The sequence below is a fragment of the Vipera ursinii genome (assembly GCF_947247035.1).
Source record: "Vipera ursinii genome assembly, chromosome: 3".
Classification (NCBI taxonomy): Eukaryota; Metazoa; Chordata; class Lepidosauria; order Squamata; family Viperidae; genus Vipera; species Vipera ursinii.
In genome coordinates this window covers 127,818,515-127,890,603 of record NC_139516.1, presented here as the reverse complement: position 1 = coordinate 127,890,603, position 72,089 = coordinate 127,818,515, and the positions used below count along the sequence as shown (strand labels likewise).

The window sequence follows — 72,089 nt, the reverse complement described above, 5'->3', positions numbered from 1 at the left end:
TAGACAAGTTGTTGTTAAAGAAATGACTAGAATATACTGAGTATGCAAAGTAAAAAATTGAGACTGTAACATGTTCATTCTACTTTGCTGAAAAGAGTCAGATGTTTCCTTCACCCTATACTTCTCTCTTTCCCCTTTTCCTCTTTCCCCTTTTCTCACTATTTTCATTTTCATTTATATTTTATACTCTCATAAGTTTAATAAAATTATATTATTAAAAAGAGCAGTGTGCAATCTGGAGGTTTTCCTGAACTCACAGATCCTGCCAAAGGAACAGGAAGCGACTATGGCCAGGAAGGCCTTTGCACAGCTTTATTTGGTTCACCAGGCACACTCTTTCCTTCATTGGGAGGACCTTCCGACAGTCACTCACACCTGATAACCTCATAGCTTAACTCCTGCAACACACTGTACAGGAGGTTGCCCTTTAAGGCCACTTAGAAGCTTCAACTGTTCTAGAATGCAATGGCACAGGCAGAGATGAGCATACCACAGTATGCATGATCCAATCTGAGTGGTCACCAGCTTGGGCTGGAGCCCATTCTCAGGGAATCTTTCTCACTTGGTATCTCAATATGTCCGTGTAATACCTTGGCTTTGTGAGCTCCATGGGTTGCTCATTTGCTTTCAGGTGTGATTCAAGGTGCTGGTTGTTACCTATAAACCCCACATGGCACACTTGAGGGACCGCCTGTTTCCAATGGTATCTTTCTGACTGATTTGATCTTACAGGGGTGGCAGTTCAGGTTCCTTTGACTAAACAATGGAAACTATCAAGGCTCTAAAAAGATGCCCCTTTTATGCCAGTGCCTCCCTTTTTGGAATGAAATTCCCCCTGAGATCCAGATGACCCCCCCCCCACTCTGCTGTTTAGAAGAGTTGTTAAGACTTGACTCTTCTTTTAGGCCTTTAAACAGGGTGAATGAAACCCTCTTGGATTGTGTGGGTCTGTTGCTTTTTCTCTCTCTTGATCCAGTCTCGGTCATCTTTGCTATCCATTATTCTTTATTTTTGTTTCCTATTGCATTTTTAAAATGATTTACTTGTGAGCTGCCAGAATTATTCAGAGATAGGCAGCATACAAATAAATAAATGCAATTTGTTGTATTACTTGAATGGGAAATTCTCTAGGAACTTATTGTGGACAAGGTGGTGATGGAGGAGGAGGACAGGAAAAAACGCTCAGTAAAGAAACAGAACTACTATCATATTTGGCAGGTCAGATTTGTTCTATAAATGGCTAAATCCTTGCCTTTGTTTCAAATTTTCCATTTCAGTTTTGTGTGTATTTTCATGTTTTATTGTCATTCATTGTTTATTTTTTTTAAAAAAACAGGTTCTATGGAACTGAATCAAAAAAGAAGAGGACATTGATTATACTTTGAGACAAGGCAGCAAACTCGTATTGGTCGAGCCTCTTAGAAGTATTCAAAACATCAATTTTGTATGATTTTGCTTCGTATTTTGAACACAGGGGAAGAAAGAAAAGGTACAGAGGCTAGCTTGGTGGTATTTTAATTTGATACAGAACCTGCTTTTCTGGAACAACAGGTCTGTTATGATGCACTCATGAAAGTTTGATGAAATGAGGAACAACACCTCAGGTTTTTGGCCTCCAGTCACTTGAAAAGCTCAAAGGTGCGATGTAGTGTGATTGGAGATGATTCACTTGCACAAGCCACTGGAGGCATAAACAAAAAGAATACTAAGTTCTTCTGTGTTGTATGATACCAGCTAATGGGTTTGCTTCTACACACCGCAGGGTCTTTCACATACAATTTAGAAAAGGGGATACTTGTGATTCTGAGCATCTGTTCTTTTTTAAACAAACAGGCTCTAGTTTTTCTGCATGCTGTTTTCTGCTCATTCACTTCTTTCACCCTGCCACAAAATCAACCACAATTAGATTTTTTAAAAATAACAGTATAATTATAATTACTATTATTATTGAAAGTTCTGCAAAACAAACCCTACCTGCCCCCACAAGAACTGGGCTGAGACCTTCAAGAAGCTATGACATTGTGCTAACTCACAACATTGTAAGCTTCATCATTTTGAGAGGATGAAAAACAGCTATTTTTGGTAACGGCTTTATGCTTGGCAAATACCTAACTCCCAACTGGATATGGTACCTCTCTGTTTCCAGGTGGATATTTAAACCTGGCTGTTTCAGGTCTTAAATAAAAAGATCCTCATTTTAAGTTTCCACTTTGTTTCATTCAGAAGGCTTGACGCTGTTGCCAAGTTTGTTATATTTCACCACATGAGAAATGTTTCGCCTCCAATAAAGAAACACAAAATCCTTACATGCTAATAAGCCAAAGCACCAAGACTGCCAGAAACCTAAGCATTAGTTTTAATTGTATATTGCAAATTGAAGTAGGCTCAGTATAGTCAGAGCAACATCTGAAATTGGAAGTTAATTTAGGAAGATGGAAGTCATGAAGATGGGAGATACATTGGAGTAGGGATGCAATTAATATTGAAATAAAAAGGCTTTAATCTGGCATTGTTTAGCCCTGTATTCGTGTTTGTGTGTTGTCAGAAGTAACATTCCCAACTGGGCTGCATACTGCACGTATTACAGTGGTGACAGGCATGGGGAAATATGGCAGGAGACAAGGAGTAGAGTGCTCTCATGGACCATGGAACTGTTGTCTTGTAACAATTCCATGTTCCAGTTTCTTGACCTCAGCCCTCGTGCCCTGTCAATGGACTTTCAGTGACTACAGGTTCCAGTTGCTGCTACTAAACGCCAGATCAGCCTGTAATAAGGCTCCCCTTATCTGTGATCTGGCATGTATCATAGACACCTACCTGGGTCCTGCTCAGCTGGGTTTCAAGTGTGGCATCAACTAAAACTCCAGGACACAGGTGGAGATATGAAGATTCTTAAAGGGAATCTCTTACAGCTTTCAGGGCCCATGCTCCACAGATCCCTGGTTGTGAGACCTATTTCTTAAGCTGGGCTCTATGGATCAGTTGGAATTGTTGCTGTTGTACCAACCTCCCCAATGCATAGCAACTTCCCTTTCTGAGCTCCTTGACAAGATTTCCAGACTGGCAGTGGAGCTGCCCAGATTTTGGGAGGAGTTTAATCTGCTTTTCCTGGGAATGCGGTCTGAGGTGGTTTAGGAGTCCATGGCTTCCATGTTAGGATGCTTGAGTTACATGTTCTCTCCTCTCCTTTTTTAACATCTACATGAGGCCACTGGGTGAGCTCAACTGTCACCATAGGATGTGGTATCATTAGTATGCTGATGATACCCAATTGTACTTCTCTACCCTTGGCAAATTAAAAGATGTCATGGCCATCTTACCCAGTACCTGGAGGCTGTGAGGACCTGGATGGGGAACAACAGGTTTCAGCTGAATCCTGGCAAGATTGAATGGCTTTGATTTATAAGCAAGGAGGGATTCCATTCCATTCCTGAGTGGTATCCTAGCAGATATTTACATTTAATTGCTCTGGATTGTTGCAATTGTCAGGCATAACTGTAATAGCACTGTCCCACTTGTCATGGCAGTGAAACAAATAGGCCATGCCATACTTTAAATGCAACCAAAAGCACAAAATAAGAATTTCAATAGCAGGATGGGTGGATCAAAAATGTCAAAAGGATGCCATTAGTAGGGGCATGTTTTACATGCCCATAAAAAGGAAGACTTTGATTACATGGGTGTAGATGTCATTCTGGACTAATTAACAGGCAGGCCAAGGATGTGCAAAGTTGATGCTGCCAATTCTGAACTAAAATATTTGCCCCAGACATTGTCATCTAGCAACAAAAGAAAATGGAGATGAAAGAGTTCATCTGTTTACATTTTTCCTGGATTTCTTCCTATGCACAGTAGGCTCTTGGGCATGTTGTCAAAAAGATCCTGGCTGTACACCACATTAAACGAATCATGTATTATAGAATTGTAATCATCTGTTCGGAATTTACTTGCAAAGCTTCTGTGCTCTTACAGAATTAACCCTGTCTTCTGGGTTCTCCAAATCCCACGAGATTGCTGGCTGCTAGCCATTTCTTTTCCACTAGTAATCAACACTCACACATAATCACAAATTATGATAGAAGCTTTTCAAACTGCAGGAATGACTTGCTTTACAAGGAAGCCTTGACCACAGATGCCAAGGGAAATGAGAACCATCCACTAGGGTGGAACAGGTTTCCAATTGTAATGGGAATGTTTACCAACACAGACATTTTTAGGAAATGGGGTAGCCTGTATTATGGAAGCAGTTCTCCCTAAACATCTTTCTTTTTTACCTGAAATACTTTATACAGATTCTCCATTTGCAACACAATTTAGTAATTTGCAGTACTGTGATTAATTCAACTGCTTCCAACAGACCAATTTAACAGTAGGCAAGGAAAAGAGGAAGGAGAGTCTGATCCTGAATTTCTCCTGCATGGTTGGATCCCCTTCTCCATACATGGAAGGGAAAATGCAAGCAAAGAAGCCAGATTCATATCCTTACCAGTGAAGCCTTATTTTTAATAGTAGTTCTTAGCTAGATATTTTTGAAAATACTTAATTCAAGTTCTTAGTAGAGGTTCGTTTTTTTTTTTGTTTGAAACTCATATTTAGGAAATTGTACAGATGGAGATCCCCAGTATATATCAGAGAATAAATGAAATACACTAGTATAGTCCAGTTATAGAAACCACGGGGACAGTAATTATAAAAGATAAGTGAAATGTCATCTGAATTGCTTCCTAGGCAGCACCACAAACCTTTCTTTCAAAGTAACAGAGGCACCCTTCTACCCAGCTTGAAGAATGTTTGCTGCATCTTTTAAGTTGTCTACAAGACTGCTAGCACAAATTCAGCAGAGAAGAGATCACTACTGTTTCCCTTTCACTGTCTCATTAGGAAAGAAATCCTCTATATCAGAGGTCCCCAACCTTTTGGGCACCAGGGACCGGTTCCATGGAAAGAGGTTTTTCCATGGACTGGAGGGAGCGTGGTTTTGTGTGCTGTCTGCATCCCACAGATGGACCTTTGCTTGTTTGTGCGGACCAGTTGCTGGCATGCTGGTGGGGATGAGACAGCATACAGGGCGGAGGTACAAAAACTATCCATATGGTGTTGTAACAACAACTTGCACCTGAACATCAGCAAGATGAAAGAGATGGTGCTAGACTTCCGGATGAAAAAGGAGGAACCTGCCCCACTTTACATTGGGGAGGACTGTGTGGAGAGAGTTTCCTCCTTTAAATTTCTGGGAGTCTACCTCTGCGAAGATCTGACCTGGAAAGTTAATACAACCCAGGTGGCCAGAAAGACCCAACAGAGACTTCACTTTCTCAGGGTCTTGTGGAAGAAAAGGGTAGAACAATGGCTTATGACCCTCTTTTACCGGTCTACTATAGACAGCGTCCTCTCGTATGGTATTGTGGTTTGGTATGCTGGTCTGACAGCCACGGATAGGAAAGCATTACAGAGGGTGGTGAGCACAGTACAAGACATTGTGGGCTGTCCCCTGACACCACTGGATGACATCGCCAGGGCTCGCTGCCTTGGAAGAGGAAAATTCTCAGGGATGACTCACACCCTGGACGGTATCTTTTTACTCTCCTACCATCGGGTAGGAGATATAGGAGTATAGCCAGCCGTACCAACAGGCTGAAAAATAGCTTTTATCCATGGGCTGATAGGCTTTTGAACGTGAAATAATTTTATAAACTTTATGTATGATTGACTTGCGAGGCCGGTGCACTGTGCAATTAGCTCACATGGTGTAATAAGATGGAGAGTTTGTGTCACTGTATGTTGGGAGTGGGGGCATGAAGGAAGGCTCAGCCAATCTCAATGTATACATGGTTGTACTTTGACAATAAAGGTTCATTCATTCACCTGATACTGGTCCACGCACCGAGGGTTGGGGACCCCTGCTCTACATCACTTCAAGAACTGGCATATATTTCTTCCCAGCGGGTCCTTGATTGTAGCTTTAACCGATGAAGGTAGAAAAATTGTTTTCTCCCCAGTGCCAATTGGTTTTGCAGTCTGCCGTACTTCCTCTGCCACAATACTTTTAATCATTTTGCCTAGAATTAGCCTGTGCAGCTCTGTAACCCTTTCAGATGTTATGTAAAATTAAAGCATAAATTTTTATCTTGAAATATAATTATTATTTTATTACTTATTATTTATTAAATTTTTATACCGCCCTTCTCCCGAAGGACTCAGGGCGGTGTACAGGGCAATAAATATCAAAATACAAAATACAAAAGTTAAAAAAGATTAAATAATTATGCCCAATAGTTAAAAACTATGTTAAAACCCAAACCCAACCCCCAAACCCATCAGACCAGGCCGGCTTGTTCAAATAAATAGGTTTTTAGATCGCGTCGGAAGGAACGAAGGACGGGGGCCATCCGGAGCTCAACCGGCAAGCGGTTCCACAGGTCTGGCGTGAGATACAATCCAGGCCTGATCGAGAGCACTCAGAATCACAGGGGTGCTCACTACTTGTTCAATTGTACCCAGAAAAAGGATAAATACAAATGCATTTTCTGTAGCAGCAGCATTATAATTATTTTTTTCAAGGCAGCAGGAAGTCATCTCTTTAGAGAAAGACAGCACTCAACTCTAGGACACAACCAATTTCCTTTGGTTACCTTGTATGAGCCATGAAGGACAAGGATCTAATAAAAAGTGATCAGGCTCATTGCTCTACTGAAATGGATCCTGCAAAATAAAGCATATAGTGCTTTCTGATAGGACCAGTACTGGGCTGCGACATGCTAGCAACCAGTCCACACAAACAAGCAAAGCCCCATCCGTGGGATGCAGGCAGCACACAAAACCACACCCCCTCCAGTCCACGGAAAAACCTCTCTCCACAGAACCGGTCCATGGTGCCCAAAAGGTTGGAGACCTTACACAATTAAATCATTGTGTAAAGTATTTTTTTTAAAAAAGGAAGGCTTCATGTTGCACTGTTTTAAGTATCTACACATTTATTTTACAAGCCTAGGCATATTGATCCAAAAATTAAATAATTTTTCATGCTTTCTTAAGCAAAAAAGTTCAGGATTATTAGATGAATGCAAAGCTTCTGAATATCTTTTAAAAATCCTTTATATGAATTTTGGTGAAGGTATATAATGTTTTATTATAGTTTATAATGAACTCCTAAAATAATTTTCTCCATTGCTGCATATATTTGTAAAGAAATTGGATTAATGGGCAAAATTTATAGAGGCTCATGCAGTTCCTAGGGCTTAAAGTTCTCAGAGGCAGAGTTGTGAGACAAGCAGTTTTAATTGTCAAAGTTAATAAAAGTTTAAAAGGAATCTTTAACGTGTTTATTTACCTTTTGCTTAAGGAACTTAAGCAAATCAGAAAATGTCAAGGTCACCTAATTGTAGTAATCTGTGCCAATGTAATATTCTTTGGGACATGTTGTTTCAACTTATTAAAATAGTACAACTGTTGTATATATATAGTGAACACATGTCATTTTTATCATCAATTATATGAAACACATCTTAGAATTCTAGTCTTGGAAGTGAATTACTAATATGTCAGCAAATGCATCTATCCATTTTTTTAAAAAATGTTTAAAAAAGATCAACTAATTTTTAATCTTCAAAACATTTGCCTTCTCCCTCAGATTTTCTGGGTATTTAGTATGTACCACATGTATGCACGTACTTACATATTTATACAGTATATAGCATTGCTTATCCTTTTTCTCAGAATTTCAGAGAATTCCACAATAATTTTCTAACTGGTACATATGCATGACATAATTACATAATTACATTTTCATAATTAACACCAGCCTTTGTAATAATTACATCTCAATATCTAAATCCACCTGACCTAAAATTATGCTGACTCTTGTAGCCAGTTTTGCCTCGCTTTATCAGTGCTGATTAGCATAACAAATGATTGATCTAATTGACTTTTAAGCCTGCTACTAGTTAATGTTTCTCTCTGAAAGCAGATTGAATTTTGCTCAGTGCAAATTGTTCTGTCTGCACCTGCTTTTCTCTTCCTGCCTAAGAAGCTACATTTCTATCAGGGTTAATGAGATGATTTCCCTTAGCAAGCCTCCCAGCACACAACTGTTACAATATTGTGCTCTAGCTTCCCCCCACCCCTCAGTAAAGTGCAGGCAATGGCATGAACGGCTTAATATTGTGTCATTGGTTACTTTGCACAACCATGAGCTGGTATATGGTAAGGACTCCCTGGAAGTACTAAGTAGGGATTACCTTCTTGTTGAAAAAAGCACATCCTATGCAAATAAAAGCTAAACTGAAATGTTGGCTTACAAGAAGGCATTGGAAAGATCACAGTGGGCAGTATACTCAGAACAAGCATATAATAATAGCCTTTGGTGGTGTTGGCATGGAGGGAGCCTTAGCCGATGTCCACGCAACAGATGTTGCTATTTGCCTTGGGAAGCAGTGGGCCACTTATTTTCAGCAATCATGCTGACAGTTCTTGGCTATAGCAATTCTATTACTTGCTACATCTACGTGAGGAGGCATCTATCCTTTCCAGAAAAATTCCATGATCACATAGCCTCCTTTCAGAACATGTTCTAGATAGAATCAATTTCATTCAGACATTCTCAAGCCCTCAGTCATTCTACTTGGCCTAGATCCTCTAGGGCAGGGGTAGGCAACCTCGGCTCTTTTGTGACTCATGGACTTCAACTCCCAGAATTCCTGAGCCAGCCATGCTGGCTCAGGAATTGTGGGAGTTGAAGTCCATGAGTCACAAAAGAGCCGAGGTTGCCTACCCCTGCTCTAGGGGTTTCAGGGAGAAAATGGCTGTCATCAGTCACGATTGGCTTTGGAAACAAAGTGTCTCTTCTGCTGTAGTAAGTTGAACATTTAGTTTTTTCCAAAAAAGAAAGATGCCTAAGATGTGCTTCCAAACTGAGGTGGCATCTCCTATTTCCAATCATTGTTCAAAGCCCCCAAAATTACTGGAAACGATTTGCTAAGTTGGTATGTATATTTGGCATTGTTACGGCATGATCCTGGTAGTTTCACAGAGTGGCTTTAATAGTAGGCACAGTCATTCACAAACCATCCATTTACTAAAAGGAAACTTTCTTCGTGTCCCTTGACTAGCCTTTTCCCCTAACTTACTATTGTTTTTTTTCTCTAGTCAAGTGAAATTGTTGATGCTAGAAGCTGGTACTTTTCTTTGTGGCATGCCCATTTATTCATTAAATCAAGGCATCTAAGATTCCGAATTATATGGGATAGGGAGAAAATGAATGTCAAGAGATTATCTGCCGGCAAATCGTGTTTACAAGCAACCTGGGTAGGAAGATTCATTTGTGGAATGTAATATAATGAATATGCAAATTATATTCAACTATATATTTCTACTTCAGACTGAATAGAAGATTCAGTGAAGTCTTGCCTGGAGGTTGTGAAAGCCTGAATGGGGAGAAACAAGCTGAGACTCTACTCAAGCAGCATGGTGTGCCTGTAAAATACTAACCATTTTGGGGACAACATTACCTTTAGCTCTCACTGGCGTACCGTTCCCTCCAAATCTGGGATTGTGAATTTGAGGGTCCTTGTCCAGCTTCAACATTTGCAGCTGTTCCTGTAGAGGAAACCCTGCCAATACTGATTCATGCCCTCCTTGCTCACATCAACTTCTATAATATCCTCTACATGGGACTGCATTTGAAGACCATTTGGCATTTGCAGTGAGTGCACAATGCTTTGACTTGAAGGCTAATTGGGGCAACATGATATTCCCATGTAATAATGACTGTGGGGGAGGAAGGAGGCTACACTGATTGTCAGCTTACTTGGGGCCCCAATTTAAGGTGCTGGTTGTCCCTTTATAGTTCCAAATATCTTGGGGCCTAAATATCTTGGAGTCTGCTTAGTCCATATCGAATCTGCCTATCTAAGGCATGTTTGGAGAGAGTACAGTTTAACAAAGGAAAAGACTCACGAGGCACACATTTTCTGTAGGACCTCTTATCCTATGAAATATCTTTTTATCAGAAATAAGAGGCATGCCCTTGATATTTAGATACGCTGTAAAAACCTGGATCATGTGTGTAGGATGAGTAATTTAGGGCACTTGGATTAAGACTGGCCATTCTGTAATTATTGGATCTAGCACATGACGACTGTGTTTTAAAACATCATTATCAGAAGCATCATATTTGTTAATCGCTATCTGTTTATATTTACAATGCACTATCTTTGCTGTGAACCATTTTTGACCTTGGATGATTAAAGCAGCACAAAAGCATCAGAAATAAATAAACAAATCTGTCTAGCTGATTTATCTCTGTCTAGCATTGGGCATTACAAGTTATAAACAATTTTGACTCCTGATGACAGCAATGCTAAACTGGAAAAGAGATTGAGAAATTTATCTGGAGCACTTAACAACAGAGAAGATTCTTTCCAAGGTCAATGTTTGGTCCCTCATGTATATCTTACAGTCTTGAGTTGGCATTTACTAGCAATATCTCTAACCAAACTTTCTCACATTGCAAGCCTTGAGATTCTAAAAATCAGGGTTCTTTGCTAAAAGCTTAGAAGAATCTTATACATGCAATCCTGCTTTGTAAATAGCATCTTAGGGAATCGTTTTTAAAAGGCCCTGTGTTCTAAAGCAGCTGCAGAAAAAGGGATGGAAGAAAAGGGAGGTGAGGATCATTTGAAGATATGAAATATGCTGGCTGCAAGAGCAACTTCATTTCCTACCTAATTTGGCCTCAGGATTCTGGATATTAATGAAACCACAACACTTCTAATTTCTAAGGCATCAAGAAAATGCGACTTCAGAGTGGGAAGTATTGCTAAATTTTAAATCTGATTTTAAATAATAACATATGGGCAAAGATGGACTGGTACAAACCACAAATGCCTTAATGATTTGGGCAAACCTGGATAAATGCCTCCATGAGTTTTTGGGCTTTTTTTTCCATTGAGAATATTTCCTTCTAGATTTGCTTATGCCTGCCCACCTCACAATGCAATTAGAACAGTTTATATATTTTATCTGTAGACCCTGCACATAGGTAAAGGTAAAGGTTCCCCCACACATGCGTGCTAGTCGTTTCCGACTCTAGGGGCCGGTGCTCATCTCCGTTTTAAAGCCGAAGAGCCAGCGCTTGTCCGAGGATGTCTCCGTGGTCATGTGGCTGGCATGACTAGACGCCAAAGGCGCACGGAACACTGTTACCTTCCCACCGCAGTGGTCCCTATTTTTCTACTTGCATTTTTACGTGCTTTCAAACTGCTAGGTTGGCAGAAGCTGGGATGAGTAACAGGTGCTCACTCTGTTATGCGGCACTCGGGATTCGACCCACCAAACTGCCGACCTCCTGATCGACAAGCTCAGCATCCTAACCCACTGAGCCACCGTGTCCCTGCACATATGTTGGTACAATATTGTGAATGCTCAGAAGTCCTAGATCATCACAAGTCCCAGGCATTCATTGAAAGATGGGCCAATGAACAAAATGAGACACTCCCACTATTGAAATAACACCAAACCTGATTATTTTCACCAAGTGATGTGAGTTGGTTGTTATGATTCTCCAAATGGGAGATGAAATTGAAATGAAATTTTTCTGTACTGAGTCTGGTTTCGATTTGTGTACGTGCAATTGCATTGTGTGGTTTGTTTTTGCATTTGGTTATTTGCTTGTTTGCTTTTCATACCTAACAACATATTTGAGGATTTACTCTCAGTAAGTGTCTGAAGTAGGTTATAAGCCCTGTATAAATAAATAATCAGCTTAGTGATATATCTACCCCACACCAGTAGTATGTTTGGCTTCATCAAATGTGCTGATTTTAAAGCAAATAGCAGAATTTAAGCATTTTAATAATATGAAGGTCTTAATGTGCCCTCATTACCATTGGAGAAAAGGTGGGGTGTGAATATGATTAATAATAAATCAAATATCATGAATATTCCCTAATGCTTTAAGTAGGAGGAATGTAATTGTGCCCTTGAGAATGATGTATGGAGGGGGATGTAAGGGGGAAGCAAAATGGTTGTCCATTCACAACCCCATCTTGAGTTTATCCTTAAAAGAGGGGCAGTGAAGATTTTGGATTTTGAACACTAAAGCTGTTAAGTTTTAACAGGGTTGTTAAATGAATCTGGCTTTCCCATTGACTTTGCTAGTCAAAAGTTCACAAAAGGGAATCACATGACCCTGGGAACACTCAGTAAACTAATTGTTATAAATTGAGGACTACCTGTAATAGCATTGCTTGTTTCTAGATGTTCGCATATTGATATCAGGCTGATTGGTCTGTAGTCAAAGACACTACAGACTCATCAGCCCGATATCAATATCACAATATCATAATCAAGCAATAGATCTGCGAACATCAATGATAAAGATGTCTTACCCTAATTTATAGCACCTATAAATTGCTCTCAACAAAAAAAAATGGTACAGATGATAGGTATAACCAGATTGCTGAAGGCTTTTCTCACATCTCTTTAATCCTTTTGATCTCTCACTTCAGAATTTACACACCAGATTGCATTTTGTGGCTGCCACTGTTTTTAATGCCATGTAAACACTTTGAGTATTGGGAAATAGGCCACATTTAGGCAAATCCCACTGCATCAGTGCTAAAACATATTTAGTGTTAAACTCAACTGGCCCAAGGGAGAAAAATAATTCTTAGAGAAGGGTAAGTACCCTGCAACAAGCTACATTTGGCAGCTTTCTTGGAAAAAAATAGCAACAAAACAACAAAGCCTGTTGTTTTGTAGGTCTTTTCACTCAGTTAGCATACGTTATCCCATTTGAGACTCTTGGCCCAGCTCAGTCCTGTCAAAATATTTCATTTCTTGGTATAGGATATGTCAATGAGTATAACAAACCCCAATCAACCTGCTAGAGAAATCCTATGAGCTCTATTGGAAGAAAATCAGATATAGAAGGGATGATTGATTTGACAAGATGTGAATTATATTCAGAAGGGGCCCTTTTCCTCCAGGATCTACAGCACTAGGAATGCATTAAAAAGCAAATACAAACTGCTACTATGAATTGTGATTAGCTCAACGGCTAGAAACTATACTAAGGGACCCACTCTCATTTGGCTCAACCCTAATCTCCCATAGCTAGTAAAACTCTGTATTGTTAAGTCTAATGCCCTAACACATATTATAGTAATGATGAAGCTTCAAAGACTGTACCTGCGCACCCTATGCATGTAATTTTTTAATTGTGCTTTTAACAGAACAAAGTGGTCTAGTTTATTAGTAAATCATAATGACTAGGTTCACACATGCTAAGTTAAACACAAACAAATTCTATTATATTCTATAAGAAATCAGTTACTGATTGGTTAAGTATCCTTATCTAGGGGTGAAAGAAAATCCTTGGAATTTGATTGGAGTGAAATGCCTGGAGAGTCACACAAATTCCTTATCAACAAAGAAAACAGATACATAAGATCCACTAGTGTTTGTCATGCTTCAACCAAAATTCACTTAAAAGAAATGGCTATCTATAAAGGATGTAAATTAAAGAGCTATGACTTTGGAAAAGTTATGTACTTAAAAATAGCATTTAGTGACTTCCGGTGGCGACGCGGCGCCGAAGACAGCCGTCTCTGGGCTGTCCGCTCCGCAGCTGTGTTTATCCATCGTAAACAGCGCCAATCAGCTGTTTAGATGGATTTGAAGCCCCCTCCTCGGGAGAAGAGGAGGGGGTGAGGCCCCAGGTAGGGGTTGAGCTCTCCGGGGCCGCCTGAGCTGAAAGTTTGGGCGGCTGAAGGATTGAGCCCCCCCGAAGCCTGGGTTGCTCCGAGCTGCGCAGCGTCTCTGCTCCGTGATTTTTGGAGCAGAGCCAGGCGTTAGCAACCACCCCTGCCAGAAGGAAATACCCTGGAGTATCAAGATGCAGGCAGAGCGGTACAGGAGGTCATGGTGATGTGGACTTTTATTTTTACTCTCTAGCTCAACGGATTTTATAGTTTCAAAGTGAAAGTGCGCAACAAGTGAAAGTGGGGAAAGATGGCGGCCAAAACTTCTAAAGCTCTTCGGAGTGCGGGGTCTTCCCCGGTGCAGCAGACCTCGTTGCAAGCTTTGCTTCCTCCTGCACCTCCTCCGGCATTGACGCTTAAGGATTTACAAGATGCCTTTGAAAAGCATTCACAATTAATGTCTGATATGATGGATGCAAAGTTGAAAAAGCTGGAGGAGAAATTGGAGAAGAAGATGGAAGAGAAGTTTAGAGCAATGAGGGAAGACATGTTGTCTATAATTGAAAGTGTAGCTGAATGTGTGCAACAGTTGGAGGAAAAAGTGGAGGATCTCAGTCAAAAGAACTCTATATTAGAAGGTATTAGAGATTGAAAATATAAGGGACAAAATGGACGGAGAATTGAGCCTTGTTCAGTACCATCAGATGCAGTATGCTATTAGAATTAGGGGCTTAAAAGAGAATCCTAAAGAAGATTTAAAGCAGCTGATCTCTGAGGCTTTGGAAGTGGTATTGGGCCAGCCAGCATCTGAAATTGAGGGAAGCATGGATAAAATTTTTCGTGTAAATTCATGGATTGCAAGACAGAGGAAGTTACCCAGAGATGTGGTGGTCTATTTTACAAAGAGAGTAATTAGAGATGAAGTCATTCAAGCTGCTTATGATACTAAATTGGTAGTTGCTGAGCAAGAAGTCCTGGTTTTAAAAGAGATTCCTCCAAATATTTTAAGGAGAAGGAAAGATTTTGCATTTCTTACACAGGAACTTAAGAAATGTGATATCAAGTTTAGATGGGAGATTCCAGTCGGACTGGTGGTGATGCACGAAGGTAAAAGACATCTTCTGGTTACTGTGGCCCAGGCACGTGATTTTTACAGCAACGTGTTAAAAGCAAACCCCCTATCACTTCTGGAAGCTGCAAAGGGATTTGGCGAGGGAAAGCCTCAAGATGTTGCAGATAGACAGACAGAGGAGAATGGTGTTGGAGGGGATCAAGTTACAGTTTCATCGGCTGCTGCTGGAGAGCAGAGGATGTCGCGCGCCGCCCTAAGACGAGCGAGACGAGAGCAAGAGCAAGACCAGCAGAAAGTCATGGAACCTCCAAAGTGTACTTACAGTGAAGCTGTGGGAGGGGCGCGGTCCAAAGAAGTTATAGGGGCCATGTCAGACGTGCTCCAAAAGCTTTGGGGCGTCAAGATTGGTGACTAAATTTCTAATTTAGAATGTCAGTGGATTAAATTCATCATAGAGGAGAAAGAAAGTTTTTCAATACTCAAAACAATTTAAGACTGATGTTATTTGGTTGCAAGAAATGTATATTAGGGTTATGGATCAAAAGTATATTTAATTTAAGATTGGGTACGCAAGCTCCTAATTAACAACAAGTTGATTTTTCTTAACTTAGTACACATAAAGGGTACTTAATTGGATTATAAAATTTTTTAAATTTTTTATTTTTTTTTCTTTTTTTTTAATTGAAAAGTTTTATCATACATTTTATCTTTAACAATCCCCCCTACCCCTCCCCTATCCCTCCCTCCTTACCCCTCCCCCCCTCCCCTCCCCCCGACTTCCCAGAGCTAAGTACAAGGTATAAAAAACAAATAAAAAACAATCATAAACATCCATATGCTAACAACCATGAACTCTAAAATCTATCACTCTCTAGCTCATATAGGATAACTACAAACACTAATAATATAAAATATATTAAAAAAAACCAAAAAAAAGGAAAAAAGAAAGGAAGACTTATTCAAATGCTACATGAAACTTCTTAGTCCCGTATTTGTTCTGGATATACTCAATCCATTTTCTCCACTCCATAATATAGCGTTCTTGCGAATGATCTTTCAAATAAGCCGATATCTTTGCCATCTCTGCCAGGTCAGAAACCTTTAAAGTCCATTCTTCTATAGTCGGCAGTTCCTCCTTCTTCCAATACTGACCTATTAAGAGTCTTGCTGCCGTAATTAAATTCAACGTCAACTTAGTGTCCACAACTGTAGCATCTGTAATTATTCCCAACAAAAAAAGTTGCGGACAAAACTTTATCCTTTGCTTAAAAATCTTCTGCATATTCCACCAGATTTTTATCCAAAAAGCCTTAACCTTTTTACAAGTCCACCATATGTGAAAATACGTTGCGTCTTCGTCACCGCACCTCCAACATTTAGGCTGATAATTCGGATACATACTTGCAAGCTTTTTAGGATCTAAATGCCATCTATAAAACATTTTATAAAAATTCTCTCTTAGATTTTGAGCTTGTGTGAATTTTACGTTCCTCACCCAAATCCTTTCCCACGTATCCATTGTAATAACTTCTTGAATATTTTGGGCCCATTTAATCATACAATCTTTAACAAGTTCTGTTTCTGAGTCAATTTCTATCAATGCAAGATATATCCGTTTGATATGTGCTGGACCCTGATTTCTAATTTGCTTTATCAGATTTTCATCAGTCATTGTAAAACCAATTTTCTGATCTTCTTTCCACCTGGCCCGTAACTGAATATATTGAAACCAAGTTTGAACAATCTTCTCATCTCGCAAGAGGCTATATGGTTTCAGACACCAGACATTTCTTTCCAAGCTTAAAATCTCCTTATACGTAGTCACATCATGTTTAAAACCAACATTTATATTTTCTATTGCGTGTTTTGGAATTGCCCACAATGGTATCTTGCAGTCTAACTTATGTCTATACTTCTTCCAATCTCTCAACAATGCCTGTCTTAAAATATGCACTCTAAACACATTGTCTACCTTCTTGTCATACAACAAATATGCATGCCAGCCAAACAACAAGTCGTGGCCCTCAAGATTTAATAATCTCTCTTGTGTCAAATTAATCCAATCACTTATTCCTACTAACGCAGCAGCTTCATAATATAGTTTAAGATTGGGCATTTTAAGACCACCTATTTTTTTTTTATTGGAGATTGGAATGGTGTTTTAGACGTATAGATGGAAAAAGCGGGGTTTTTTCTTTTTTCTTTTAAGCGTGTTATGAGTCATGCTAGATTGCCTAAATTTCTTTTTTATTTGAACTCAAGGATAATCTGGAATTGTGAGACATTTGGTGTGATATATGCAAGAACTATTTTTTTTATTTAAAAAGTTTTACAATACATTTTGACTTTAATCCCCCCTCCCCCACCCCTATCCCTCTCCCCCACTCCCTCCTCCCCCACCCCGACTTCCCAGAGCTAAATACAGGGCATAAAATCAAAAAACAAGCATAAACACCCCTATGTTATCAACAATAAACTATAAATTCTATCTCTCTCTAGCTCATATAAAATGAGTACAAACAATATTAATATTACAAATAAAGTAGAAAAGAAAAAGAGGAAAACAGAAAAAGATCTTTACTCAAAATAAATTTTCTTAATCCGTCCTTATTTATATTAATTTCAAAAAAAGGGAAAAAAACTTTCACCTGCTATTTGCATTCTCCCACCTTTCTCTAATTTCCAAACAAATTCTCAGTTACGCGCCAAAAGCGCTTATCTCTGTTAATCTTAATAATCTCAGACCAAACTAAACTATAATCAAAAATAGTTCTTGCATGTATCACACCAAATGTCTCGCAGTTCCAAATCATCCTTAAATTCAAATAAAAGTTCAAATAAAAAGAGTATATATATAAAAAAAATTAGGCAAGCTCTAAGACAACTTGTTGTTAATTAGGAGCTTACATACCCATTCTTAGTTCAACACATACTTTAAGTCCATAACCCTAATATACTTTTCTAGCAAGCAAATAACATCAATCTTAAATTGTATAAAATATTAAAAAAGAGGGGGAAAAACTTTCTTTCTCCTCTATAATAATTTTACTCCATTGACATTCTAATCTAAAAATTTAATCAGCAATCTTAACGCCCCAAAACTTTTGGAGCACCTCTGTCATGACCCCCAAAACTTCTTTAGACCGCTCTCCTCCTACATCTTCACTGTAAGCACACTTTGAAGATTCCATAACTTTCTGCTGGTCTTGCTCTTGCTCTCGTCTCGCTCTTCTTAGGGCGGCACGCGTCATCTTCTGGCCTCCTGCAGCAACCGATGAGACTGTGGCTTGATCCCCTCCAACACCATTGTCCTCTGTCTGTCTATCTGCAACATCTTGAAGGTTTCCCACACCGTATCCTTTTGCAGCTTCCAAAAATGATAGGGGGGTTGCTTTTAACACATTACTATAAAAATCACGTGCCTGAGCCACAGTAACCAAACGATGTCTTTTACCTTCGTGCGTCGCCACCAACCCAACTGGAATCTCCCATCTAAACTTAATATCACGTTTCTTAAGTTCCTGTACTAGAAATGCAAAATCTTTCCTTCTCCTTAGGATCTTTGGAGGGATCTCTTTTAAAACCAAAACTTCTTGCTCAGCCACTACCAAATTAGTATCATAAGCAGCTTGAATGACTTCATCTCTAATTACTCTCTTTGTAAAATAGACCACCACATCTCTGGGTAACTTCCTCTGTCTTGCAATCCATGAATTTACACGAAAAACTTTGTCCATATTTCCCTCAATTTCAGATGCTGACTGGCCCAGTACCTCTTCCAGAGCCTCAGAAATCAGCTGCTTTAAATCTTCTTTACCATTCTCCTTTAAACCCCTAATTCTAATAGCATACTGCATCTGATTATACTGAACAAGGCTCAATTCTTCGTCCATTTTATCCCTTATATTTTCATTTTCTAATACCTTTGCTTCTAATATAGAGTTCTTTTGACTGAGATCCTCCACTTTTATATCCAGCTGTAGCACACATTCAGCTACGGATTCAACCTTAGACAAGATGTCCACCCTCATTGCTCTCAGCTTCTCTTCCATCTTCTTCTCCAATTTCTCCATTTTCTCCTCCAATTTCTCCTCCAGCTTTTTCAACTTTTCATCCATCATATCAGACATAAATTGTGCATGCTTTCCAAGAGCGTCTTGTAAATCCTTAAGCGTCAATACCGGGAGAGATGCAGGAGGAAGCAAAGCTTGCAGTGAGGTCTCTTGCACCAGGGAAGACCCCGCATTCCGAAGAGCTTTAGAAGTTTTAGCCACCATCTTCCCCCACTTTCACTTATTACGCACTTTCACTTTAAAGCTATAAAATCCATTGAGCTAGAGAGTAAAAATAAAGAGTCCACTTCACCTTGACCTCCTGTACCGCTCTGCCTGCATCTTGATAATCAAAAGTATTTCCTTTTGGCAGGGGTGGTTGCTAACGCCTGGCTCTGCTCCAAAAATCCCAGAGCAGAGGCGCTGCGCAGCTCGGAGCAACCCAGGCTTCGGGGGGGCTCATCCTTCAGCCGCCCAAGCTCTCAGCTCAGGCGGCCCCGGAGAGCTCAACCCCTACCTGGGGCCTCACCCCCTCCTCTTCTCCCAAGGAGGGGGCTTCAAATCCATCTAAACAGCTGATCGGTGCTGTTTACGATGGAAAAACACAGCTGCGGAGCGGGCAGCCCGAAAACGGCTGTCTTTCGACATCGCGTCGCCACCGGAAGTCCGATATATGCAAGAACTATTTTTGATCATAGTTCAGTTTGGCTGGAGATTAATAAGGTTAATAGAGATAGGCGCTCTTGGCGCATAATTGAGACTTTGTTTAGAAATTAGAGGTAAATACTAGATGAAAGTTTTTTTTCTCTTTTTGAAATTAATATGAATAAGGATTGGGACTAAGGAATTTCATTTAGCATTTGAGTAAAGCTCCTTTTCTGTTTTCTTCTTCTTTTTATCTGTAATATTAATATTGTTTGTAATCATTTTACATGTGCTAGAGGGTGATAGAATTAATAGTTTATTGTAGATAGCATATGGATGCTTATGTTTCTTTTTCGCTTCTATACCCTGTATTTAGCTCTGAGAAGTCGGGGGGGAGGGGGGAATGGGGGAGAGGGATAGGGAGGGTTAGATAGGGGTGGGGGAGGGGGGGATTGATAAAGTTAAAATGTACTGTAAAACTTTTTAAATAAAAAAAATAGCATTTAGTGAGGATGTTGCATTTTAAAAGTCTTCAGCAAGTGCAGCTTAAAACAAAACCAAATTGTCAGGAAAAATTGCATAGGACAGCAAATGCTGATTTTTTTTCCTTAAAAAATTGCTTACAACAAATTTCTTAGAGTAGTAAGTAAATACAGACTACACTAATGCAGACAAGATGCTAATTACCTTATTGCATAAAGGCAGGACAAGTAGATAGATGCAGAAACAAAATGTATGAAAAATGTTACTCCATGGTTAGCTTGCCTGCACAAATACCTCACAGGTTCCTATCTATATTCTCAGTTAAAAAAAACTAGCCAAAGCATTTTCATTATGTACAATTGCTACTTTCAAAATACCTGATTACCATTTTTAAATTTATTTGCAGACTATATATTTTATAAACATGATCTATTATTGTTTTCATCCCATGTTAAAAACATTCCAATTTATTAATTTATAAAATGAATACCCTGATCCCATCTATTTTTTGGGAGGTAATTACAGATAGAGTTATGACCAGAATATCTGCCATAAATCATTGTGGTTGTAAGTCGAGTAAAACCCAATTTTAAAATTTTTATGGCAGTTATTAAGTGAATTACATGATCATTACGGTAAGTAAATCCAGTTCTCAGCTGGTGGTTTCTTTTTTTGCTGATATTGTAAACCACTCAGAGAATGCTGTAAAGCACTATGGGGCAATATGTAAGTCTAGGTGCTATCATGTGACCACAAGACATTGCAACCATTCATTAATATGCGCTGGTTGCCAAGTGCCTGCATTGCGATTACATGACTACATGAAGGACAGTTGCAAGTGCAAGTGCAGTTTGTAAGTCACTTTTTCCAATGCTGTCATAACTTTGAACCATCGTTAAACAAATGGTGGTAAATCAAGGACTACCTGTATGAAAACAACGTTGCCTTATACTTGAACAAAGTAATATGAATAAATAAACTTAACAAAGGATCTGCAATCTTTTATTTACAAAACTAACCACTACCCTCCAGTATTTCTCTTCCTATACTTCTATTATGTGGAGAAATATTTTTATTCTACACAGTCAAATCTTTTCTATCACATCATCTATTATGATTCCAGACCAATAAAGGCCTACATATGACAGCTTCAGACATATGTGAGTGAAAATATTCAGCTTTGTCAAGAATTTCACTTTAGACATCTCTATACCATTTTTAACAATGTTGCTTTCTTTTATTTTACTGAATCATATTCCATAAACTGCTGAAAACGTATTTTGTTAAATCTTCGAGTTATAATTCAAACATTCTGTCTGCCTTTAAATCACATAATATGCATTACTTAAATATTATTATAAAGTTCTCATGTTGTTTTACATGAACGTCAGATTATATATGGTTTTACTGAAGTAACTTTTTCAAGCAATAGATAACTCTATTTTCCTTAGAAAACGCAACGTTGATTTTAATTTGTTTTCCTTCCAGTCTACATGAAATCACAGAGGATTTCAATTCTGTGGGGAAAGAATCCTTAAAGCATTAATTTGGAAAAATAACACACTATCTACTAGGTGCCTAACTATGATGAACTATCTGTTCAGTAGCATTAATTGTTCAGTTCTTGGGCATGCATGTACTTTCCAAGAAAAATGGCTATCAACTGAGGCATCAAATTCTTTATTCCTTATGAGTAATTATAATTAAAACATTATCTGGTATTTAAAGTTTGCCTGAAAATACATTTTCTGTTCTCTGCTTGGAAGGAAAATAACCTGTCTGGTTAAGTATCTGCAACCTTGCCATCTATCATCCATCATGTTTTCTATATGAAGAAAAGTGAGTTGATATTACAACTTCAGATCAGAGAAAACTCAGAGCCTCCACAAGGCATAATTTATAGCCAACTATCCCAGGTCATGTTCTTTGAGACACAAAATGAAAGGAGCAAAGTCCTGGACCTCTGTTAGATAAAACATGAAACAAAGGTAGCATAAATTTTAAATCATCTGTCAAATACTTTAATGGAAATGCAACAGTAACTACCTGGTAGATAATCTGAAGAGCTTATATACCACCAGCTTTAGCGTTTGAGCTTTTATCTCATCTATACTGTAATTAGTTTAGAAGAGGATGGACTTCATCTGGCTGATGTAATAGAAGTCAACTATTTACTCATTTTTGAGTTTTTCCATTTTCTTTCTGTGCTATATTTTATTATGTTAAAGTACACCCAGGAATTGGAGGTATTAACACTACTATACAACCTATGTTGTAGGAAAGGGCCACTTTCAATGGCTGAAATCTCACAAGGCTTTGGAAAATTGCTTAGGTTTAATTGCAACCCACTCCCAGGAATGTCAATTAGAATTGTATAACATAGCAAATTTAAGTCAATTTTTTCAACAGAGAAGAACGTTTCTCTTTACCCAAATAACCCAAATAAACAATAGTTTGATCAAGGTTGTTAATCAGCTTAAAGAGAATTTTAACGTGCTTAGTCTGTAAATATAAGACCCACTGACAAACTTTGTCTAGCCTTAAATTACAGTGTAAATTAACTCTAAGGAAAAAGAAACGGAAAGCTATAAAAGATTCACGGAACCAACTTATTCTATTAGACAAAAGCACATCTCCCTCTTTTGGTAACTCACCACCAGAGTCTCAGCAGACAATGGAGAAGTCTGCTAAATAACTTCATTCATTTCTGGGAAGCACTTTATCAGGCTCTTTGACATCAACACTTTGGACAGCCGATTGTCACCCTAACTAATAATGTCACTTAAGGCTGGGAAGATCCTGAGAAACAACTTCTTTTTACCCAAAGCGATTGGTGGTCCCCTTGTTGATATTTTTATTTAATTGTCCTTAATTATATGCAAAGCATCTAAACAACCAACTTCAGACATGAATAAATTGGAAGGAATGATAAGGGATGAATGAACAAGACTCAAAGAAGGCCAGTCAACTATAGACTATATTTTAGTATTATTCTAAAATTTGTATTCATAAACATGTGCACAATTTTAAAATATCTTTATATGCAATGCTTCTGGATTTCAAATTTCAAATTTCTGCTTTTGATTCTAAACTAGGAGTATTCTGTGGGCTACGCTCAAGAAGACTAAAGTGGACAGTTATTTTATTTTGTTATTTATTTTATTTTGATAAAATAAATATAAAGTTCACATGGGTACAACACCCATAAACCAAGCACCCTTAGGGGGGGGGAATCTGAACTACATGCCAGTCATTTGGAAATGGAACATCAAAGTCTGGATGAATTCTGACATTTTTGGGTGCTAATTGAACAACTATTCAATCCTGCACTAGAACAGTACCTCAGAAAAAAGACCTTTTGCATTCAAGATACTACTGCTTATTAGACAACATATTTTTGTGGAGCTTGAAAATGTTCACCCAAATGTCAAAGTCCTTTTCGTGCCACCAAACAGCACTTCTGATCTCCAAGACTTCGTCAGAAAATTGTAAACACTTTCAAAAGCCATTATTCCCAGGAGCTCTATCCGTAATGTGTGCCAAGATCTAAATACGAACCCTGACTCCACAATGGACAGTCCATTGTGTTAAAGAACACTTTTTAAAAAATGTGTAAGCTTTTATGAGTTTGGTGTGAAGGATTGGTAGTAACAGCTTTGGTGAAATGCAGGAGGAGGAGGATGTTAAGATTTTAATAGAAGACTCACTGAGTTTAGCAATGAGGATTAGAATGCTATAGCTAAGTATTGTGTAGTGGGTTGTAGACCGCATGGAATGACACCAGACCGATGAGTACAGCATAGCAGCTCTTTATTGATGGTAGAACTGTACTGAGGGTTTGGGGTTACCTGAGTCCTTATATATACCTGGCCAGGTATCCACCTGGCCAATCCTTTTGAACCTGGTATTCCCGCCTAGACATAGCCCAATCCGCATCAGTCCCGGTACAGCGCCACCTGGTGGTATAAGTAGTGCTGTTGCTATGTTGTCCCCCAAACCTATACACAACACTAAGGATGGCCAAAAAAGACAGTGATGATCCTGACAACAATGCTGCTCCTAAAATCGTCTTATCCAACATAGCAGAACTTGAGAAGTGGATTACATTGCTTAATAAATTTTCCAAAGAAATTCAGGTATTGGATCCGTTAGTGAAACACAGCCTCAAGTTTAAAAGCCAATCTGAGGGTACTTTTTGTCAATGCACGGAGCTTTCAAAAGAATTGTGATGGAAATCACACCACCAATGCTAGTGCAATTCTTTAAAACCATTGAAAGGAAATCTCCAGCAGCACAACCTTCAACAAGCTGAGGGATGGCCAGCACAGAGGAGGAAGAGCTGATGTTGGAGATATCAAGCTGCCTTTGCTATCTCCATCACTCAGTCCATTGTGGCAAAAAGGGGGGTGTTTTTGTTCTTTCAATAAGTTATCGTGTTATTGCCCATTAAAGTTATTATTTAAAACAAAATACTGTAAATGTTGTACTGAATGTTCTTTATTATGGGAAACATAATAGGTTTAGAGTAATGGATATACTGAAAAGGATCTGCAACAATTCTAACCCCATTTTTCCTATAGGATTAATGCTTCAATAAGTGCAGTTTCATTTTCACCAGAGTTTTCAAGACCATAATCCCTCCAGATAACAAGATTGAGTATATTCTCAATGCTTTCCTTTTTTTATCAGTTCCCAGGGACATCTGACAATACTTACGTGTTCATCCTTTTCTCAGACTCTAGTCTAAACCATTTATAACTCACATTGTAGCAAAATTCTGTATAGCAGCCATGAAAAGTAGGCATCCGTGAACGGTCTCCAACAGTTGTAACATACTTTTATTTCAACTGCCTATATTATTTTACTTTTATTAAATGTTTTCAGGTATACCTTTTATCTCTGCCCTTTGACTGTAGTAAAGATTAATGCATTTGTTCATTATGTCAAAGTATTACAGAGTATCATAATCTGACAATTCCCTTTCAAGCACTTAGATCAAATCAGCCTTTTCCAAACTAATTCCATCAAACACACAGAAAGAGAAAATAAATATGCAGCTTTTACCTACCATGCCATCAGGGCAGCCCCAAATTCACTATTAAGTAAAATAACCATCTGGTTATAGCATCAAAGGAAATGGAGGGGGACCAGAGGTTTCCTCCCTATCCATCATGATCTTAATTTTTTTCATTGCCACACTTTAGTCAATCTTTTTGTACTTGTCTTTATATGCTACATTCAAATTTAATCTGCATTATTTAAAAGATTTTCTTGGCATGGTGAGTGACTATAAAGTTTAAAACTTTGAGTCTTAAGGTCTTGTCAGTTAAGCAACAGAAGGGCCAAGGGACACCATTGTTGGGTATGCTTAGAACAGACATGTCAAACACAAGGCCCGGGGCCCGGATCCGGCCCGCAAAGTGGTTTCATGTGGCCCATGAAGCCATCCTGGAAACAGTGAGGGAACGTCTCCCACTGCCTTGGCCCTGGCTCAGAGACCCTCCTTCTGCCAGAGACCCTCAGATCTGTCCCACTCCTGCCCACGCCCCCATAGGCATCCTTGATGCGAATGATGTAGAGCTGGCCATGCCCAACCAGTAGGCCATACACACTCTAGCCACACCCACCCAGTAGGCCACGCCCACCCAGGCCATACTCATCTGGCCCCTTGAGGGCAACCACAATGCTGATGCAGCCCTCAATGAAATTGAGTTTGACACCCCTGGATTAGAACATCAGTTAAGTCTGGCCATGCTTCATAAAATTTTCAACTTGGATTTTATTTACAAAAATGAGTGACCAAAGGTGGCAGGGATATCTTACTGTACTTTCATAAAACTCAGGGAATACACTTAGTCATATTTAATTTAATTTAATTTATTAATATTTCTATACCGCCCTTCTCCCGAAGGACTCAGGGCGGTGTACAGGGCAAGAATAAAATACAAAATTACAAAAGTTAAAAGTAATTAAATACATGCCCGTTAAAAGAACAATTAATACATAATAAAAAAAACCCAATAAAATAATAATAACCCCCCCCAATCCCCCCTCAGGCCAGGCCGGCTTGTTCGAACAAGTATGTTTTTAGGTCGCGGCGGAAGGAGCGGAGATCGGGCGCCGTCCGAAGCTCAACTGGTAGCTGGTTCCATAATTCTGGGGCGCCCACAGAGAAAGATCTCCCCCTGGGGGCCACCAATCTACATTCTCTGACCGGTGGCACCCTGAGGAGGCCCTCTCTGTGGGAACGCACAGGGCGGAGGGAAGTTGATGCCGGCAGCAGGTGTTCCCTAAGGTACTCCGGACCCCTGCCATGTAGGGCTTTAAACACCATTACTAGTACCTTGAATCTCACCCGGAAGACAACTGGCAACCAATGCAGCTCACGGAGCAGAGGTGTAACGTGGGAGTATCGGGAGACTCCCAACACAACTCTCGCGGCTGCATTCTGTACCAGTTGGAGCCTCGGGGTGGTCCTCAAGGGAAGCCCCATGTAGAGAGCGTTGCAGTAGTCCAGACGAGAGGTCACGAGCGCATGAGTGACCGTGCATAAATCATCCCGGCTTAGATAGGGCCGCAACTGGCGCACCAGGCGAACCTGGGCGAAAGCCCCCCTAGTCACAGCCACCATGTGATCTTCCAAGGTGAGCCGTGAATCTAGGAGGACTCCCAAGTTGCGAGCCCTATCTACGGGGGGTAATAATTCACCCCCCATAGAAAGAGATGGAATATCCGAATAGACCCGGGATGAAGGTATGCAAAGCCACTCAGTCTTGTCGGGGTTGAGCTGAAGTCTGTTCCTCCCCATCCAGACCCGAACCGCCTCCAGGCAATGGGACATCACGTTGAGGGCATCACTGGGGTGGTTTGGGGTCGAAAGAAAAAGTTGGGTATCATCAGCGTACTGATGATACCCAACTCCAAAGCCACAAATGATCTCACCCAGCGGTTTCATATAGATGTTGAACAGGAGAGGCGAGAGGACCGACCCCTGAGGAACTCCACAAACGAGAGACCTCGCGGTCGACCTCTGCCCTCCTGCCAACACCGACTGCGAACGTCCCTGGAGATAGGAGGAGAACCACTGTAAGACCGTGCCTCCCACTCCCAATCCCCTGAGATGCCGCAGCAAGATACCATGGTCGATGGTATCGAAAGCCGCTGAGAGGTCTAATAGGACTAGAACAGAGGAATGTCCCCTGTCCCGCGCCCTCCAGAGATCATTCACCAGCGCGACCAATGCCGTCTCCGTGCTGTATCCGGGCCTGAAACCCGATTGGTATGGGTCTAGATAATCCGCTTCATCCAGGACCAGAGGGAGCTGATGCGCCACCACACTCTCAACAACCTTCGCAAGAAAGCGAAGGTTGGAGACCGGACGAAAGTTGTTCAATACAGCTGGGTCCAAGGCAGGCTTCTTGAGGAGAGGCCTCACCACCGCCTCCTTCAAGACGGCAGGGAAGCTACCCTCACTCAAAGAAGCTGATATAACTGCCTGGAACCAGCTGCGTGTCCTCTCCCGGGCTGCATAAACCAGCCAGGAAGGGCACGGGTCCAATAAACATGTGGTGGAGCTCAGCCTCCCCATAATCCTGTCCACTTCCTCCGGAGTCACAGAATCAAACTCCTCCCAGGTAATATCGACAAGACCGCCCGTGTCCTGATCCTCAGACTCTGCCCAGTCAGAGTCCAGACCGGTCCGAATCCGAGCGATTTTGTCCGACAGATGTTGGTTAAACTCCTCGGCACGACCCTGCAAGGGTTCCTCCCTCACCTCCTGATTAAGGAGGGAGCGAGTCACCCTAAACAGGGTGGCCGGGCGATTATCTGCGGACGCGATAAGGGTAGCGAAGTGATTAGACCTCGCCACCCTTATCGCAGCGAGATAAGACCTAACATAGGTTCTTAGTCGCAATCGGTCGGATTTGGATCGGCTGGACCTCCAACCGCTCTCTAGGCCCCGTCTCCGACGCTTCATCTCCCGGAGCTCCGCGGAGAACCATGGAGCTCGACGGGATCTGCACCGGGTCAGGGGCCACAAGGGTACAACTCGGTCAAGAGCCTCAGTGGCTGCCCTTTCCCAGGCTTCCACTAAGGCATCTGCCGAGCTATGAGTGAGGGAGGCAGGTGGGGACCCCAGCGCTGCCTGGAACCTCTCGGGATCTATTAAGCATCTGGGGCGGTACCATCTAATTGGTTCCACACACCCACGGTGGGGGGTAGCAAAACGGAAGACCAGCCACAGGAGATGATGGTCGGTCCATGACAGGGGCATAACAGTTGGGGAGCTCCCACCAAGATCATCTAACCACCGTCCAGATAAGAAAACTAGGTCAAGGGTGTGGCCTCCCTCATGAGTCGGTCCTGAAATTACTTGCGTCAGGTCCATGGCCGTCATGGAAGCCATGAACTCCCGAGCCAACTCAGATGATCCTCCCAGAGATGGTAGATTGAAGTCCCCCAAAACTATAAGTTTCGGGAACTCAATCACCAACCCAGAGAGGACATCGAGAAGCTCGGGCAGAGCTGCTGCTGCGTGACTAGGCGAAAGGTACACCAGCAGCAAGCCCAACTGCGCACCAGGGCCGCATCTCAAAAAGAGAGACTCACACCCGACTATCTGAGGAACGGTGGCCTCCCGCGGGCACAAGGTCTCCCTCATAACAACAGCCACTCCCCCACCCCTACCCTGAGGCCGGTGTAGCACCCGGAAACCTGGTGGGCAAAGATCAACCAGAGGAATACCGCCCTCTGGGCCCAGCCAAGTCTCCGTGATGCAAGCCAGGTCCGCCTGCTCACACTCGACCAAGTCGCGGACGAGAGGAGCTTTGTTAGCGACAGACCTGGCATTCAGATACACCAGCCGGAGCTCAGGAGGCTGCACATCCTCACTCCCGGGACCTCGGGGCAGAACAAGAGGGTCGGAGTGCCTCACCGCTTGCAAGCAGCGGAGAGGCCTTCCCTGAGATTGATACGGCCCTCTGTTCCTACACCTGCTGCCATTCCCTAACGTCGTGGGAATAGGTAATCCCACGACTTGCCCTGGAGCCCCGGGGGCAACTGACCCCCGCTCCTCCCCCCCCGCGATCAATCCCGGACCTGGCCTGAACAACGGTTGTTGGACTACCCCCCATATCCGAACAACCAAAAGAAGCTCCCACCGCCCTCCCTAACCTCCTAAAAAATTTAGCCAAAAAATTAACCAGGGGCCTCTTAGTGGAAGAGATAAAAGATCATCCAGCATCTAATATTACCAAGCTGAATTCACTGCCTTACCAAATTCTCCTTAGGCCGTACATAAAGGCAAAAATAGATTTGAGATGACATTGTGTAACTATGATACAACAGGGTATCACCAAGAAGCAGTAACTCTCTGAAAACTCCTCTAACAGAAAAAAATACAATTCACTACTAAGCCTTCACCTGTAGACTAAGTTAAATATAAGAGTTTAAAATGTTTCCAGTGCAAAACCAGTTTTAAATCTCAAAATGGTTAGTCCCAAGCATTTCAAAAATGCCCCATGTCTAAATAGTTGTCCTTATTTCAAACTCAAAACAGCTGTTTCAAACCTGAAACACTGAGAATGATCAAAACAATCTATTTCAGACTCAAAATGTTGTACCCTCTTAGCCATTCTTATTTCACTGTACAAAATAACTTTTACTGTTTAAACTATATATCAGGGGTCTTCAAACTTGGCCCTTTTATGACTTGTGGACTTCAACTCCTCATAAAAGGGCCAAGTTTGAAGACCCCTGCTATATATCATTCAGGTTTATTGTCTTTATAAATCTACAAAGAAAATGTATTTGATAATTTGTAGACCACATATCTTCCAGAAGCTCAAGTTGGCAATAACCCTCCTTTGATCAGTGAAAAAGGGTAGACTGATTGTTCCAAAGTGTCAGAGATCTTTCACTGTTGAATGTGTACATGAACCTGGTCTTAATCCCACCCAGCCATGACACTATGCTGCCTTCAAGATATTTAAGGCTTCTTAACCTCAAATCTCTATTTTAGAAATGTTTTTGCTTGTTTTTAAGCACATTTGAAATCTTTGAGGTTTTAACAGAATATTTGTTAACAACTATCATTGCTTGTATGTTTAAATATTTTCAAATCCTGTAAAAATCATTTTTGTTAAGGGTGCTAAATCAAAAAGATTCAAGGCAGTATACAGAATTAAAAATATAATAAAAAGACCAAATATAGAATTGCTAGCACACTGGAGAAACCAAAAAAATTCCACTTCCATAATCATTAACCAGGTGAATCAACCCTGTCCTCTTTCATCTGATGATGCTTTCTCCTTTCATCTATTCTTGCATTCTGCAAACTAAGATCTTGGAAGGTAACTTCTATACTTTATTGTATAGCAGCATAGTATCTGTCCAAAAAGATTAATCTCTTTTAAGATTTTTCTGGATTTCTGATTAACTTTGCTACTGAATCTTATCTGTGAGACATGGAATAAACATTTAAGACCCAAATTAGGTGCTAGTTTCATTTTATAAACAAAGATGTAACACAAAAATATGAAAAATTACTCCCTTATAGTCAACGTAGCATCATCATTAGCTGCAGTAACTATCACTAAATGCTTCTGTAGTTTATTATCAGATTTTTATATCACTATATAGGAATTTCAGCTTATTTCTTTGTGGCAAATTGCTTGTTTCAGGTCCTGCCACAATATTTTGATGGCGTTTAGGTCTAGATTTTGACTTGGCCATTTTAAAATGTTTACAACAGGCATGTCCAACCCACGTGCCACAAGCTGTGTGCAGCCATGGACAGCTAGTAATGTAATAAAAATATTATTACATAAGATCATAATAAAAATATTTTTAAAAGGTTGGTTATGTATATATATTAACAATATTATATATTTTATATGCAGCCTAAGACAACTCCTCTTCACTCAGTGAGGCCTAGGCAAGCCAAAAGTTTGGAAATCCATGCTTTACAGCTTTACATATCCTTTTCTAAACTTGCTAACATGTCTGCAATCCTTATGTTGTTGCATTATCCACTCATGCTTCAGCTGATTGATAAATGGCCTATTATTCTCTTCAGAATACTTTTATATAAAGCACAATTCATATACAGAAATTCAGAAAATCCCAAAGGGTGGTATACGTTGTCACAGAATTGTATAGCATCGTGGCATATCATATCTGATTTAGAAATGTAAAGAGGACAATTTCAGTGTAAAAGTGTTGCACAACTACCGATAATATTGAAGTTCAGGTTACTGTGACATCTTGGCTTTATTTTATTTTTTTGCCCAATACAGTTTTGTAGCTCCTATCATATTAGCAGTTTAAGATGCAATAGTAGGTTAAACAGTTACCAATTACACTGCCTTCTACAGTAATTATTTACAGACTACAAACAAGCAAAAACCAGCAAATCGTTCCCTCCAACCCCAATCTTTTATTTCATTTTTTATTTTAAAGAATTTATATGCCAGTCCATCTTAACCAAAAAACTGGGTGGCTAGTAAAACTGATATTAATGTTCTGGTTAAAAGTACTTACTCTTAAGCAGACTTTTAATATGTGTTTTTAAAGATACCAAAGTATTTATCAAGATCTTCTGAAGTGATGAGGCACAGTACCTTTGTTCTTATCTATTATATATTATATATACTCAGTGCTTTTTTTGTAAAAGAAAAAGGTGCCGGAACTCACACATGTCATACAACCCGCCTTGCCTACCCTACAAGGTTCCATCCAAAAAAGGTGCCGGAACTCCGTTCTGAGCGTTCTATGAGGAAAAAAGCCCTGATTGTACCTACCAGTAGTGAGAACAGGAACAACTAGACTAGTACCACTAAGTATTCTTCCATCTATCACTGTTAAAAATGCTGGGTAAACAAAACAATTCCTCTTTTCTTGCCCAATTACTTCTCTTAAAGATTTATATAGTTATATTTACAAATTTTAAAGTGTTTCTGAATTTTCTTTTTCTGGTTGCTTCAGTTTTTAAAATAACTTAATATAAAACAATCTTTTAGTTTACTAGTATATGAAAGAAGCTTCTTATGCATGTTTTCTAAAAACTTTAAAAAAAATTCTTCAATAAATCCCATTTTTCAAACAAAAATATAACAAAGCAGATATTATAAATACAGGCATTAAAAGGGATAACAATTAAACATATCCAGTTTGTTTTTCCCTAGATATCCTCTTTATGCCAATAGAAAGAATATTAGAGAAAGAAAGCAACTGACCAGTGGAGATGGATGCTATTATTAAACAGTTCCCTCCATTTCTGATAGGCAGGCATAGTGTCTTTTATGAATTCTAGGTTTTATTTGTTGTGCAAATTTGAAAAATCCCAGCTACTGCCTTCCAGGTATCTGCACCATTCAGGGTTTGGCCAGCAAAGATAAATGTTTCTAGCACCCTGCTGGTTATGTTAACATTTGCTGGGGATATTGAGAGGAATTCATTGTGGCTCATGAGCCCTACCAAAGCAAAACCATCTACAAAGCGGTTTTATTATCAAAATGGTAAATATAGGTAGTCCTCAACATATGACAATTGAGCCCAAAATTTATGTTGCTAAGTGAGACATTTTTAACTGAGTTTTTGTCCCATTTGATGACCTTTCTTGCCAAAGTTAGCAACATGGTTAAATGAAGCTGGCTTTCCTACGGTTTGTCAGAAGGTGGCAAAAGCTGACACTGCAACTATCATAAATATCAACCAGTTCCCAAGCAGCTGAATTTTGATCATGTGGCCATGGGCATGGGCCACCGTCATAAGTGTGAAAAACGGTCATAAGTCACTTTTTCAGTGCCACTGTAACTTTGAACGGTCACTAAGTGAACTTTTGTAAGTCGAGGATTACCTGTACTTTCAAAGCAAGGTGCAGGAACTCTTAACACAATTTAAAGGTCACAAGGCTCTTCAGAACTGAAGGTGCTTTCCAAGAAGTCGTTGAACAACCTATGTTGGAAAGTTATTTTTTACCTTTTAGAGGTAGGAAGTGCATTAAATACAAAGAAAAGCTCCCTTAAAGAAATAGCTTCTTCAGTCCACTTTTCTATTCCGGAAAACGCGTCAGGAAAGGGGTCAGTACTGGGATATAAACTCAGCAGCCTTCTTTCTTCTCACCATGAGATATATACTGCTCAAAAAAAATAAAGGGAACACAAGATAAGACATCCTACTATTAAATACAGTACATTGTGTTGTTTAAGTGTTCCTCAGGGGTCGGTCCTCTCGCCTCTCCTGTTCAACATCTACATGAAACCGCTGGGTGAGATCATTCGTGGCTTTGGAGTTGGGTATCATCAGTACGCTGATGATACCCAGCTTTTTCTTTCGACCCCAAACCACCCCAGTGATGCCCTCAACGTGATGTCCCGTTGCCTGGAGGCGGTTCGGGTCTGGATGGGGAGGAACAGACTTCAACTCAACCCCGACAAGACCGAGTGGCTTTGCATACCTTCATCCCGGGTCTATTCGGATATTCCATCTCTTTCTATGGGGGGTGAATTATTACCCCCCGTAGATAGGGCTCGCAACTTGGGAGTCCTCCTAGATTCACGGCTCACCTTGGAAGATCACATGGTGGCTGTGACTAGGGGGGCTTTCGCCCAGGTTCGCCTGGTGCGCCAGTTGCGGCCCTAAGCCGGGATGATTTATGCACGGTCACTCACGCGCTCGTGACCTCTCGTCTAGACTACTGCAACGCTCTCTACATGGGGCTTCCCTTGAGGACCACCCGGAGGCTCCAACTGGTACAGAATGCAGCCACGAGAGTTGTGTTGGGAGTCTCCCGATACTCCCATGTCACACCTCTACTCCGTGAGCTGCATTGGTTACCAGTTGTCTTCCGGGTGAGATTCAAGGTACTAGTAATGGTGTTTAAAGCCCTACATGGCAGGGGTCCGGAGTATCTTAGGGAACACCTGCTGCCGGCGTCTACTTCCCTCCGCCCTGTGCGTTCCCACAGAGAGGGCCTCCTCAGGGTGCCACCGGTCAGAGAATGCCGACTAGTGGCCCCCAGGGGGAGATCCTTCTCTGTGGGCGCCCCGGAGCTATGGAACCAGTTACCGGTTGAGCTCCGGACGGCGCCCGATCTTCGCTCCTTTTGCCGCAATCTAAAAACATACTTGTTCGAGCAAGCCGGCCTGGCCTGAGGGGGGATTGGTGGGGCTTTTATTATTTTTATTGGGGTTTTTTATTATGTATTAACTGTATTTTTAATGGGCATGTATTTAATTACTTTTTAACTTTTGTAATTCTGTGTTTTATTCTTGCCTTGTACACCGCCCTGAGTCCTTCGGGAGAAGGGCGGTATAGAAATATTAATAAATTAAATAAATTAAATTAAATTAATTTTTTTTTGAGCAGTATATTTTCGTCGAACTGGGAAGTTCTTGCATATCATATGTAAGCCTACTGCTAACAGCTGTTGATTATTTTAATTGCCCGAGATTCCCTACTCCTATTTTTCTTTCACAATTCAGCCAGTTTAGTAAAAGACGGGCAATCTCCCAAGCCTCCTATGTATTTGCAGTTGCCGGTGGTGGGTGGTTGTTGTTGTTTAAAATAAAACAATTGGGTTTTTGGGGTTCCCGCCTGGTTTCTAGTTTTGAATTTTAAAATCCAATGAAATCTAAAGTTTTTGATACACTATATTAAAGCATATGTATTCCATGGGTAAAATGATTTAGCTTAAAACTTTTTTGGGGGGGGGTAAGCTGTGGGTTTTGTGAAGAATCTTGTTTATTTGAGAGCGAAATCTTGCTAGGAAATCCACTGGGCAACTCGTGACACTAGGTGAAAAATAATTTAGCTTAAAACTGACATTGTGCTTTTTGTGATCGGGGATTTTGTGTAGAATCTTGACTTTATTTGAACGCGATGTGTGTGTTGTTGTTTTTTTGTCTTTAAAGGAAACTCCTCACACATTGGCTGCGAAAAGCGCAGGAAGAGGAAGGAGTAAGGTTCCTCCTCCTCCTCTTGCTTTACCCCCAAGCTCTGACGACAGAGCCGTGCGCAGCGCAGCGACGGGGAGTAGCCACGTTGACAAGTGAAGCTACACGGAGGAGGAGGAGGAGGAGTGTCTTGCCTTGGAGTCAGCAAACCTACCAGTCTGTCTTCCGTGCTGGACTCGCAATTGCCCTGTTGGCGGCGGCGGCGGCGGCGACGACGACGACGACGGCAACGGCGGCTCCAGAGCAAACAATGTCTTCGCCGCCCAAAGTCAAAGCAGAAACCCGCGCTGGACATCCTCCCGCCGGTACAGCTGCTACTCCCCGCTGTCCTTTCACTCCGCTCTCCTTCCGCCGCTTCGGCTTATTGCTGTCTCCTTGAGGGAAGTTTATGGCGGGAGGGCGCGCTGGGGAAGAAGGGCAGCTGATGTGGAGAAAGAGGAGCCCACCTCCACGCCTCTGCGGGCGCTTTCAAACTGAGCTTGGGTCTCGGGGAGCTTTACAGGCTGGATACAACTTCCCGCGTTAGTTGTTTCAAGAGGAAGGCGGCGGTTGTTGTTTTTTTTTGCGGGGGGGGTTTTTTAAATCTTGTTCTTGGAACGGGAAGGTAGCTTAGTTTCGAGTAAACGGGGCTGCGCGAGCCTCTACATCAGCGCTTATTCCTAAGGAGGGGGGGGTTTCACTCGACGTGCCGCAGAAAAAAGTATTAACGGCTCAGTTTTTAAACGTTCGCTGGCAACTGCCAGCCGCCTTCGTTCGAAATATTGGAAGCCCGGAAAGGTGTGTGTGTGGGGGGGAATGTTTCTGTCAGACGCGTGGATGTGTTGTTGCAAGTCTCCTAAGAATCGGGCTGCCCATCCCCCTTCAGGTTGACGTGTTAACAGAGGGCACGTGTTGCGAGTCGAGGCAGACCGTGCCTGTCGGAGCCACGAGAACGATCCTGAATTGGGGCTCTTTTATGGAAGGTCAATAGCTCAACCCGTTATTTCCTCTTATACAGAGAACTGTTTCCTGGTGCAGAAACTTAATGATAACTGGGGCCACATAATTGAGAATTCTTGAAATGAATACTGATTATATATATGTGTGTGTGTGTGTGTGTGTGGGTAAATGAGTGTGTATACTGGGATATTCTTCCTGGGTTTTTTTTCTTGCAAATTAATCGCTTTGATTTAACGGAGCAATGCATAATATTGGGAATTGTGCGAAGAGGTAGGTAGTTGCTTGCTTCAAACACCCAGAAAGAAAAGTGCAAACTTAAATCATTTTTAAAATAAAACATCGGGGAGAAAAATCATTTTAAAAACAACACAGCAAATGGAATGAAGTGATTATTCCTCCTTAGTTCTTTTTAAAGATGGTTTTAATGTCAGTAATGAAATAAAATCAGAACAAAAAGATGGGACTCAAATCACAACTAAAGGTGAGGGTGCTGAAACCTGTCATTTGTCAACATATGGAGAGTATAGGTGGCCCAACTTTGTTGAGAGTGAATAATTAGAAACCCCTCCAGTTGGAGAAGGGAAAGAAAACTTTACAAACGGCTGCCTTTCCAGAAAAAGTCTGTGCAATAGGTTTAAGTCATTTGCGATAGGTTTAAGAAGACTTGATGCTTCTTAGGTCTGAGAAACCATAAAGCAGTGTAATGTTTCAATTACAAGATAATTAGTTTGGATCACGTCTTCAAATTGAGTTTTAGAATAATATCAGGTGTCTTTCTGTCAGTTTGAAGATCTGATAAGACTTTTCAGCATGTACACACGCATCAGATTGAATCTCTTAATTGGTTCTGTTAGTTCAAATCCAAATCACATTAATGCATTCAATAATGAATTCAGATGGAATCTTAGCTTTGTTACATGTGTAGCATAACCCCCTCAGGGGCCACCTAAGCCCAGACCCTCCTAGCCCTCCCCCCTTCCTTTCTAGTTTCGCTGAGCAGCCGCACTCTCAGGGTGTTGGTAGAATGTCCTTTTTAGCGGGAATGAAGACGTGGCAGGCTCTCCTCGTCAAAGGCGTTTACAGGAACAGAGATGACCAACCCCTAGCCATGGCAGTTAGTGTGTGACAATGTTCATCAACCCCCTGGCAATCATGGTAATGATAGTCGATAGCTTGTGGCAGCCGCTTGAGGAAAATGGGGAAGGAGGCCCTCTGGCTCCAGGCAGCAATGGAAAGCACAAGCAAGGATAGTCAGCTTCTCACATGCCTACAGCTTGCACAGGAGATGATCAAAATTCGGACAGCCACTGGTCTCGGAAGCAGCAGCGACCAGCTCCCCTTCTCTTCTGTCGGTACTCGTAGTCCCAGGTCTCTCTATGCCAAATCCCCCCTCCTTTTCCTTTCTAGTTAAAACCTGGATTTAAAACCCCAGCAAGGTTTCCGTCTTCTCTCCCCTTCGCTCGGGATATCCTCCTGTGAAATAAAGCAATAAAACTCAGCTTTCTCACTCTCTCCCTTCCTCTCCTTGGCTTCACCTGGTCTCTCCCCCACGACAACAACAACCATCCACCCCCTTTTCTCCTTCCCCTTTCCTTCTGCCAGATTCACACCTGCCATGCCCAAAACCAGCAGCAGCTGTCCGAGCTTTCCATTTCTCATCCATTGAGTTGCCAAAGACTATGTCTACAGGCAGGCGGGCTTCCCTGCCAAACATCAACTGATACGGGGAATACCCAGTTGCATCATTCCTTGTGCTATTATACTCATGCACGATGGTAGAAATATGTTGCGTCCAATGTTTTTGTTCTTCAGTGAGTGTCCCCAACATATCCAAAAGAGTACGATTAAACCTCTCAGGCTGTGGCTCTCCTTGTGGATGATAAGGGGTGGTACGTGACTTCCGAATGCCCAGTAAGCCCAATAGTTGCTTAACAAGCCTACTTTCAAAGTCTCTCCCTTGATCGGACTGTGTGTGCTGAGGTAGCCCATAATGTACAAAGAACTTCTCTACCAGTAAATACTTTAACTACCGTAACAGCGCGCTGATCTTTTGTAGGGAAAGCCTGGGCATAACAGGTAAAATGATCAGTCACAACTAATACATTTCCTCGCCCACTTACATCCAGTTCTAGGCAAAGAAAATAAATGCAAACCAAATCCAAGGGCCCATAACTTTGCATATGGCCCATCAGTGCAATCCTTGAAGGTAGGGTTTTCCTCTGAACGCAACACAGGCAGGATCTACAATAATTCCTGACTTCTGTCTTCATACAGGGTCAATAAAATTGATCCATTACTAACTTAAAAGTCTTTTCCGGCCCCAGATGCCCATGCTTATTGTGTAGCGCAGTCAACACCGCTTCTTTGTGTTTCTGCGGAAGCATAAGTTGCCACCTTCAGGCCCATCCAAAGGGCCCCTCCAGTAAACCACTCCATCGTGAAGCTGTAAGCAATCCCACTCCTTGTACACTCCTGGCTCCCCTCGATGAATTGGCAAGTAAAACTTCCCGCTGGCCACCTCTCAGAGCTCTCTCAACCAGGCCACAGAGGGGATCTTCTGCCTGGTCCCTCCTCAGATCTTTCTTAGTTAGAACAAACCTACCGTCGACCTGAACAGGATTACAACATAACTTGGGGACACCTGCAATGGTAACCACCACCGATTCAGCCCCAGTTGCCCCCCTAGCTCAGTGCTCAACCCCTCGGTACAGCACTTGGATGTCATCAGGGGTCAATTGTATCCACTTCCCGACATATGCCCCTGAATCATGATGCTTGACAAAGCATCTGCATCCATGTTCCTCAGACCTGGGCGGTATTTCAGACCGAACCTAAATCCAGAAAGGATGGCCAAACATCGATGCCCCATAGCATCAAGTTTAGCGGTTGTGAGCAAATACATGAGTGAATTATTATCTGTCTTAACCTCAAACTCTGCCCCATACAGATAATCCTTCAACTTATCCACAACCGCCCACTTGAGTGCCAAAAATTCCAACTCACAAGTGGGATAGTTCTTTTCCACTGGAGTTAAGCCCCTGCTGACATATGCGATGGGCTTCAGCTGTTGATCATGTTCCTGATATAACACCCCCCAAGGCCATCCCGACCAGTATCCACATGTAACTCATACGGTTAATTAGGATCTGGGGTGTTCGTAAACCTCCACTTCAACTGGTCAAAAGCTTGCTCACACCATTCAGTGCATCCTGCCTAAATAGACTCCCAAGACTGCCTGGGTCCCTTAGTTTGATGGACTGGATTCAAACAACCCACCACTTCCTCTACTTCTTCATTCTTTAACAACTCATTGAGCAGGTGAGCTATCTTTGCAAATCCTTCCACAAATCTCCGATAATATGAACAAAATCCCAAAAACGATCACAATTCTGCTACATTCTGGGGCCTGGGCCAAGAAACAATTGCCTCAAGCTTGGCAGGGTCCGTTGCCGAGAGAACATGACCTAAATAAGTGACAGATGGTTGGTAAAATTGGCATTTCTCCAATGACAGTTTCAGCCCTTCCTCATGGAGCTTTGTCAATAACTTCTCCAAATGCTCCTCATGCTGCTCAAGGGTCTCACCAAAGACAATATCTAAGTAGACCAACATCTCTTATCAGGTTCATATCCTCCACTGTCCGTTCCATGAGCCTTTGAAAAGTTGCTGGAACCCCTGACAGCCCTTACATTCAATTAAACTCGTAAAACCCCACTGGGCAGATGAAAGCGGTTTTCTCGCTATCCTCTGGGTGCATGGGGATTTGGTGATAGCCACTCCTTAAATCCACTACACTAAACCACTTCGCCCCCGACAAACACTGCAGAGCATCCTCTATCTGAGGAGTCCTCCAGTTTAAGAGTGCGGTAGTCTATACACATTCTCAGGGACCTGTATTTCTTCCTGATGACCACTATAGGGGAAGCATAAGGACTTCAGGATTCCCTAATGACCCGTCTTTTTCAGCTCTGCTAGATGCTGTCTAAGATCATCAAGATCGCTTAAGGGAATCCGCTGAGATCTCCCTGAAGGGCTTATTCTCCTTCAGTCAGATTACATGCTGGGCACTCCTAGCACAGCCCACATCAAACTCATCTCTCAAAAATAGACATTTCCACTTCCAAAGCTGATCTCTCGCCTTTTCCCGCCACTCAGGAGAAAGCTGTGTATTCTTGGGATAGAACTGATCCATTGAAAACTTCCCCCTCAGTCTTTCCCCTATCATCCAAAGACCCAATTGGGGTAGCTGGGCTCACTTGCCCCAACAACATCCGATCCCTCAGCCGTACAGGGAGGCTTGTGATATTCCAGACCCCAACCGAGATCCGCCCTTTTGCCTGCCATAAAACCTGCATGGAGACTACCTCTGGAATTAGTTCCACCTCACCACTCCGCCCCTTGGGGCCATGTTCAAGAATAAGATACAGGCCAGGCTGTTCCCTATCTAACGGAAGCCCTCAAACACACCACTTACCCTGGTTGTATTATCCTCTTCTCTCTGTCCAACTTCCATAATTGCCCCCACCCCCTCTGCCAGGGCTTGATGCTTCCGCGCCAGATGCCAACATACTGTCTGCAGTGCAGGGTGAACATCCCTTGTCATCAGGTCATCCCCCAAGGGGACAACTGGGGTGAGCAAACGCGTAACCAAGCTTGTGTTCATCCCCACAATCAACAAACCCTGACTAACTCCCAAGGGGCGGGCACACACAATAGCCTGAGTATCAAAAGTCTCTGTATACCCAGCAATAGAAGGCCCAAATGTCAACTGTATAAGCAAATATCCATCATATGGGAATTTTTCAGTCTCGATACCACAGATCTTCAGGTCACCTAATTCCTGTATAGGCGTATACATCAGATATCTATCATAAAAAACCCTATATAGTAATGTAACTTGTGCACATGAATCCAAAAGGACCTTAGTGTAAATACCTTCCACTTGCACTGACACTATTGCAGAAGGGCCCACCAACTGTTGGGGAACCTCAATAGTGGGAAACCCAGTGTCTGGTTTAACGACCTGCACTTGATTCCCCAAAGGCTGTTGCTGGAGCCCTGTTGCTCTAGTTTCTGGCAGTTCAAAGGGATGGGGATTTCTCACTAAAGGGAGTACTTCCGTCACTCCCATCTTTGCCGAGGATTTCCAAGGGAATCCCCTCTTGTTGGGGCTGACTGATATCACTGGGCACCCAGCTAGCTCCCTCACTGGGTCCCTTGACAGTTTTCTGACTGAACTGGGTTCCCTGAGCTTCTGCATAGATTCGTACACACATGCCTATAATGCCCCACACCCCCACAATTGTAAGAAACCACTGGTCTCATTGAATTATTAGTTAGAGCGAACAGGCCCATCCCCCCATCAGTCTGCCCAACCTGACCTCCGTTCAGGGGCGGGTCACCCATTACTGTCCAGGAAGCCATTATCTTAGTTAAGTCCAGTATCTGAGCTTGCATCGTTGTTAACTGATCGTGATCCTAACCTTTCCCACTCCTGGGCCTAAGAGCCATCCCACTGGCAACTCGACTGTCACCTCCTTAGCCTCCTCTACTACCTCGGTCTCCTGAACTCTCCTTATAAGCTCGTAATACTCCCAAACACTCCCTCTAGCTTCAACCTTTATTTGGTTCCAAACAGGGTCCGAAACCAAAGCACCCTGGGAGAGTTGCTCTATCCTGGTTTGTTGTACCTCAGTTGGGTCTAATCCCTCCCTTTCCACAACCTGATATAATAATTATTCAGGCGCCTTATATATTCAGACAGCTTCTCGCACCTCTTCTGATACATATGTTCCAAGCAAAACTAAACCAGAGACCATGTCAGCAAATCCAAATTCATCATGCAATAAAGAGAGATAGTCGCGAACAGTAAAATGTCCCCGACTCAATGTTAGACTTCTAATGGCTTCTGCAGCTGGGTCCTTTAAACTTTCTCTAACTCGTTGCCTTTTTTGGGTGTCCGGTATATCCCATTCCTCAACTGCTTGTATTGCCTGCTCCATCCAGGCTTCATACTCCTCTTCCCCTTCTGACACCGGTTGCATCCCCGAGAAAGTATGTAATTTCCTATATCCAGCCCCTATGCAATAGCCCCCCATCAGGTTTTGGAGGGAAGTCAAACTTTCCTCAGCCTGTGTGAACCCTACTTCTGTTGTCCCCGCGGGTAAGGAAGTGCATTTCTCTTCTGGGCAAAAGGTTTGGTCGAGGATGTACCCCATATAGTCGGAAAATCACCCCTACTCTAATGCCTTCTGTCAGTTGCAGATTTTCAATGTGAAAGCACTCCGGAACACTCTTCTTCCATTTCAGCAGTACATAAAAATGGGGGGAATCCCGATCCACCTTCATGTTTATCATATACGCTTTCTGATCTGGGACAAGGACCCTCAATATCTGTAAAATTCGCTCTTCTGACCAAACATCGCCAAGAACATTGATTACTATGCTTATCCTTACTTCACTATTCTACTCTTCGCACCACCTAATAACTGCGTTAGAGTCCATTTTGTTCCCTTGGCTCATGTCTCTATGTGAGACCAACTCTCCCTTGCTAAAGGGGGGGCAGGCAGGGTACCCCAGACGAGTCTCCATGTGTAGGCGTAACCCCCTCAGGGGCCGCCTAAGCCCAGACCCTCCTAGCCCTCCCCCCTTCCTTTGTAGTTAAGCTCAGCAGCCAAACTCTCAGGGCATTGATAGTATGCCCTTTTTAGAGGGAGTGAAGAGGTGGCAGGCTCTCGTCATCAAAGGGGTTTACAGGAACAGAGACGACCAACCCCTAGACATAGCAGTATGTGACAGTGTTCATCAACCCCCTGGCAATTATGGTAATGGTAGTCAATAGCTTGTGGAAGCCGCTTGAGAAAAACGGGGGAGGAGGCCCTTCGGTTCCAAGCAGCAATGGAAAGCACAAACAAAGATAGTGGGTGCTCCGTAGCAACAGCTCATTCCACAAGGGCAGCTCCCCACAATGTCTGCAGCTTGCACAGGTGATAATGATGTAAGTTTGGAGGCCCTCTGGCTCCAGGCAGCAACGGAAAGCATGAGCGAGGATAGTCAACGCTCCGCAGCAACAGCTCACCCTCGGGGGTAGCTCCCCACAATGCCTACAGCTGTTGTGATTCAGGGTCAGCCTGTGGGTTTGGCAATTGGGTCGGACGACTCAGAGGAGGAGGAGGAGTGGGGTGTTGAGCTTGCTGAGGGGATTGAACAGCTTGATGAGAGCCCTCAGCCCTCTCATCTGGTCACGACGCAGACCCAGCTGTGTGAGCCTGACAGCGTGGATGAAGATGACCCACAGCTGGCCCTGTTCAAGGACGCCCGACGCAGGAGGCAGTCAGGAGTAAACAGGAAGGCAATGGGGCTCCTCGGAAGGAGGCAGAGAGAAGCCACGCCCTGAACTGTATTTAAGGGGGAATGCGTGGGAGGGCTGGTTGGCTGAAGGCAACCGCTTGAAAAGCTGCTGTTTCTTGGTTTGTGTCTTGTTCTATTTGTTTTTGTAGCAATAAATTTGGCAGGCGTAATTCCAGCCTCTTGCCTTCTTGTAAAAGGGGTTGTCCCTGCCTTTTCTGCAGGGCCGGTAGCAGGCTGGTACAGAACAACAGCTTACACAGGTGATGATGATCAAAATTCGGACGGCCGCTGGTCTCCGAAGCAGCAGCGACCAGTCTCCCCTTCTCTTCTGTCAGCACTCGTAATCCCAGGCCTCTCTATGCCCAATCCCACCTTTTTTTTCTTTTCTAGTTAAAACCTGGATTTAAAACCCCAGCAAGGTTTCCCTCTTCTCACTCTCATTCTTCCCTTCGCTCGGGATATCCTCCTGCAAAAGAAAGCAATTAAACTCAGCTTTCTCACTCTCTCCTTCCCTCTCCTTCAGAGGAAAGGAATCACCTAAAACCCCAAACTCCTCTTCAGCTTCACCTGGTCTCTCCCTGACAACAACAACCACCCCACCCCCCTTTCTCCTTCCCTTTTTCTTTCCTTCCGCCAGATCCGTGCCCGCTGCACCCAAAACCAGCAGCAGCTGTCCAAGCTTTCCATTTCCTCCTCCAGCCAGGCTCCCACAAAGCCTTTCAGCCAACCCCGCTACACTTGCAAGATCTTAAGTACACACAAGTGGTTTGCAAAAGTATATTACTCCTTCTGGCACAAATCCTTTACTAGAAGCTTAACTGAATACTTCACTTTACAGCTTTTGTGCATTTTTACACACAGAAATGGAGAATGTTTTATTATTATTACCAATTAATAAATGGACAATTGAAAGTTGAATGATCTGTCAAAATCTTTCCCTTTTTTAACTCTCTACAGTTCTCAGTCCTGTTATACATATTGAGGCAGGATGTGCATTTTTCTGAATTTATCAGCAAAATAATCTTCCTATCTTTTTGGCCAGGAGTTTCTCAGAAGATAGTGATTGTGCTATTCAGAACTATAAAGGCTTTATTGCTGAATTCAGGAATCGGTACTGAAGTATATTTCCAATGCCTTCTGACAAAAAAAATATATTGGGCAATTTTATTTCAGGATGTGTGGATGGAGCCAATGTCAATTTCCATTTCATACTATTCTGGTCATTCACTAAGAGTTAATTTCTGGAATTAAAATGTTACATGTTTTTCATCTTAAATCCAGGCAAAGTCACAGCCAGTAAAATACAATTGATGCTTTTGGGGGGTGCTGGGGGAGTTCCAGCATAGATTTTAAAGTATCACAACTTGTTTTAGGAGAAAGCATTTCTTTGTAAATAGCTTTAAGAATCTTATTTTCCCTAATTGGCTTGCCAGGACACTTATTTGTTAAACTCAGTTTAGCAATTTGACTCAGTAGGAGTGAGGTTGAAAATAGCTGAAAGGCTATAAATTCAGGGTTTGGAACCAAGAAGAAATATAGTGAAATAATACTGTAGTGGTACAAAGAAATCTTTTGTGCAGAAGGCATGATATTAGCCTCTGCATGGTGTGAAGTTAAGTAGGTACATCCTGATAGAGGTACACTAAATTCCTGTGCTATTGTAATGTAATTTTTAAACTGAAAAGTACCTATAAAGTGAAGCTTTTATTGATTTATGGTTTTGTTTCATTTTCAAAGACCCCATCAACCACAATTCCTTGGATAGAAGATTTCTAACATATGTTCTCCTAAGAAAGTATTATGAAAATAATTTAGCATAATTTGTTATACCATTTTTACATAGTTCTACAACAATAAACACTTTTGTCATTGCCATACCAGATGCATTTGAACCCAACGAAATATATATATAAATTCACTTTAAAGTAATCATCCATAGTGGTAACTTTCCCATATAATGTGAAATTTAAAACATAAATGCATTTCTTTTTGGTATAAATTGACCAGAAGTTTAAATGGGAATATAAATTCATATCTCAACATATATGATATTTTTATCAATTGAATAATGCAATGGTTATGAAAGTTCTGAGGCAGGATTCTTTTCTTGACCCTATCCCTAGCTATCATTTTAATAGAGATGCTGTAATTGAATTAAAGGCTTTCCACAAAGATGTCTGTTAAAAATTTGTAAAGATCTAGGCATACAGTAAACGTTGAACCAATAAGTGCTGAATGAATTTTATCACAATAGAATGAAGGCTACTGCTAAACTTGTAAGCCGCCCTGAGTCTTCGGAGAAGGGCGGGATATAAATGGAATTTAAAAAAAATAGTAATGGTTGTTTTCTGTATGTCTTCTTGGATTCAGTTATCAAATGATGTAATAATTCTAATTTATAAAATTGTTAACTTTAATATGTTCATTAGATCTTTACTTAGCTTATCTGGTAGATTCTTTACCTCAACTTATTTTTTTTTTGTAGTCAAAGCTGGTGGAATGAGAATTGTGCAAAAGCATCCACATGTTCCAGAAACCAAAGAAGATAAAGAGGAAACGGAATGGGAAAGTGGCACCAGGTGAAGTATTGTAAATAAGACACATGAATTTATAATTATAATTATAATCTGTGAAACCAGAAAATTGTAGAGAATAGGAATTATTATACTTTTTTTGGAAAAAAAAATACATTTTCTTTCATTTAGTCCAAGACTTTTCTGTGATTGTATTAAAACAAACATAGTTGTTAGTAAAATGTGCTGAACTGGAAGTAAGAATAGTTAATTGGACATAGTCTGGGATAAAAGACATAAGATATCTAAAAATGTTGCTGTGGCAATATCAGTGATTTTCTCTGTTTCTTTAATGTGATGGCACAGTGACTAGAATGCAATATTGCAGGCTAATTCAGTTCACTGCCAAGAATTTGATCCTCACCAGCTCAAGCCTTCCATCCTTCCAAGGTCAATAAAATGAGGACCCAGATTGTTGGGGGCAGTATGCTGACTCTGTAAACTGCTTAGAGAGTGCTGTAAAGCACTATGAAATGGTATATAAGTCTAAGTGCTATTGCTATTTAAAGTATTTTGGCCTCATAATTTACCTGTCCACAGTAAACTGAGATAATGGAAGAATTACGATGTGGGCAGTGAAAGCATGATCAAAATCTTTCCCTTGCATAGTTGCAATCAAATCAGATAGCTCCCCAAATTTGAGTTGAGTTTGAAATGGTACAACCCTCTGAAAGATTTACTAATGGGAGACATTGTATCCATCATTGGGGGGGGGAAGCATGAATAGAGGTAAAGCATCAGGAGATTCAATGTAAATAGTCACTATACTCAATGCACTTACTCTGGTAAAGCACAGAGATAGTGAAAGGCTTTACAAATTAGGCTATAAAGTATGGCTGGAGAACTTGCAGCTTTCTAGATGTTATGAATCTGTACTCCTCAACAACCACACCCAGGAAGGCCAAGAGTGAAAGATGCTGGGGTTGTACTTCTTCAACTTTTGGAAAGCCATAGATTTCCCCAAACTTGCTTTGTCAGAAACTACATATAAAGTGAAGAAATAAGATTTGGAATAGTGTATTATCTTCTAATTATTTTATCTAAGAGATTGAATATGAATATTTGCCTAAAGAACCCCACTGCAAATTGTTTGGTAGGAAATTTGACTAGATTCACTTGTTTTATTATGTTTCAGTGTCCTGCAGCCATATTAATCAAATGCTGTAATAAAGTAGGAAAAATATGTACAAATTGGAAATATGACTTCCAACGTGCCTTCATTCTTGTCAGTAAATGTTTAGTTGCTAAAAGTTTTACAGAATAAAACTCTGGGGCAACCTAGAAGCTGATACAAAAAAAAGGAGAAAATCGTTTAGGAGGAAAATGGCAGTTCATTAAGGAGGCAGAAGCTTTTATAGTAAGTTATTTTCCTGATAGTGGTTAAATTATCCTTATCAAAAACCTGTCAAAACAGGTTTTTTCTTGAAACCACCTTGGGTGAGGCAAAGTTCAACCAATTGCAGTTCTTCAGTGAGATTTCTAACATTCTGCACAGTTCATACATGAGCATGTCTGATAAGCATTGGATTAGATACAGACCAGCCAAGCTGTAACTTACAGGATTTATATTATATTGCAGCTGTGTTACTTTTCTTGAAGTCTTAGTCATTTAATAATATACCAAAAATAATTTAGTGTGATTATTTTCTTCTGTTCTTAAGTCTTTTCTGAGGAAAGTCAAAGATCGTAATCTGCTGGGTTACCTGCAGTGACCAACCAGATGCTGCTATAAAGTACTCCGATACTGGCTTAAGGCTGTTTCTCCTTACTATATACAATTCCAGTTTCTGCTGCTAGCCATGTCTTTTATGATGCAACCTTCATATTTCTCGCATTTAGTCATATTGGCAAATAGGCTCAGGTTTATCAGTTGACATTTACTAGTAGATTACAAGGGGAAAAATCAATATAAAAAATGCTCATTTAATTTTGTACTGAAAATATGAAGTATATATTTTCCTTTGTAATTCTGAGAAAGTTAAAAGTGTTGTGCTACATTAAGCCAAACATCATTTTGATCCAGTGCTCTATCTCTGACAATGGTCAGTTGAAGTATTGTGAGGAAACTCATAAACAGTAAAAAAAAAATGCCTACAGATGTTCCTCGACTGTTTGTTTTACAACCGTTTGAAATTATAGCAGAGCTGAAAAAATGGATTTATCCATGCCTGAAATTAACAGCTACTGCAAATGCCCCATGTCACATGAGCAAAATTTGGCTGCTTGGTCGCCTGCCCATACTTAGGACCACAGGAACTGCAACTCCCATTATTCTCCTGTTTCTCCCCCCCCCCCAAAATGTCTGTTTGAGTGATAATTTTTGCAATTGATCACACTCAGAAACCATGTCAGTTTGGACATATAGTAATGAAAAATTTGATGTTACCTGTGTATGAAATGACACAATTTGGCTTTCTTGCCTGCTTGCCTTCCCTCAAAAGTTGATCTCTCTCTCTCAGAATTTTTGCTAAAACCAGAATGGTTCCAATTAACATTTTTCCCATGTATCAATATTAGCATTAAGTTCAGGAGACCTGGCAATTTTATAGTGAAAATCTGAAATTGAACTATTCTTCAATCTATTCAGAGTAGCCACAACTGAATTTATAAAGCCCAAAGTATATTTAAATTTTCTTCTGACTTGTTTTACACTCATTTTTCATGATTAGTTCTAATAATTATGGGGCAATTTCTCTGTAAGTGCTATTGAAATGAATCAGAGCTACATGACAGCCCAGGAGATCACATGCACAGATTCCATTTATTTTAGTGGCATTTGTGCTATGGATTATGACCATTGTGCTTAATCATATTTTCATGGATATGAGGCTGAGCCTGGTATTATAGCAGTGGCTTTATTAAATACAGTAAAAAGGTAGATGTCAGCAATGTTCCACCAGTGATTACCATTCCCTCAGCTCTTAGCTTAGAGCAGACATGTCAAACTCACGACATCAGAGCTTTTTCCCCATTGCCAGCAATGGGATGGCCCTAGGAAGCTACAGCCACCCCAGGTCAATCCCAGCCTGTAGTTATCCTCACCACTTGGCACTCTGAGACTTTTATCATCCTGCTTTCTACTGCCCCAGCTGTCCTTCAGCATCTTCTTTCTTCTCCTGCTGACAAGGAGTATAGCCTGGGTACTGGACTGGACTTTAGCTGCAAAAAAAAAAAAGCCCAAAGCAGCAACAGTGTACCGAATGACCCTTTGCAAAAACATTCCTGGAGTGTGGTGCACCAAAACATCCCCTTGTAAAAACCTCTAGAGTGCAGTGCACTAAAAAGACCAGTTCTGCCCAATGGGTAATGGATGTTTTTGTTTTGTGAGAAGCAAAGTCCCACTTTGCCCGAGAGCAGTTTGTAAAGAGACTGTTTCAACACTTCCAGTGAATGCCATATCATGCTGACAGCCTGCCAATGTGTAGGATCACATTTATGAGGAAATCATGCTTAGTTCCAGACCAGCAAATCTCTTCCAAGGAAGGAGGGATTGTTGACAGATTATCCACATGATTTCAGATAGCCGTTCCCCGTGAGTTCCCCGTCATTCTCAGGTCGCTTATAAATTGAGTGGCTGGGAGTCAGGATTCCACCAAACAATCCCATAACAATTTTTTAATTGTTGCATTAGAGAGATTATGACCTTGCATATCAACAAGGTTTTCTTGTTTTCATTGGGCAAGTCCCTTCCCTCTTAAAGGAGGGTGATGAGAATGTGATTTTTAAAAACTTTCAAATATATGAGTTTTTGGATTATATTTTCAACCATTCGATTAGTGACTGTGCAAACTTACAACAGCACTGAAGAAAGTGTCTTTTAATGAGTCCTTGCAGCTTTGACCATTGAAGTTTCTCACAGACACATGATCAAAAATCAGGTGTTTGGTTTCAGAGTCCCGAGGTCATATGATTACCTTTGTGACTTTCCCAGCTGGCTTCCAACAAGAAAAGTCAATGGAAGAAACCAGAGTTGTTTAATGAATGCAATGATTCGCTTAACTACCAGGGCAAAAAGTTCATAAAATTTGTCACAACTCACTTAACAACTGCCTTGCTTAGTGATGGAAATTCTTGTCACAATTTTGGCTGTAAATCGAGAACTAGCTGTATAGCAAAATGATGCTTAGAATATGGATTTCATAAATTTAACAATGGTTTAAGGATCCAATTTGATTTGGGATTATAGCTTTGATTTAACTAGAAGTAATTTACTCAAAAGAAAATGGTGTCTGTTTTGGGTATTTTATGATTAGGGGACCTTGAAGGCTGTACACCAGAGAGAGCTACAGATTAAAAAAAGAGAATGGATTTGATTTCAATAATAAAAGTTATTGTATGTTTTCTGCCAATCTCAATTCCATTTGTATGTCCATATCTTTATATCAATGCTTTTCACAGTTAAATCCCTTCAAAGTAATTTCAAAATTACATTGCAGTTTATTCTTGATCTGTTACTCTGCTACAACATGCTCTGTCCATTTTATTGAGATTATTTAATTTTTTTTCCAAGAAGAAGTCCATCATAATTTGAAACTAAATGAAACTAAATGAAACTAAATGAAACTAAGTGATTGATTGTAAGTCGAAGACTACCGGTATAAAAGCAGTTATTGTGAACAACAGAACGAAATGGTTATTGTACTGTAATTATTTTGTCTAATGCTTTTGTAAAGATTCAGAAAAAGTTAAGTAGATTATATTGATGTTAGTATCAAAAATAATTGCAATATTTCAAGTAGCTAGAAGAAATAAAATTCTGTTGTTGCTTCACCATAATGCTATGCATCCTTTCTGCTTATTTTAACTGAAAACAATGCAGTCCGTTGTTCGATCCCAGGACTCTGAAGTAGACAATCCCAGGCTTTTTGTATTACTTATTTTTTAATAATTTTAATAATAAATTTTAAAGTTTTAAAACATAAAGATGTAAAACTAATATAAACTTAAGAAAAATATAAACAAGAAAAAAAACTGTAAAAGAAATTGGAAATTTTATATATATAAAAGGAAACAAGGTATACTGTATAAAGACATGACTTCCCCCTTCAAGACAAGTACAGACTATTTCAGTAATTTTATCACCACCTCTAACATTTCAACAAAAGATCTCCTTTCCATATCTTATTCTTATCTATAAACACATTTTAAAGTCTTGACATTGTCCTAATCAGTAAAAGTCCATTAAGAGGGACCACAAAGAACATAAATTTTAACCTTAAATCATTTTCAGACTCTTCCTTTCCTTTTAACACAATAATTTATCATAGCCACTTCCCCCCTTTTTTAATTCAGAATTTTTATTTTATTATTTTAATTGTTTTATTAATATATATATAGCCTTTATGTATAACACCCAAATTCATTCTATGAGGCAGATGGGTGGTCTGTTAATATTATATATTAATACAGACATACATATATATTTGTGTGTGTGTATAATCTCTTCCCATATCTTATTTCTTATCTGTCTTCCCACATCAATTTTAAAGAAATCTTTAAAATGTCATCATTCAAACCTAGTTAAGAAAATTCCATTAAGAACTATCAAAAACATGTTAAGAATCGTAATCTTGAATTCCTTCAAATAATGTCCCACAAGTTGATTTCTTAACATTTCCTTTTTGTCTCCTTCCAGAAACATTCACAAATTTAACATTTATATTTTAACCCCAAATAAACCAACCTAGTAATCTTTTACTTTTAATACTATAGCTCAGGGCTTTTCAACCTTTTCACCCATTGTCCCACTTTTAGGATATGGCAACATCCGAGTACCACCAGTCGCCTAGCAAGGTGTCAAAAACTTGATGACCCCCCCAAAAGAAAAAAGTAATGAAATACAGGTAGTCCTCGACTTACAACAGTTCGCTTAGTGACTGTTCAAAGTTACAATGGCACTGGAAAAAGTGCCCCCCAAGCCACAGCCAAGCAAGACACTTGCCTGCCCACTCGGAAGCGCTCTTCCTCCTGTCTGAGGTTTTCATTGTTGTGAGCATTTCTGTTGATGATTGGCAGCGGGGGTGGGGTGGGGGTGTTTGGTTTTTATTTCCCCCCCTCTGCTGGGTGGTTGCAGCAGGTTGTGCGGTGTTGCCACCAGTTCAGCTCATTCCCCTCCCCCGCTACCGCTTTTCTAGGATGGTCTTGTACCACCTGCCAGGTGCCAATGTACCACAGGTGGTACCAATACCACGGGTTGAAAAGCCCTGCTATAGCTTACCACTTTCTCTAAAAAAAAGTAGTATTTTTACTAGTATTTCTCTAAAACAATACTACCAAAAAAATCCTCTTTTCCCCTCTTATTATAAACAAATATTTTCAAGTATTTGTTTATAATAATAATTTGTTTATAATAATTTGTTTTCCAAATTATCTGTTGAAAACAGTCTTTCTACAGGAAAATCCAGGGTTATTTTTATTCCATTCTAGAAACTTCTGATTCAGCACAATAGTTGATGCCATTATTAAGCAGTCATTTTTATCTAAACATTTTAATAACCCTGTTATTTTTTTTACTAAATGTCCAGTATTTCAAAAATGTTTTTGCAAATGCAAGAAAACTGCTTTCGGTGCCTCTGCATGCCTGAAATTCTGTCTTTTCCAAAATTTCAACTTTCAATTGTTTTTGAGAATTCTTTGCAGTAGTAATATACACAAACAGCACAATAAGCCATTAGATGGCTTCTTACCAAATATGCTTATTGGCCCTGCCCTGGGTAGCACTAGTGGAAAACAGCTTGTTTGGAAATGATTGAAAATCTGCCTGCAGGGTAGTTTGGAGAGGAACTAACAAGAGATTATGTACCCACATCAAATCCAAAACAAATCACCTAATTATGTTCTGTTTCTGTACTATCAAATCTGCCAACAACTCATGGTGTCTTACAACTGACCACAAAAACATATGTACTACAATAAATAATTAAAACATCAACAGAAGTTAATATTTATTTGCGTCAGAAGCATCACAATTAAAATAAGGCATACTATAGGGCATAAAATAAGGCATAAAATTTAAAATATAAAATACAGGATTAAAATATGTATAAATTAAACAGATCTTGCCCAGAAACTAGCAACATTAATTGTGTTCTGTCACGCTGCCACAAAGTCCTCAAAATGTACACTGATCAGGGCACAAAGGGCAGGTATACATATGTAACCACAATCACAAAGAATAGAAGCAACCCGATAGCCCCATTTGTTCAGAGTGTCTCTGGATCTTGTTGTACCTATATGCAGTTGATACAATGATTTCCAGGATTTCCAGCTTTCATCAGACCCAGCTGCCAGTTCCTCCGTTGATTCCATCCTGTGTTGGTGCTTTGTAGCTTGCCATAGATCCACTCTGCTTTAAAATTCTCCAAAGTCTTTGGTCAACCTAAGGAAGCTTTTCCTGGATTTTAGTCTCCGCTGAGCTGGTTATAGAGAGGGTGTTGTCCAGGTACTGATGATTTGTGTCTCTGTATGCTGCTGCTTCTCGGCGAACAGCAGGCAGGGCAATGCCTGCTAGGTGGTACATCTTAGCTAGAGGGGTTAAAAGTGATTCAATATTTTCAAATTAATTTTTTTTACATTTTAAGTCTTACGTTATAAAAGGTGAACTATCAGTGCTCTTGAAATATTGGAACATTTTTCAGCTGTCTCTCCAAGAAAACTACTGCTTTAATTTCTTTTTAAAAACATAGAGCTGTAAAACTATCTGCTTAATTACTGTTGAATTTTTAGGATGTGCTTCTGAATAAAGATGCATAGAATGTGTTTAGTACATATGCAGTTATTTTATAGAGAATATATATTTTATATATATTATATATAATATAATATTATATATTATATATATAATATTATATATTATATTATATATATATCTGCTGCCGGCATCAAGCTCCCTGCGCCCTGTGCGTTCCCACAGAGAGGGCCTCCTCAGGGTGCCACCGATCAGAGAATGTCGATTGGTGGCCCCCAGGGGGAGATCCTTCTCTGTGGGCGCTCCGGAGCTGTGGAATCAGCTACCGGTAGAGCTCCGGATGGCGCCCGATCTTCGCTCCTTTCGTCGCGATCTCAAGACGTTTCTGTTTGTACAAGCCGGCCTAGCCTGATGGGGATTGGTGGGGTTTTTTATTTTTGGTGTCTTAATTTTAACTTGGTGTTTTAGAATTCTATTCCAATTGTTTTAACTTGGGCAATCATTTAATCTCTTTTTAATGTTTGTATTTAGTATTTTATTCTGCCCTGTGAACCGCCCTGAGTCCTCAGGGAGAAGGGCGGTATACAAATATTATTAAATTAAATTAAAATTAAATTAAATCAGCTTGCATGTTTAGGACGGATAAATTAAAGGATAGAAAGACAATTCACAGTAACTGAGATTCTTCTTTGTGGTACCCGTAGCAGAACATCCAGATTCAGCCATAGTTTCATTCCATACAGCATTAACCTTGTGAACTCTCAAGCTTCCTCTTTCAGTTATGTATTCAAGATGGACAGTATTTAATATTTATTTGTTATGTAATGTAGGGGTGTGGGTCTATACATATGTTGTATATAGTATGGTTAGGTGCGTGTCATGTATGTGTTTCACTTTGAGAGCGGGCAATTAAATTTCATTTTTGATGTGTGCTGTTGTGCCCACAGTAAAAAAAATGACAATAAAAGGTTATCTAAATGTAATTTCTTTTGCTTCCTTGATCCACTCATTTTACTTAGTTTGCACTCTGGAAACAAATGTTGCCAAATCAAATTCCTCCATTTGGAAACTCCATTTTTGATTAAGAATAGAGAATTCAAACGTTTTCATTGTTTTCCATTCCCCCAAAAGTTTTTCAGCATATTTGTGTTTTCTCTATTTTACTAATATTTTGTTTTGGAACGAAACAGATAGGTCTAGACCTTTACCAACATGAGTGAAATTAGACAGAAGAAGAATTAGGCAGGCTGCATTCTTTGTTATATAATTTATATATTAATTGTGTACTGATTAAGTTAAACAGTATTGCATACAAAATTAGCTAATAAATACATAGTGATACTTTGTATGTGGATGATGCTACCTTATAAACCAATTGTTTTAAAATGAGCTTTTTAAACTTTAGCTGAATATATACTATAAAGACGAAGCATTGGAGATCAATTATTCTAAAACTAAGTTCTTCGCGTTTGCTAAAAACCCCTAAGCAACGTGCTGGGCAACTGAATGGACATCTAATTAAATAGGTTAAACTCTTCAGTTGTCCCACCAACAGTGACAGGGCAAACCATTAGTACATAAAATGAGAGCAAACCCCACTTCTTACAAGGATGGATGATGTTACCTAATTTGGTAATGAAACGTCTGCAAGAAAACAACCAAGCTGAGTGAGCACAGCATTCTAAATATCTAAATATATATATTTATTTATTTTTCCAGAACAGGAACTTGGGTCAAAGAAGCAGACATTCTGCCTGATGGCCCTATTGATGATGTTTTCCTAAATTAAAGAGGTGCGAAGAAGCTTTCAGTAGGATTCATTTGAAAATTAATCTCCTTTGCTTCAGCAGCATGTTCACATCACAGAAAATATTTCTCCAAAATTATATCTAGATAATTATTCTTAAAGTCACAACTTGTATTATGCCCAAATTATATTGTTAGATTCACATTATAGCCACATTTATATGCATTCCACTTTGCAGGATTAATTTATAATTAATGCAGTAGCTGAGCTTGCCTCTGGTTTCAAAAAGGAGCATCCCTCATTTTCCATATTTCCTCCTCCCAATATAAAATGTTTGGGTAGAAGGTTCATGTGGGATAAGTAGAATATACTCTGGAATTTCAGGTAAACGCAGTTTAGTGTGTTATGCTTTAAGCCTACACGTGCCTTACCTGAACAGTTTAAGTATGAATTACATTAACTCTGAGATGAAATGAAAAAAATTGATACAGCATATCAATTTTTCCAGATTTGCTATACAAGTTTATAAGTGAGATACCATTACATACTACTAAAAACATAGAATTAGTAATCAGCACAAATCTCTCTTATTTGATAATTTCGGTTCTCTTCAATTAGGCTAAACCTTTTTTCAATCAAGGGACTGAACTTTATCTTTTGAAATCCTGAAAAGGTCAATATGATTTTATTTCATAATTTTTAATTTCTTTCTGAAAGTAACAAAGATTATTGGATGATGTGTATTATAATTATAAAAATACTGAACTAAAATAGCCAATAGGTCCACTTGCCCCCAGTGAGTGGATTTCAACTCCCAGAATTCTCCAGCTAGAATTCTGGAGATTGAAGTCCATATTTCCAGAGAATGTCCTGGTATGCAAGTTGAGGAAAACTACATTAGGTGCAGAAATCTAACATTACTGTATTGGTTGAGTTATGAAAAGAAAATAGGACTGTTTTATCCATATTTTAGAATACCATTGGTTGGCTATGTATAGAGGAAGCTATACAACAGTCTGTGTGCCACAGTTGGGGAATGCTTTGGTAAATACATAATGTTTAGTTAATACAGTATACAAAATATAAAATAACAGAGTTGGAAGGGATCTTGGAGGTCCTGCTCAAACAGATGATCTTAAAACTATTTCAGACAAGTGGATGTCCAGTCTCTTCTTAAAAGCCTCTCCAATATTGTCACACCCACTTAATATTTTCTGATGTGAATTATTAGGGTCACTAGATGCTGGCTATAAAAAGAGGAAATTGAATTTCCTTCCAAATACTTTTTTTATATTTCATTTTTTTTATTATGGGAAAATAAGGGAGGGGAAGGGAAAGAGATGTAGGGTAAACAGGAAAAGAAAGGAGAAAGCATTGACTTCTGACTCTTTTTGTGCAGTACAATAAGGTTATAACATACAACCTCAACTTTTTACTTTTACATAATAATACTTACTAGCAACAACAAACCTATCTAATTAGCAAAACCGAAAATGAAAGTTTCATTTTTTTCCCACCTCAAGCACTAAGTCCAAAAGCAATTTCCAAATAGAGATAAAGTTAATTGTATTCTTTTCTTTAATCAAAGCAGTCAATTTAGCTATTTCTGCTAATTCCATCAACTTTTACAACCATTCATTCATTTGTTGTTGGAATCAAAGTGTCCTTCTATTTTCTTCCAAATACTAATTCCAAAATAATCATTAGGATTATGTTGTCAAAGAAGGAAGAGGAAGATAATTTTTAATTCTGCAACCATCATGGTTCAGATGGAAAATGGATTATATTAAAGTTATTTGGACAAGTTTTGCTAAAGAATTGGCAGGTGAAATGCCCATGGTTAATTGGTATCAGCTGAATGTATTGGATTCAGAATTGTCTACTAATTTTAACTAAATTCTCTACTTAGTTTTCTTATTACCTATCATGCAAAATAATGTGACTTGGTGTTGCAGATAATGGATCATGAGTGAAAGAATGGTTGAAAAGAGAACCAGTACATGGTTTAAAAATGTAAAGCACATCAAGTTTAATGTACATAATTTTTGAGTAAGTCATTTCTCTAGATGACATTTGTAACTAAGAAGAAGTTGTTGTTGTTGTTGTTGTTGGGAGGGACCTTGGAGGTCATCTAATCCAACCCCCTGCTCATGGCTGTCCAGTCTCTTCTTTAAAACTTCTAGTGTTGGAGCATTCACAGCTTCTGGAGGCAGGTTGTTCCACTGATTAACTGTTCTAAGTGTCAGGAAATTTCTCCTTAGTTCTAGATTGCTTCTCTCTTTGGTTAGTTTCCATCCATTGCTTCTTGTCCTGCCTTCAGGTGCTTTGGAGAATAGATTGACTCCCTCTTCTTTGTGGCAACCCCTGAGATATTGGAACACTGCTATCATGTCACCCCTCATCCTTCTCTTCATTAAACTAGACATACCCAATTCCAGCAACCGTTCCTTATATGTTTCAGCCTCCAGTCCCCTGATCATCTTTGTTGTTCTTCCCTGTACTCTTTCTAGAGTCTCAACATCTTTTTTACTTCATGGTGAAGGATGCAGTATTCCAAGTGTGGCCTTACCAAGGCATTGTAAAGTGGTATTAACACTTCACGTGATCTTGCTTCCATCCCTCTGTTAATGCAGCCTAGCACTGTGTTGGCTTTTTTGGCAGCTGCAGCACACTGCTGGCTACATAGTATCGGCATGAACAAAGGTGAAACCAAGACTGAAAGTCCCCCCCAGGTTACAAAGTAACAAGTTGAACTTCCCACCCCTGCAATATGTCATAAATCACAATCCCCAATTAACTACTTTGGTGGGCTTTCTAACAGAAGCCTCAGCCTGCCAAAACTTAGGTAGCTTGACCTTGGTTCCCACAGAACAGTTATTGTTATGTCTAAACTAAAAGAATACATCTCCCTCCTCCCATTACTGTGGCAACTGAAAACGAAATGAAGATGGCTGCGGCCAAGTTCGTTTGAAAGTTGACAATATGAGATAAAGCACCCACATTATATTTCTTCATTTATTACCAACTATGTATCTATTAATCTGAAGTGAAGCTAATGAAAAAAGTTCTGTCATATTGTACTAAAGCAACTAAAGGTAGTTTTTGACAAGGTGTCAATGAAGCTAAAACTTGGCAGAGTTTGGAATAAGGTTAAATGTTAGGATAGTATGTGAGAAAATTCAGAGCTGGCAATATAATGTTTCAGTTGCAGAAGGCTGAGTTCCCTTTCAGTGGCTCAGATGTTAGAGTGTTGGGACTCTGCAAGCCATGGACAGACAATCCTTGCATTCTCTCTCCTTTTGTGGGGGGGATTGGTACTTCAGTAGCCAACAGTATTTAATTTCTTTAATCCATTGTTCAAGAGAACCAGGAAAAAAAGCAAAAACTTACAACTCTATCCAGTTATGTGATGTAACCCTCCTCCTGAAAAGTAAGCTCCTGATCTGTAAAAGATGTCTAGCCCCTGAAGAAAGTAGAGTCTGGAAAGAGGCCAACCTGAAAAAAATAGTTTACTTCTATATATTTTATTATTTAGAAATGTCTAAAACAAAGAACTGGATTGCTTTCACTTACCTGTGAACTTCAAAGCATATTTTGTGTTGAAGCTAGCTTAACCAATATTTGATGCCCTTAAATGCTTTGTACCATCCTTTTATTACAATAGCTATGATAGCTTTCTCTCCGTTTTTCAAGAAAGTACTCTAGCTGAAATTCAGTTCTGAGTATATAGTAGTAACTAGGTAGAAAAAAATATTATGCATTGAAATGATTTAGTCATAGACAACCTTTTGATGCCCTGGAGCAGCATAATCCTTTGGAATTGGCAATGATGATGCAAGATTGTGTCATAAATGAGAGAAGGCAAAGTTCTGGGGAACTAATGGCTTATACTGTACTTCCTGTGTTTCCCACTTCAAATTTATTTAAATGGTGCTCAGACAGGAATTCAAGGATAGCAAAAGAAATAGCTTTCCCACACTTGATTTATCATTTGTAGAATCTTTGTGGTAATAAGAGTATTGTGCCATATGAGAAAAGTAACAAACAAAAGTAACACAATTGGATTTGTGATCCAGTATTACATTTCCACTCAAAATATTTAATATAAGTCATTTAGTGTGGAAAAAGTAATTCTCTCAAATCTGGCTTTTGAAGTATTTACATACTTTTTTTTAACCTAATCAGAACAACATAATGTTAATCCTACGGGATTATTAGAACCTTCCCCAAACTAGAAACTTCCAGTGGTTTTGGACTTTACCTCAGCGTTTCCCAACCTTAGGAACTTGAAGATGCGTGGACTTCAACTCCCAGAATTCCCCAGCCAGCATAGCTGGCTGGGGAATTCTGGGAGTTGAAGTCCACGCATCTTCAAGTTCCTAAGGTTGGGAAACGCTGCTTTACCTCATGTAATTCACCAAACCAATCAATCTACTATATTTTGTAGGGATTTAAACAGCATCATGGAATGAATAAAACCAGTAGTATAACTTAAGATACATACATGCACAATTTTATGCCCTGTCTTTTCCTTTGAGATTTCAAAGCAATCTTCACTGTAGTCCTCTTTGTTTTGTCTCAAGAATAATCATCTTCTGAATGGATGGAATGAGAGAGTGATTGGTTCAAAGTCATGCAGTGAACTCTATGGTCCACTGGCAACCACAATAACATAACCTGTGTACCACTTTGGCTCTTTATTTTCATATAATAAATATGCCTATATTTACCTTATTACTCATTTTACCTCTAATATGCATTTGTACAAACTACCCAGCATACATTGTGTAAAATGCAAGTCTATTGGTCCTGCAAGTTTAAATTTAAAACATGGTCTGATTGAGAGAGCTACTGTGACCCTTGCCACTGGCAAATAACAAATCTTGCAAATGGTCTGCCTCTACTATAAGTATTAGGAGACCTTTCATTTGATTCACAGACTTCAAATCTTTCATCTGGAAGATACACTCAGCATATTTATATTTTGGATTCAGCAAACCACTGCCACAAAACTGTTTATTTGAAAATCTAACTTATTCTAAGAATTATATTGCCCTTCTTTTTTTTGCATAACTTCTCAATCCTGGAACATGTGAGTCCTTTGTCTCTCTCTCTTTTAGTGATAAAACAAAGAGAAAACAAATATTTGTTTTAATAAATAATCTTGGGTGATGGAGATCAGAAGGACTACCCAGCAGTAAAATAACAACAACAACAACAACAACAACAACAACAACAACAACAATAATAATAATAATAATAATAATAATAATAATAATAATAATAATAAGAAGAAGAAGAAGAAGAAGAAGAAGTAGTAGTTGGAAGGGACCTTGGAGGTCATCTAGTCCAACCCCCTGCTAAGGCAGGAAACCCTATACCATTTCAGACAATTGTTTATGTCATAATGCAATGAGTACAGCAGAGAGAGAGAGAGAAGAATCTAAGCATAACATTATATAAATAGAATTATTATCACGATAAATACTGTAGCTATGATAAAAAAAACTCAAGATGTTTGCAAATTTGAGATAATGTATGGCTCCTGCTAATGCCTTATAGGTGCCTTATATTGTAAATTCAAGTAGAGCTGAAATGAATTGTTACCTTTAAAAACTAGTGGTACTGTGCCAGCAATCTGATAACTAATATAGTTTAAAGCTAAGACATAGAATTGTCTTCTTATTTCTCACTCCCATGAATTCTTTTAGCACTATCTTTAGGATAGTTTTAATACAGTGACTTTAAATTGAAATCTAAGAAAACCTTCTGGGAGGCTTGTGTGTTATTTGTATGACATTTATATAGCGTATATATCACTAAAAGCTCGAAACAAGCCAAACCAATCTTCAGTTATCAGATGTCTGTGAAAATAGGTCAACTTTGTTGCTGCAGTGGAACACAGTACCCTTACCCTTTGAATGCAGAATACTTTACACAAATGGAAATATTTTGTTATCATTCTTGAACTCAAGCTTCTTCCATTTTTAAATCTCACAGAGGTCCTTTGTTCTAAAGACATTCCCACATTTCTTAAAGACCAAAGTGTACTTGCTAGTCACCTTTGTGTCTGAAAATACTACCTAAACCTAGTATCATGTAACTCATCAAGCTAAATCTTGATTTCTTAGGGATGATTCTTGCATGTATCGCTGTCACATGCTTGCATCATTATATCAGCAAATAATGACTATCCTACTTAGCCAGGTGACACAAGAATAACACTGCAGGCTGAACCTGAAGCACAATACTTTTTAACAGGATTAGTTACAAAAGCTATTAGAGAGTGGTGTGATGCCCCTAGTGGTGAAGACACACCTTCCACTTGGAAGGTTGAGAGTTCAATCCTTGGTAGTGGCAGATGTTTCTTTCCTAGAGCGCTAAGAAAAAAATACCTGCTGTAAACTCTGTGTGGGCATCCAGCCAATAAACACTCAGCTCCATCCAGTCGCCTAAAAAGGGAGTTACATAAATCTATTTGAATTTGTCAGGAGTGATTAAATTGAATGAAATCAATACCTTATTATTATAGTAATAGGAATATTGTGAATAATCAAATGCTTTCCAAGTAGCAGTGAAACATTGGCTTGACCACATTGTTTGAACACGTTGACAGAACTAAAACGAATGCATCAAGATTTTCAATACAAAGGATGTTTTTCACCCATTGTTGAAAACTTACCGTAAATTGATGCAATCTTGCATTTTAGATTTCTTAAGGAAATTTAGGGCAAAACTATATTAAGCCTTTTATAGTAGAATAATCCACAGCAAGACATCAATTCTTGAAACTTACAGTCAACACTGAATCAAATGTAATACATTTGATGTTGAGTTTTGCATAATAAAACATTTTATGATGCAAACTGGAATTTGAGATTTTTCATTTCCTAGAGATAAAGGGGATTTTATATTTTAATGGAGATTTTTTTATAAAAAGACACTTAGATATCCTTTTGTTTTAAAAATGAAATATATGGATTAAAATGAAATCTAAGTCATCCATTATTTATTCGTACTTTTAAAATCTATAGAACAAATACCTGCAAGCCAACATTTACACTTTTCCAAATGTTGTGATGTGAAAATACATGCACTTAAGATTTGGAAAACTATAAATAAGCAAAACTGAATTTAGTAGTTTTGCTCATTCATTTAATAAGATTATTTACGAGTGCTAGAACATCTTCCTAAATACAGGCTAACATACTAGGGACCTTAATTATATACCCTACTGAGAAGATTGATTATCCAGGAATGACAAATGGAGGCCTCCTCTCCCCCCAAAATGAAACTTTATTTGAAAACAGACATTATTGAAAGATGCTGCAAGTTTCCAACATTGCATGTAAATAAAGAGAAATTGGCTCAGTGGGGATTGCAAATAGTGCAGCATTTATCATATCCTCCACTGGGCTGAATAAAAGAATGATGCTTGGGGAATGTTTAATATGTTATAGCTATATGAAACCTGCCATCAAACTGTTGGATTGCTTGCAACAGGGAATAAGGGAAAATTTCATTGCTATTAAACCTGGATCTTTGGACTACTTGCTCTCTGAGGTGATGAGAATTATAAATCAGTGTACATGAGTGCATGTTCAAGTCCCTTAAACCAATGACTGTGTTAAATCTTCCTCTTGTCTGTCCGCTTTTTGTTTTTTTACTTTAGAATGGTGCAAAAATAATAATAGGCATAGTCTTTTTTTAAGGGCCGCAGGGGTGTATCTATAAGTATACATTAATTCTTCAGAAGGCTTGGGGGCACATTATTTGCAACCGTGCAACTTTATTTAGGAAAAATAAACTGCTTACTTTTATTCAGTTTCAAAATCTTGGGAGGTTCACCAGTGCCATCCTGTGGAAAGCTTTGTAAATGTGTAGCTTAGCTTAAGCTGTTAGAAAAACAATATTGTGTGTTAATAAAATGTCTGACATTGTGTCAGTCTGCTAACAAAATCAGAGCATTGTGAGAAGCAAACAGTAATTAAATAATAGTCAGAAAACCAAACTGTTGTAATTTTAGGACAGCTGCCTGCCAGAAAAATTGTACTTCCCATATGAAATATCAGAATTTAAAGAGGAAAAGTAAGTAGAATTACCCTGTTCAGAACCCCCTATTGAGATTCTTCAGAGCTGCATCAAGACAAGATTGGGTATTTTTAAAATAATAATTTGCAATTCTTTTGTGTTCCTGTAGCATAAGATACCAGTGTTGATTACTTTACAAAATCATTTCTGCACACATATAAGATGGGGATTGTGGCTTGTCCTTACCCATCACCCACATTTTACTAGAGGGTAAGCGTAACAGAGTGAGGGCCTGTTACTCGTCCCAGCTTCTGCCAACCTAGCAGTTCGAAAGCACATAAAAATGCAAGTAGAAAAATAGGGACCACTACGGTGGGAAGGTAACAGTGTTCCGTGCGCCTTTGGCGTCTAGTCATGCCGGCCACATGACCACGGAGACGTCCTCGGACAAGCACTGGCTCTTCGGCTTTGAAACGGAGATGAGCACTGGCCCCTAGAGTCGGAAACGACTAGCACGCATGTGCGGGGGAACCTTTACCTTTACCTTTATCTTTTCTCTTCCATCAGGCTGACCTGGATTGATGATGGGTTTTTAAATATGTTTTAATTTTTAACTGTAGTTAATTTATTTTGGGGCTGTTATTTAATTCTTTTTTAATTTTTGTATTGTTGTTTTTTATTGTTGTAAGCCGCCCTGAGTCCTTCGGGAGATAGGGCGGCATATAAGTCCCAAAAATAAATAAATAAATAAATACCTTTAAGCGTAACAAGCATTCTCAGGTGGCTGCATTTCAGTTACTATCATTATATCTTTAGAATATCCAAAATCAGAAAGAGGCTTTCCTGTGACCAAGCAAGAGTAGTAGTCATGTCCCAGGTTCAATAGTTGTTATGTCAGTATTTCCCTTGCAACAACAACACTGCAAAGTATTGCTGCAGAGATATAGAAAATTTAGGTCTTCTTTAGGGATTCACTGAGCACAGTGAAGCTAAGTGGTAATAGAGAGTGTTATATCAATGAGCCCAGTTTTTTTGTCAAGACACACGTGGTACAAAGATCAGAAGCAGGCCAGCACATGCAGCCCTATCAGACTGAAAATCTTGCTAAAGCTGATAACACAGATCGTTGTTCCAGAGCTTTGGTTTTTATGAGGATTATTGCCCAAATACAAAGTACTTTAAAGACACTAAAGGGCTATATTAAATATTATAGACGTGATCTAGCAATAATTAAGAGTGACTGCATAAAGACCAAGTCTGTCAGATCTCTTCTTTAGTTTAAATGCATTTCTCAACTAATCAGTTTTTTGGGGGGATTTATTTGTAGCATCAGGAAATGGCATGTTTAATCCCTTGTGTTATAATATATTAGATTTCAGTTATATGGGATTAAAAATAAATGAAACCCTCAAAGCGATCAGTGTTCAACAGATTCTTTGTTATAACAGCGTATGAGTGACATCAGAGTTAGTACTTGAAAAAAGCAGTACTTGAAAATAGCAGGGCTATTTTCTCCTCCATATGTTAATTGCTAAAAAGAAATCTCTTTGCTTATCTTAGATAAAAATACTCTCTGAAACGTAACAAATTATTAGTGTTTTAAAAATGGAACCTGTTACAATTCCGTATGATGTTTCTAAAAGAACATGTTTTATTTTCTAAAGCCTGGACAACAAAAGCATCTTACATCTTCAAGCCAACATATGTCAAAGCAGCCATTATAGCTTACAAAATACTGGGAGTGTAAGTTACACTTTGGATGCAGCAAAAGCAGAGTATAAAAGGATTGAAAACCAAAACTTTATTTCCTCCTCCTCCTAATTATGTCCCTTAGCATTGGACAAGTGAGAGAGAAGATCACTGCCAGATTTTCTCTATCCCTTTTATTTTTAGCTGTTACTTGTGATAAATGTTGTGGATATAGGATTTTGGAGCCCCTCTTAAAAATGGAAGTAGAAAGAAAGAATGCAGGCTCTGTGATTAGCATTGAATTTGGAGCAGTCTGGCATAAATACTTTTTGTTGTTGCTGTTAGTTGCAAAGTCGTGTCCGACCTATCACGACCCCATGGACAACATTCCTCCAGGCCTTCCTGTGCTCTACCATCTTCTGGAGTCCATTTAAGCTCACACCTACTGCTTCAGTGACTCCATCCAGCCACCTCATTCTCTGTCATCCCCTTCTTCTCTTGCCCTCAACCTTTCCCAGCATTAGGCTCTTCTCCAGTGAGTCCTTCCTTCTCATTAGGTGGCCTAAGTATTTGAGTTTCAACTTCAGGATCTGGCCTTCTAAAGAGCAGTCAGGGTTGATCTCCTCTAGGACTGGGAATAAATACCGTACTAAGAGCCTGCTTTTAATAAGCTTTCAGTTTGCTGCCATTTCTAATAATGTATCTCGGGGATCTTTAGTCATCATAATTATTTAGGGACAAGCAGTCAGAGCTCCAGAGAAGCTTTGGCATTTGGGAAGAATGAGATGTCTTTTGAAAGTATGTTTTTCCTCTCAGCTGATCAGAGATCATTTGAATTTCTTCAAGGCTTGCAACTTGTTGGCATGATCTTTTGATTTACCTGCAGTCCCAAAACTCTTTTTTTTAAAAAAAATGTTTATATTCTAGCTTTCTCTTTTTAATGGGCTATGGGCCTCTTCATCCCACTGCTATTTTCAATCTTATTATGGCCTGTGAAGGAGTCTAGGCTCTGCCCAGTGGAGTTTATATCTGAGTCTGAATTGGAAACCATTTCCCTAGACCAGACATGTCAAACTCGCGACGTCACATGACGTCGCGCAACATATCGGGACAGTTTTGCCATTGCCAGCAATGGGGTGGGCGTGGTTTCTGGATGATGCATCCAGCCCACGGGCCGGCAGTTTGACACCCCTGCCCTAGACCAATACCCTAAGTGTTCTCTGTAGCAGGCTGATGGGCTCAATGAACTTTAAAAAGAGCTAAAGAAAAAGAGATACCTATGAATCAAGTTTTATGGACATGTCCCTTTAGTTTTATTAGCAGCAGTATTGTCATCTTCCCATATGTTTTTGTTGTCATTCCCCAGATTAATTTACAGTCTGATATTTACAAGTAGTCTCCTGTCCAAGTACTAATCTAATTGTTGTTTGCTTACTCTTTTGATATTAGTACATAGCCTGGTTGCCTGGACAGAGTTGCGCATTTGTCTTTTTCAAGTCATATGTGACCAGGGAAGTATCAATATCCAAACCTGTTTTAGCTGAGTCTGGTACTCTTTAGTTGTATAAATTGATACCTGGCATACATTCCAATTAATAAAGTGTTGGCTATGCCTGCCAAGAACTATAGAAGTTATTGTCAACTTCTGTGAGGGCCAGTTTATAGAAGACTCTTACATGCTTTCAGTCATATGCTACAATTGCAAGCCCAGAACTGCCTAGGCCTTAGCCTTCTGATTAAGCCAATTTATCCGTTTATTCCTCAGCCCAAATTATGAGCACTTTGCCATGTTGCTGCTGATTTTTGTGTAGCTTTTAGGTTGAAATTCTTGCAGAGTGAGAGAAAAAGAATATCCAGACTAGTGTCTTTCCTGCTATAGGTAACATCATAGCGATAGTTATTCTTGGCAATATTGGTAGATAAATGTATTTGGGAGTTATTGTCAGAAAATGTTGTACTCAACTTTCATGGTTCATTGGAAAACAATGAAAACTGAAAGGTCAGGGGGGAAATATGTACGAAAATCATTCAAATTCAGATTTGCCATTATAAAGCCTCTCAGAAAATGGCAGAGCAGACAAATCGTGTGTGAAAACTAAATTTCATGTTTTATTAATACACTGTCTGCTACTTGTTATTCCTTATTTTCTTCATGTGCATTAAATGCTTAGTAGATATTCATTCAACAAGTTTGTAAAGCAAAAATGTGCTCCAGATATGTCATAATTCAGTTCCCTTAATTTTTGTATTGTAGCTGATTAGAATAAATCTACCTTTTGAGAAGATGCCACCCCTTCCCACCAAATATTTGAGAAGAGACTGGAAAAAATGCAAATGCAGGTTATTTCGCTACTGGGGCTAACACCTTTGAAGTCTTTGAAGTCTTTCTACATAATAGAAATGACTTACTACCCAGCCAAGCCGGAGTTTGTTCATTCATCTGCTTCTCTTTCCCCATGGTGCTTGAAGCATATTGTTTATCCTGCAGTTTGCTAGGTCTGGCAGTGTTTGGAAATGAAGATAAATAGAATTAGAAGAGCTTATTTACTACAAGTACATTGTAGCCTGGTGAAGAGGTCAGAGCAGCTCATACACAGTTCCCAGGTGTCCTTTCTAACAGGTGGATTTAAGGGCCTCATGTATTTGTGCAGTGGAAAAAATGGAATTAGCGGGGGTGAGTTAGCGAATCGCATGCCTAAACACAAATTAAACACATTATCTTGCTAATTATGTTACTTCTTTCTGTTCTTTGATTAGTCTAACGTGATTAGCACAAGGTGGGAAACAGGTGATGCATTGCTACATTTCCCTTTGATTTTCCAGAAATGTCTGAAGCTACCAATATTAGCTACCAAACCTGCCATGAAGATTCTGTTTTTTATATTACTGGAGTGAAGCCCGCTGGACAACTTAAAAGGAAGGAGGGGTGGAGTGAAGAAAAAGGAGAGGGAGAGGGATGAATATTGTAGAAGGAGTGGAAAGAGAAAAAAGTCCCTGTCAACTACTTCAATTGCCTGTTAATCCTTCTCACTGATAATGTGAACTTTCTGTTTGACACTGAATTCATAAGAGTGATGGCTACTGCTCTTGTATTAGTGACTGGAACTAGCTTACATATTTATTTCAGTTAAGTTAGAAGCAAATAGTAAAAGGCCGTACTGTAAGTAATCCACACTTTCTCTATGCAAGAAACGTGGTTTAACCATCTTAATAGCTGTGGATAGACATGTCCTTCAGTAATATATATAATAGTGGGTTTGGGAGCAGAAAATGGTCATTTCCATTTCTTTAGAAACAGCAACAATAAAAACATAGTGTTGAACTCCTGAGAAAAATAGTGCATGGATATGTGACAAATATAAACCTAGCTCATTCTTAGTATTAGGGATTTATATTTTTTGAATTAGGCTCCAGTTACTAAATCTTGCAGTTCTTGTAAAAACAAAAAAAACAGTAGAAGGAGAATAACAAAATAAATGGATTGCTGCTGTAACTGCCAGCTGCAACTGTTATTGTTGTAACAGTCATGGTTCTTCAACATTTTAATTGCCACAGATGTTTTTATTCATATTTGTATAGTGATAAACTCTAATAGCTTCTGTTTTAAACAAGAAAACTTCTGTGGTTTGCAATGGTACTTCCACTTTTATTCTTTCATTATTATTTTTTTAAATCAAAAATACCTTAGAATTAGTGGTGGGATTCAGCCAGTTCGCATCAGTTTGGCAGAACCGGTAGCTAATTTTTTGCTGTACAGGCCCAGAATGGACTTCCGGAAGCAGCATCCACACAGAGGACTGGTGGTTCACATATTTGAATCCCACCACTGCTTAGAATAAACCTGTTCAGCTCATCTCTCATGCATTAATTGATTAAGCGTGAATAAGGTTAAGTAGGTTACATATTATGGCACTTTTGAGCAAATTCTAAGAATGGCTATTTTGAAAGTTTGATTATACCTTTCAAATGTCTTAATTTTGCTTTATGACTTCTATCAAATCAATTTAAGTATGTTACTAAATATTCTCCTTTTATTTTCCAGTCCACCCAAACCAACGGTGTTTATTTCTGGTGTAATTGCAAGGGTAAGTCCTAGTTTTCAATAATTTTCAGTTTTTCACTATGAAAATATGAATTGCAAACGTCTGCTACATTTTTCATCAATGATTTTCCTTACCAAGGAAATTCTTTTTGCTATACCAGATAACATAATTCAGTTGTGTAATTCCCATTATCTTGGAAAAGAAAAATAGTTTGGTGGGTTTTTTAATAGGATGTGAATTATCCTCATGCGGTACATATTTGAAAATACTCAGGTGAATTGTAACTCACTTTTTTTTTTACAATTTCTATCTCCCCTGTCAGTTTTACATTTAAATGTGCAAAATGAAAAGTAAAAATACGTATATTGGAATATGAAGAAAAATAGTTTGTTTTCTTCAAAACTTAGCCTGATATCCTGGAGGGCTGGAAAATTTCTACCCTGGGTTGGGAAACTAATAGAAATAATGCCTAAAGGTATATTTTGGAAAATAGGGAATTCTTTCCCAGGCACTGAAAATATAACCAAGTGAATAATAGGAGAACCTCTCTTTCAAAAGCAAGCGCAGTCTTGTAGCATCTTCTGGGCCCCTAAATCTATTACATCCTTATAGCATAAAGATGACTGAAAATGCTTTGGCTTGTGAAAAACACCCCAAACTTCTGAAACATACCAGGAGGAGACAGATTGCATTAGATTGTACAAATATAACTTATTCACATAACTACTCAGCAAATAAAAATTCTGAAAGAAAGATTTTTCTTGCTTACAATATACCTGGGCATGGCTACAAAATCATATATTAGCTTTTTAAGTTATGCTTCATTTACTTGAATATATTTATTTCGAATGCAGTCAGATGTGTAACTGCTATAAGAGCCGTAATTTCATTTTTTTAAAAAGTAAAACTTCAGTTTCAGATGCAAATATTAAGCACACTTCAATTTCTATTTGTGTTTCAAAAGCCCAGCACACTGGAAATTCAGTGCCCAATATCTGAAAAGACTTTGCTGAACATTATAGATTTTAATGGATTTAGAATTTGCAGTACTTAACTGATTCATACAGGCATAATGCCTATTCCAAACAGTTCCCACTACAGTGCTATTATGGAGGCTGAAATTGAGCAAGTCCAAAAGTCTATTCACAAATAAGCACACCTCATGGATTTCTGATGGACGCATGCTGATATATACAAGCATAAGTGCTTGGGAGACAACATGGGACAAGAATTTGACACATGCTACTTAGTGAACAAGAAAAATCAAACAGGTTTGCAAAGCTGACTAAAACTGACAAAAGTATTAAAATCTTCTTAGAAGGATTGATAAACGCCGCTTACATAATTAGAAAAGTCAAACTTGGCAGATTTCTCCCCCCCCCCTCCGAATTGTTAAACTGCCTAGAAACTAGAAGAATTAAGCTCAGGTTCACTACCGATGAGTGAAATGAGATAGTCTTCATCAGCACCATATCTTAAGTTTCTTGACATCATTACTGTTGAGGGGAACATGTAAAGCTAAGCTTTATTCTAAGCTCAACAGTGCTGTCTGAACAGCAGTGAGTGGATGTGTGAGAGAGATTTTTATTAAAGTGCTTTCAGTAGTTAACAAAAATTTAAGTGACCTCAAATATAAATGTTCATTTCCCATTCCCAAATTCAGTCTTTAACAAGTATTCTGCTACCCAAATACTTTTTACGTTTAACGTAGAAGGGTGCCACTGTGGCCTTCTAAAAATAGGCCACAAGATGTGAAGGATGGTGTAGCCTGTTTGAAACTATATGTGCAGATTCAGAAGTTCTTAACTCCAGATTTCAAGAGTCTGAACTTCTGACAGAAAACCAGTTTTCCCCAACCTGAAATCAGCAGTCTAAAGGTCAATTTCGGCAATACTTTCCTATCCTTAAAACAGGGAGAGAGACTAATTGTTGATGTGTCTGTATGTTTTTTTTTAATGCTGATGTGTTTGTTCTTTAATCAGGGTGATAAAGACTTCCCTCCAGCTGCAGCACAAGTGGCCCATCAGAAACCACATCCCTCTGTGGAAAAACTTCCTCCCCCACAGCATGTCAACCAACACATCCACCAGCCCCGTAAATGAGTTGGCTGTCCAGATCAGCCGTGGTGTTTTGCAAATGGAAAGATTAAGCAAGTCCTACTACCAGATCTTTTTTTTAAAATGGGTATCTCTTGGTTTTGCCTTAATTCCTAAGGTTTAAAAGGTTTAATGAAGGGGAGGGGAGAGGGGGAGGGGGAGAAATCGCTTCATTTGTCCCAGCTGAAAAGCAGAGTTTTGTGGGAAATGTTATGTTCACCACAATGCAACATACTGCGGATAGTTTAGTAATTTCTTGGAATAATTATTTTAAGCTTTTTCTATTCTTGGATATTGGCATTCCAGGAACATGTTAAGCAAGTCGTAATGGCTTATAACTTTTTCTTGCTCTTTTCTAATGAATTTTTAAAAAAGTATGTATGACTCAGATTTCATTTGGATTGTTCTTGTTCTGTTCTTAAATGTGTTGCAGGAAAAACCAGCTACTTTGTTTTTAATGGATAATCTGAGATGATGAAATTTGTCTTGCAAATATGTGGCCTTTTAGGAGAATGATCTTGCGGCTCTGGCAACACAGCCAAACATTCTGATTGTAGCCTGGTTCTCTGCATTTCTTTCCTGATCTCTAGAAGAATGAGCAAAAAATTAAAAGATAGTATGGATCTGCTTGTTGCTTAATTTTTAAATAATTCCTGAGGTTTGGGCAATTTTCCATCTTTTCAAAATGGTTGTTACATATCCAGGAATCAGGTATGCAGTCTTTCCTACAAATAAAAACTGTAGATTATGGTACATGGAAAGTTGGCTGAAATGTTTGTTTCCTGGGAATCTGTATGCGCAAGTATTTCTTCAATGAACCATGAATAAATATTCAGGTTTGAAATGTATAACCTAAAATGCTATGGATCATATTTAATTATTGCAAGTTTGATATACACTGACAACTAAAGTTTTGTGCTAGGTGAATCTGGTGAAAGCTGAAGTAATGTCCATGAGCAAGCAGTGTACTTGCTTCTTTTTCATAGCAAGTAAGAACCAAGGCCAGTTCTCATGTGATAAGCAAT

At 39.6% G+C, this 72,089-nt stretch overlaps 1 protein-coding gene across 1 annotated transcript; it reads left to right on the top strand.

Moving 5' to 3' along the window:
• Nucleotides 1-34,969: 34,969 nt before the first annotated feature.
• DAP (death associated protein) lies at nt 34,970-71,825 on the top strand. The gene is made up of 4 exons (XM_083358921.1): nt 34,970-35,214; nt 45,684-45,777; nt 68,968-69,010; nt 70,951-71,825. The coding sequence occupies exons 1-4, from the start codon at nt 35,160-35,162 to the stop codon at nt 71,068-71,070; spliced, it is 312 nt and encodes a 103-aa protein (XP_083215047.1). The 5' UTR covers nt 34,970-35,159; the 3' UTR covers nt 71,071-71,825.
• Nucleotides 71,826-72,089: the final 264 nt, after the last annotated feature.

What these genes read in the sequence shown, in the direction of transcription:
- DAP (XM_083358921.1), top strand. Translation starts at nt 35,160, where the DNA reads ATGTCTTCGCCGCCCAAAGTCAAAGCAGAAACCCGCGCTGGACATCCT. An exon ending in GAATGGGAAAGTGGCACCAG is followed by an intron (nt 45,778 to 68,967) that starts GTGAAGTATTGT and finishes TTTATTTTCCAG; the next exon opens with TCCACCCAAACCAACGGTGT. An exon ending in TTTCTGGTGTAATTGCAAGG is followed by an intron (nt 69,011 to 70,950) that starts GTAAGTCCTAGT and finishes TTCTTTAATCAG; the next exon opens with GGTGATAAAGACTTCCCTCC.